The sequence below is a fragment of the Ochotona princeps genome, chromosome 4, assembly GCF_030435755.1.
Source record: "Ochotona princeps isolate mOchPri1 chromosome 4, mOchPri1.hap1, whole genome shotgun sequence".
NCBI classification, from domain to species: Eukaryota; Metazoa; Chordata; class Mammalia; order Lagomorpha; family Ochotonidae; genus Ochotona; species Ochotona princeps.
The window spans coordinates 54,377,130-54,441,747 of NC_080835.1; the positions used below are offsets into that span (position 1 = coordinate 54,377,130).

Below are 64,618 nucleotides of genomic sequence, written 5' to 3' on the forward strand. Positions count from 1 at the left end.
TGTATACATTAGTTAAAAAATACATTTTGGAACAAGTGTGTGACAATTAAGAAGATAGTTAAGATGTATGAGTCCCACCGCCGAGTGCCTGACTGCCTCCTGATTCCAGCTTCTTAATGAACACCCTGGGAGTCAGCAGGCAACAGGTCAAGTGGTTGAGTGTCTGCTTCCTGCATGGGAGATTTCCAGTCCCAGCTTTGATTTGACACAGCTCCAGCCATTGCTGGTATTAGGGTTCTGTTTTTATATCTCTGAAACAAAAAGAAGGTTTTTAAAAAGTAGTGTGTTATCAACAACTGGCTAAATACTAAGATGAAATGGACACGAAACAGCTGAATGGTGCCTTATGGCCATTTTAAGGTATAGAGCAGCCGGTCCTGTATATGAACTAAATTGAAATGTCAATGAGCTAATCATAGGTTGTGGCTAGGACTTGTTTTCCTTATTTTTTTTTTTTTTTCTTTTTAATACACTGGTTACTCAAAACCATGTCAATTCCATAACATTGCAAATTGCTGTTGATGTTATATTGGGACTCTTAATTGACTGTGATGATATTCTGCCAGCTCAAACTTCAGACCAGAAAAGGTCTCCCCAAGAAACTGTTCAACCAATCTGGACAATAAGTAGCTGGACTCTATGCTTGGTATATGTTTGCAATGAAAGAATCTTGATTGAATTTGAACTGTAATACTGCATCAAGGTGGAGGAATCCACCGGGGGGAGGGGAGGGGGAGGGAGGGGGGGATTCCCAGAGCCTATGAAACTGTCACATAATGCAAAATAATTAACAATAAAAAAAAAAAAAAAAGAAAAAAAAAAAAAAAAAAAAAAGTAGTGTGTTATGACACAGTTGGTTGGGATGCCTGCATCCCATTTTGAAGTGCCTGGGATTGAGTCCTTCCTCCATTTCCAACCTGACTTTCTGCTAATGCTCACCTTGGGAGGCAGCAGGTGATGGCTGCAGTACTTGGGTCTCTGCCACCTGCATGGGACACACAAATGGAAATCTTGGCTCCTGACTTCAGCCTGTCCCAGTCCCAGTTGTTGCAGGTGTTTAAGGAGTGAACTGGCAAGTAGATCTCTTTTTCTCATGCTGTCGCTTACTTGCTCTTTGTCATTCTGTCTTTCTAATCAAGTTTTTAAAATCTCTTTTAAGGATGTCTAACTTTTTAGCTTAGTTCCTGCTTTGAGAAATGAGGGAGCATTCTGGCTGTGGTGGTGTTGAGGTATCAGATCTTGCCCAGTGGCATCTTGACTGCACTCACTAGACATGATCCCACTGAGTCACGTTAGCTCTACTCTGTTACTGAATGCTGTTCTTTAACTTAGGGCTCTATGAAGATTCCAGAATCACTGGTTGAGAGCAAGTAAGGTTCAATTCCAAAGTGAAAACCCTGTGCTTAGTTCACATTAAGCTTCTCTTGACTCTTATCCCCTACCTCTGAATGTAGATGATTGTCAGCGGCTTCTGAAAACGACTCTGAGCTAATATACTCCGAGGAGCAGGCTCTTTCAGAATCGTGTCTGTTTTGCCCAGGGTTCAACTGCTCATCTCACTCTCTGGGCCATAATGCTGCGGCTGAATTTGTGCCCTTTTTTTTGGACTATGTTTCCATTCATTGGAGAATTCTCTTCCTGTGATCTCTTCAGCTGCTTCCTTCAAGCAGCACTGCAGGGTGGCCAGCTTCCCCAGGAAGGGCTGCCCTTTCCCTGTGTCTGCAAGCCTAGGGCTCTTGGTGTGCCCCAGTCTCACCTCGTGCTTATGACAAAGACAGAAAGATGGGTCACATCATAGAGTTACCAGCCATACTGATTTGCCCAGGACTGTCCTGATTTTAGCACTGAAAATCCCATGTCCTGGGAAAATCCTCAAGGCCAAGATGTACTCCAGACAATGGTCTAGATGTTACAAATGGCCCCCAACAGTCTTTGGATTTTTCCACTTCACAGTGGTGCAAAAGTCATTTGCAGTCAGTAAAAACTTTAGCTATATTAATTCATGTTAAGCGAGGTACTCATACAAGCATTCTGTTTTTCACTTTCTCTAAAATGTCCAATAGATTATGTGAGATCTGCAGCATCTGATGATAAATAGGCTTTCTGTTAGATGATTTTGTCCAACTATAGACTGACAGAAGTGCTCTGAACATTTAAGATGGGCTAAGCCAAGGTATGTTTGATAAGCTACATGTGTTAAATGCATTTTCCACTTGAGATTTTCAACTTAGAAAGGGGTTTACTGGGGGATGTAATCATATCAATAATCAAGGAATGTCTGTGTGTCTCTGATAGGAGGAATCATTTCACTCAATGCAACTCTACTTGAATTCTGCCCTCTACCATGGGGTAAAAAACAGACTCCAGGATGCTTCTGGTCATTCAGCCAGTCTCCCTTGCTCCTGACTGCTGCTACTCAGCAGGTGTCACTGCCCAGCCATTTCATGTGCACTCCCTCAGTGTCTTCCTGGGCCTTTGTTCAGGAAATGGCAGATCCTTAGAGCCAGTGCTTAGAGGGAAGACTGGGTGCTTTCAAGAGAAGCTCCCCTCCCTGGAAGCTATTGCAAGCTGCTGAGTGCACGGCAACCCCAGGACTTTTGAGGTGAGTCCTTTCACCCACAGAACTGAGCTGAGGAAATCAGACTGCATTAGGGGTGGAGGCATGAGAGCAAGGCTTTACCTAACTAGCAAGGGGGCTGTTTGCAGGAGATGACTTAAGGTAGAGATGGACAGCACACCTGTGTGAAGAACGATCCTGGCAGCCAGGCCTCAGAGCTTTAGCACAAATGTTTCACACCTGGAGAAAACTGGCTCATGACAAACTATAAATATTTGTAAGTGGATGAGTGAAAAGGCTTGCCTGAGTTACGGTGTACTTTTGTCCCCATAACACATCAGACAGCAGGAATCTTTGTTTTCTTTTATTTTAGCATGTGAACTGACATATACCACATGGCCCGCAACATTCCTACAGTTCTGGGAGGTTTTCCCACTGCTGACTGGGAGCATGTAGGACCGAGGGTATTTGGGATCTCAGAGCTAGATGGGTACTTAAAAGCAAGCAGCATGGGGCCCACTGTGGTAGCCTAGTAGTTAGAGCCCTCGCTTTGCATGTGCCAGGATCCCATATGGGCACTGGTTCATATCTGGCTGCTCTACTTCCCTTCCAGCTCCCTCCTTGTGGCCTGGGAAGGCAGTGTAGGATGGCCCAAAACCTTGGGACGCTGCAACTGCGTGGGAGACCCGAAACAATCTCCTGGCTCCTGGCTTTGGATCAGCCCAGCTCTGCTGTTGCAGCCACTTTGGGAGTGAACCAGAGGATGGAGAATCTTTCTTTCCATCTCTCATTCTTTCTATAAATATGACTTTCCAATAAAAATAATCTTTTTAAAAAAGCAAACAGTATAAATAAACTCCCTGGCTTCCCATGGATCTTACCGCAACAAACCCATTGTACCCTAAAAATAGCATGAGAACAAAATGCACTTACTGCATCTAATCTAGGAAACACCAATAGCTTAGCCAAACACACAAAATGTGCATGGAATACTTCGATTAGTATCCAAAACAGCCTCACACAAAGCTAATTTTATAAGAATGCTGATGATCTCATGTGCACACAGGTGGGTTACATAGGCATGATGGGATGTGAACTCACAAACGCACAATATTCGCAGCCTGCAGGCAGCATGCTGCCCTGGATGACATGGGATGCTCATGGCACCTTGGGCACAGGGCTATTTGGGAGCTGCTCCCACTGTTACAGGGTGCAAGCGAGATCACACCAGACATGTCTAAGGTTTATTAAGGAGTCTTTATTAACCAAGCCTGGTGATAACAGAGCATATCAGATCACAAGTCCACATGGCAATCCAACCAATCATAATCCAACCAAACATGATTCAAAGAGGAACAAATGGTTGTTACCCTGAAGTCCATCCATTAAGCTGAAGACCTAGGTCCCAGCTTCCCCAACAATATGAGTTATCCTAAGAGATATGCAACGAATAACCTGGACACACTTACAAAGTCGCAGACATTCACCTTTCCCTGGCTTCTCTGCCCACATTCCACTACTGCTAGGCCTCACCTCTCCTGGAACTCCTGATAGTACACAAACTAGAAACAACATTACTATATCCGTTGTCTAATCTAAGCAGTGCACAGGGACCAGACTCAGGGGATTACCTGTCCTGAGTCAGCCAAGAGTCGAGGTGCTGGAGTAACGGAAACACCTGACCAGAAAGAGAGAGTGTGAGCCCCCGGTTCACGGGCCTTTTAAAGAGGCTTGGGAGGGGAGTGGTTACACAACAATGCAGTACGGTCCCCTCCCAGTTGATAGATGAGTCACAAGTGGGCAGGAGGGAATACCTAAGTGTTGTGAGTTAAGGAGTTAATTGGTGCTCATTGGGATGGGTAGGAACAGGAACTGGGCTTGTAGCTGAAAAGACTAATTGGACTCATCTGCAACCAACATCCGAATTAGGACTTTGCGGGAAGAGTATCCAAGGAGAGGTGAAGGAGCAATCACTGGCTGAACTCCCTACCACCACCACTGCTGGCTGGTGTTGTGAGAGAACACAGTGCCACACATCACTCCAATGGGGAAAGAGCAGCACCTGAAACAAGTACTCAGGTCCCTGCCACCGTGTGGGAGACTCAGACTGAGTTCCACGCTCCTGTATGGAACTCTCTGTCACTCTCAAATACAGCAAAAATAGATAAAAAAATTTTAAGTGATATTTAAAAAAAGAAGAATCATTGACATACCATTCTAAGTCAAGAATCATCTGCAGTCCAATTTGTTCCCCCTCAGCTCCAGTTTTCAACTGAAGGAAAGCAGAGAGGGGAGTGACTTGGCCTAAGTCACACAGAAAGTCAGTGGCAAAGTACCACTTGCCTCCTCCATGTCCACTGTAAGAGGCTGATACTTGCTGTCTGGCAGCCCAGTTAGTACTGGGAGTTGTCATCCATGTGTACCTCTGTTTTCCTCACTGACCTGGGTCTCCCTATTGTTGGTGACTGGTTCTTTTTTTTTTTTTTTAAGATTCACTTATTTTTATTGCAAAGTCAGATTCACAGAGAGGAGGAGAGACAGAGAGGAAGATCTTCCTTCTGATGATTCACTCCCCAAGTGACCGCAACAGCCGGTGCTGTGCTGATCCAAAGCCAGGAACCAGGAACCTCCTCCAGGTCTCCCACACGGGTGCAAGGTTCCAAGGCTTTGGGCCATCCTCGACTGCTTTCCCAGGCCACAAACAGGGAGCTGGATGGGAAGTGGAGCTGCGGGGATTAGAATCAGCGACCATATGAGATGCTGGCGCATGCAAGGCGAGGACTTTAACCACTATTCTTCGCACTGGGCCCCTGGTGACTGGTTCTTATCCTGCTGCCATTAAACCTCATGTTGTTGGGGTCCAGCCTCCTGCTGCCCAGTTCTCCTCAGGTGCGAGTGAATGATAGCTGTGCTGATAATCTCAGGTTTTCTCTCCAGTGTGGCTGCAGGATCCAGCACCACCTTGCTCTAGAGAGAGCCACTGGTCCAGCTCCTCTCTTGTGGCCAGAGAGGGCTACAGCCTGCCCAGAGTCATGCAGATGGCAAGCTAAAAGAGCAAAATCAGCAGGTCCGGGATGCTCTGAGTCAGAGCTCAGCTTCTATAACTTTGAACCCTCTCATAACAGGAGAAGGCGCCCAGTGCCTTCCCCAGGCTTTCCTAGGGTTCTGACTGGCTCTGGGCACTTTACTGTTAGTCCTCATTCCTCATACCTGTGCAGGTTAGTCCAGCTCACCTGCCTGATCCAGGCACTCCATCTATACCTTCCTCTCCCCAGCCAGTGCCACCTCAATGGGAAAGACCACCTTACGGCTGATTCCATTATATCTCCAAGTACTATTCCTTCCTAGCCTGCCAGAGATCCCCTTCAAGGGGGTCCCTGAGTAACATTTTCCAGGGATTCCCAGTGGCTGGTTAACAGCTCTCACTGGGCTTGCTGATGATTAGAACAACAAATTAATCATCCTCTCTGGGCAATGGTTGGCATCTCTAACCATTAGTAGATGAGGAAACCAAGTCTCAAGAGGTGTGATTTGATTTCCCAAAGTCACCCAGCAAGCCAAGTATAGGACAAGATACAGTCTTACATTTGTTGTCATCCTGGCCTCTGTATCAGCCAACAACACAAAGAAAGGGAAAAGTTGTAAAACTTCCCTGTATGAATGCAAGCATTTTTTTCTAGTGGTTCTTGTAGAAAATCGTAGAAACTTTTAGTCATTTATGGTTTGGAGTGGGGGACGGAGAGGGAGAGAGGAAGGAAGGAAAGAAGGAAAGAAGGAAGAAAGGAAGGAACGAAGGAAGGAAAGGAAGAAAGGTAAGAAAAGGGAGGAAGGAAGGAAAGGAAGGAGGGAGAAAAGGAAAAAGAAACAAAAGACATAAGGAAGGAAAGATGGAAGAGTGAGTACTGTCACCTGCTAGTTCACTCCCCAAACACCCAAGAACTGGAACTTCTTCTGGTCTCCCACCTAGTGTCAGGGATTCAGCCTACTCACCATTACCTCCTGCCTTCCAAGATGCACATTAGTAAGAAGCTGGAATCCAGAGCTGAGCCAGGACTTGAACCCAGGCACTCAAACATGGGATGCAGCTGTGTCAACTGCTATGCCAGAGGCTGGCCCTTCTGAGTGTGCTGATGCTGTAAGGACCAGTGCACCAGGAGAACCACTGTGCTTTCCCAATCTTCTCTCCCTCTCACTAGCTCTTGATATCAGATGGACCAAAAAAGAAGAAGTCGACAAAATCACAGATGAATGAAAAATGGAGGTTTCTTGGAGGGGCATCTAGAAGCTTATTTGGGTTTGCAATGTGGACAGAGAGATCAGGAGTCTCAAAAGGTGAGGTTAAATCAGCAAGAGGCAGAGAAAGTAGGATCTCGAATTCCAGATTAAAGAATGAGACTTTAGCAAGAGGTCCCCAGATAGTGTGAGCTATCCTTTAAATAGGGGACTAATAGAGCTTGCTCCAAGTTGCAGAAAGAGGAGAATGAATAAAGCAGAAGAAATCAGAGGCAGGGAGACCTGCCAGGAGGGCATGGTGGCAGGAAGAGGAATGGGAGAAGTAAAGGTGATGGCAACAGACCAGAAGACAGCTGCCCTTCACTGAGTGTTTGCTGGTGCTAAAAACTGTGCCTGGGGGTGGGGGTCACCTCTTCATTCAGTCTGAGTCTCAATTTTGATTACCCTTGTTTTATCAGTGTAGAATCGCAGAGAAGTTCACTAATCAACTTCTTGGTCAAATGAATAAGTCCGTGATGGAACACATTTCATCTCTTAAACCTATGCCTCTTGGCCATCAAGGACTAGAGAAATCTTCCAGAAGTAGGAGCATCAGAACTTGATCACTGACCACAGAAGAGCCTGAGGTGATGCCGGTGTCCTAGCTTGGGAGGTGATGTTGAGGCTGAGAACATGATGGCAAGTGTAAACGATCTAGGTGAGAAGAAAGCTTGGAAGCAAGATAGCAAGTTCAGCTGGGGAAGGTTGTATTTGAAGAACTCAGCAAGTATTTCAGGGTCTGTGTCGAGTTCTTGGGAGAGGGCTGAGCTGCAAAGACTTGGGAGGTGTATGTTGAATGCAGTGGTGGATAAGATCACTCAGCTAGAGAAGGACAGAACCTAGGGAGGATGACTGAGATAGGAGCAGAACAAGAAGTGTCAGCAAAAGAAACATACAGTGGCCAGGAGGGAAGGTGAAACCAGGAGGCAATGGGATCACAGAGCAATCCAGAGTGCAGCCACGGTCTGCTTCAGATCCTACAGACCAGCAAGGAAGGGGTGAGAAATGAACATAGTCCCTGAGCTGGAGCAGTGAGGAGTTCAGGGGCAACTTGAGTGAGGAAATAGAACAGTAGGTGGAGGAGGTTGGGACTGGTGGAGAAAGGGGAGATGATGCCTTCAAGATGCTTGGTTGTGGTGAGAAGCAGATGCTTGGAGGCAGATGACAGGCCTCTTTAGTCCATTCAGAGTTGTGTTTTGGTGCGGGGGGCGTGCAGGAGAGACACCTCCTTCATTCTATTTTGGAGATACTCCACTGTACTTTTAATTTGCTCCACAGTATTCTTTGTTTCTGATATATGAGCTTTCATTTGATTCATTTCCAGTGTGACATATTCCTTGAATTCCTTGAATGCCTGCTTTATGTGCTTCTCATTGCTTATAGGAGGTTTCACAATAAGTTTTGAATTCTGTATCCCTCATTTTCTCAACGTCTTCCTCAGTGAACTCTGAGGTTGGTAAAGGGTTTTGCTCCTTTGCGGGGAGTCTTCAGTGATATTCATTGTGCCTCTGTCTCTTCTTTTGCTGTTGGTCATTGTACTTCTGGTTATCAGATTCTTCTCCTTGGGGCAGGTTTCTAAGCTCTGTCACTCACACATCTACAGTTCGGTTTTACTTATTGCAGTTGGCACCCTGGTCTTTGTTTGCAGTCATTTGTACCACTCCCTCCAGTGAGTTCCAGGTCTGGATTCTTATGTTAGATTTCCACCATGGTCTCCATAGCCCCAGCTCCTGGCTCACCACTCTCCACCTCCTGTGACACCATGCTGAGGCTGCACTGTTGTCTGTACAAACTTTCTCCCACTTCTGGTTGGAACAGGTCCCAGGATTAGGGAGACACCAGGTGTCCTATATAGCTAGGTGGTTGGTGGTGCTGATTTTGCTGGAACCTGTTGGCCATTAGGTCTGAGGGCCACATGGGCCTATTTTGACCTGTACGATAGCATGGTCAGTAGTATTTTCCTGTGGGACCAGTGCAATGCAATGAGCTCGGTGAGTTCTTGCCAAGGTCAGCCCATGCACAGATCATTGTTGTCCCCTGCCGTCTTAAATTCTTTGTCACAGTGCACAAAATGGCTCCTGATGTGCCAGTACTAGAGTTCTTGATCTGCTGCATCAGGTCTGAGGGCCACCTGGACCTGTCTTGGGTGGAATTTGTAGAATGCCACGTTGTTGCAGTTCACTGAGTCAGGAATGAGTTCACTCCCAGTCTGTGCAGGCTCAGTCCTGCCCCATAGCCCTTGCCTCCTTAAACAAAATGGTGCCCAGCTTGGCTCTAGGAGGCAGACTGGGTTGTGAAATCCACCCTGTTCCTGCACCACTCGTCTGGGACCTGCTGCTCTGTCTCTGCTCCTGGTCAAGTCAAACGGACCAGCATGATGTACAGTTCTTTGTCTGGGTTCACCTCCTGAGCTCCCAGTGAAGTCTGTTCCCACCTGGTTGCTGGTGGAGTTCTGGCTGCCAGTGGAGTTCAGATTGCCGTTCACTGAATGCCACTGGGGTATCAGTCAATGCAACACCACACTGTTGTGTCTGTTGCTTTCCTGTGTCTGTCAGTCTCCAGGTACCCCTCTGCTGTAATTCTGTCCTCTTCTATTTCCTAGAATGTGCCCTCTCTTCTTGACACTGGCTAATATTTCTCCGTCTGTTTAAACATGTCCTTACCCTATTCTGCCATCTTGATTCTCGGGTCCATTCAGAGTTGTATTGAACACCTGGAGGCTGGGCAGCTCAAGATCAAGGTCACTGCTGCCTCTGTGTCTGGTGAGGACTCAGCCTCCTCTTTGGAGATGGTGCCTTCCAGCTGTGTCCTCCCCTGGAAGGGAGAAGCAAACAAGCTCCTCCTCCCTCCTTTATAAGGGCCTCACCCTGGTGACATCACCTCCCAAAGGCCCCGCCTCTGCACACCAACTCTTTAGATTGAGGGTGCACCACATGGATTTTGGGACAGTGGAGATACAGACTTTCAGATCATGGCAAAGAATCATGGAGAATTTTATTTTAAAATTTGTATTTATTTATTTGACAGGCAAAGAGAGAGGGAAAGAGAGGCAGGTTCCCATCTGCTGATTCACTTCTTGAATGCCCACAATGACCAGCACTGGACCAGAACCAAGGCTGGAAATCAGGAACACAGTTCAGGACTCTCATGTGAGTGGCAGGAACCCAATTACCAGAGCCATCGTTGCTGCCTCCCAGAGCTTGCATTGCCCAAAAGTCAAGTCAATAATCAAACTGCAACTTAACTGCTGGTCCAAGCGCCTGCCCTGATATTTTTCAACTGTGGTCGCATTTCCCTCCATTTGTTGGTGAGAAGCAACCAGTACAGAGTGAGAGGACACAGGAAGGGGAGAGGAGGATTGTCAACAGGGAAGGAGAAAAAAAGCTTATAAACCCAGTATCTGGGACACCAGGTGGGAATTGTGAGGTCAAGTTTACAGAAGTGATGCTGCAGGTGAAGAACAGGAAGGCCACCCATCATTAAGTAAAACCAGAATCAGGGGAGACCTCGGGAAGGCAGTGAGATCTCAGAGTGGTGGTACCCACCAAATGGAGATGCTAAGCACTCAGATCTTGCTGCCAGATTGATCTGGATTCAAGCCTGGGACTCACTTCTCACCCATCTTCTCTTCGGTGGAGTGGAGCTTTGTTCACCGGGCACTTCTCAAGTGTTATCCCTGTGAGTGGCTGAAAGGGACAGGAGACAAGCTAATGCCACTGCTCCCTTCCTAATCACATAAGTCCTTGGTCCCTGTCTCCTGGAATTCACAGTCCCCTGCCTCTGTGCAACATAGGGAGGTCCAGAAATGTCTGCTAGTTACTCAGGAGTACTTTCAGCTCAGAAGATAAATTTGCCCTAGCCTTGCCCATCAGCACTGCCCTGGAATTGCTAGGGCTGCTGTCGCTCTGTCTCGCTCCCTCTCGCCCCTGACATGCCTCACCCTCGCCAGAGCACAAGGCTCTGACAGACGCCAGGTGGGGAAAGCAAAGTGTCAAGAAGGAAAGGAAAGTTGGAAATATACCCCAGGAGAGTCAGTGCTGCCTTCCTGGCTAGGAGCCAAGGCTTCTAGAGCTATGCAGAGGGACATCCAGGATCGGCCCTGGATGTGCAGGTGCTAGCATCCTCATAGCCATTGCCATCAGAAGACAGTGTGGCCCACAGGGAAGAGTTGCCACATGGCTGGCCAAAAGGCACCTGGTTCAAATTCCAGCTCCACTACTTGCTGCTGTGCATCCTTGGGGAAGTGAGGGCGTGCCTCACATTAGCTAAGTCCATGGAAGTGAATTACTTAGAATGGTACTTGGCATGTAATGAGTATTAGTTGTAAGCAGTGCATCCTTCTTGTAGTTGAAGAAACTGAAGTCTATAAAAATGTAGCAGGGATGGTCACTTGATGCAGCCATCATGATGTACTTGGAACGCCCATGGCCCCTAGTTTGAATCCCAGCTCTGGACCCAGCACAATGGTTCAATAGCTAAATTATCACCTTGTGTGCACCAGAATCCCATGTGGACACCAGTTCATGTCCCATTTGCTGCATTTCCCATCCAACTCCCTACTTACGGCCTGGGAAATCAGTGCAGGATGGCCCAAAGCCTTGAGAACCTGCACCCACGTGGGAGACCCAGAAACTCCTGGCTTTGGATTGGCTCAGCTTTGACCATTTCAGTCATGTGGAGAGTAAACCAGCAGATGGAAAATCTGTCTCTCTGTTTCTCCTTCTCTCCATAATTCACTCTCTTTATATATAGAGATAGAGATAGAGATAGAGATAGAGATAGAGATAGAGATAGAGATAGAGATAGAGATAGAGATAGAGATAGAGATGGAGATCTTTAAGGGGAAAAAGAATACTAGCTCCACCTTGGATCCAGCTCCTGGGAAGGCAGTGGACAGATAACCCAAGGACTTGGTTTCTGCCCAAATTTATTTCTGAGTTCCTGGCTTTAGACTTGGCCCGATCCTAGCTGTTGTAGACAATTAGGGAAATGAACCAACAGATGGAAGGTCTCTCTCATCTATCTCTGCCACTGTGTTTCAAATATTTGGTGAAAATAAATTGAAAACATTATTTTCAAAAGAAAAACAAACTCACTGCCAAGCACCACACAGCTGGCTGTTGGGATTCAGGCCTGGTATGTTGCAAACCCTGGAGTGGTTTGCTTGTGATGAATTTCTGGAAGATTCTCTTCAACCCAAAGTACTGGAATCCCCAACCAAAAAAAAAAAAGTCCCAAGCAGGAGATTCTGTAGCCCTCCAGACCTGGATCTGATGCTAACATCACCAGCAGGCCTGTTTGCTGGAGATAGACACTCCCTTGCCCTCCCCTGAGCCCTGAACCCTGGCCACTGCCCTCCCCCAGGAACCACACCTATAGTCTCCTAGAGGACAAAAGGGCAAGAGTTTGTCTAAGGACAGCACCGCTGAATTAAGCAGTGAGAGAATTTTCAATTCATGAGAGAGAGTGCATCCAGGTGAAGTGTGTGTGGAAAGGAGGGGTTGGGCGTCTGGGGTACAGTGTGAGGGGAAGCAGAAATGAGATGCAAACTGACAATGCTTTGAATAGACAGCACTGGGAACAACCAGGCAGCCTGTGCAAGCCCTCCTGAGAGATGCACAAAGAAGTAAGTCAGGGCGTTCCTATCCCAGCCCCGTCCCCTCCTGAATTCTCACCGGACCCCCAGGTGGGGAGAGCAGATCAGCCTGGAGAAGCTGCCACCTGCACCAGCCCTGCTTCCTGAGTTCCCTAACCCAGGCTTCTAACCCCATCAGGGGAGGAAATGACTCATCTTCCCAGATGCACACGTGGCCAGCTTCCCGGCAGCTGTCAGAAAGTCCATGGGAGCCTGAGCAATGAATCCAGGGCTTGGAAGGAGTGGGCTGTGGGTTTCCAGAGAAGTGGAGTGGCTTCCCCAAGAAGAGAGCGTAATGGTAACATCACTTGCATGCCTACTGTCCACCTGCTAGGCAGTACACATGCATGGTTACTTACTGGTGGGAAGATGAGAACATTCCAGAGATGGGTGGCTGCCCAATGCACCCAAGGCCACTGGCAGGACATTGTATGTGCCTGTTGCCACAAGTAACAAAAGCCATAAACTGATGACAACACAGCCACCCAGCAGAGAAGTCACGAGCCACACCCATTCAGTCTTGCCCCAGCTCTCCGCTACTTACAGGGAAGCTTGGTGACCCCACAGAAGGTATGGCTGAACAGACAGACAGGTGCTGCCCACCTACAGCCTGAGGAAAATTGTCCTGGAGGCACTGGGGAGCCAGGACAGGACTTCATTTATTTATCTTCTAATTTAGTTATTTAAAAATCAGACAGATGGGCCCTGGTGCGGTAGTCTAGTGGCTAAAGTCCTCACCTTACATGCACCAGGATCCCATATGGGCACCAGTTCGTGTCCCGGTGGCCCCACTTCCTATCCAGCTCCCTGCTTGTGGCCTGAGAAAGTAGCTGAGGACAGCCAAAAACCTTGGGACCCTGCACCTGCATGGGAGACCCGGAAGAGGCTCCAGGCTCCTGGCTTTGGATTGGTGCAGCTCTGGCCATTGTGGCTGCTTGGGGAGTGAATCAATGGACGGAAGATCTTCCTCTGTGTCTCTCTTCCTCTCTGTATATCTGACTTTCCAATAAAATAAAATAAAATTTTAAAAAATCAGACCGATGGAGTTTCATCCCCCCCGATTCACTCCCCAACTGTGCACAACAGCCAGGCTGCACCAGGCCAAAGCCTGGTGCAGGGACCCAGATGCTTGACCCATTACCTGTTGCCTCCCAAGGTGCACCAGGAAGCTGGATTGAAGAAAGGAGCGTGGACTCAAATCCAGCCATTCCAGTACAGGACTCAGGCAACTGCTGCACCAAACACTATCCCTGAGCAGGGATTAAAGCAGAAAGAATGTGATCAGATTCAGGGCTGGGAGAGTTCCCACTGGCCGGCAAGAAGATGGAGTGACTGGGAGATTACAGGTGCGGGGAGGCTGGGGCACAGCAGGAAAGCAATGCCGGTGGCCCAGATAGGGGTGCAAGGCAGCAGGATGGGAAGTAAGGACAGGTTGGAGAGACTCCTCGTGAATGGAATGGCAGGTAGGTGGGGCAGGGCCAGGTGCTAGTTACTGTCTCCAGGCTTCTTGGAAATGTCCCTCTTCCCCAACCGGCCCCCAGGGGGCAGTGTTGCAAAGCCTTCGAGGGAACTGAAGCCCCAACTCCAAATTATCCACAGCCAGAAGCAGATGCTGGCTCCAGCCCCACCCCCAATCCACACCTCACTGCCACCCCCACCTCATCTCCCCTCCCAGCCTGTGCTGCCCCAACTCCTCCCCCGCCGTGTTCTCTCTCCAAGGAGACAAATTATTAATAACTACAATCCCACACCTGACACTTTACAAATGCATGGTTCATCCATTAGCTCCTGTGGTCTTCAAGAGACAAGGACAGGGCAGAATAAAACCCTCCCCCCAACCACCTCCTTCTCCCAGGACCATTTTATAAGAATGAAACTGAGGAACCAGCAGGGGAGAGCTAGGGCCGAGGTCGCAGGCTAGCCAGTATCCAGTCTAGAGCCCTGTGAGAACACGGATCACAACAGCTGCTTTGTTTATTCAGTTTGTTAATCTATCTGGAAGGCAGTTAGAACAAGAGGGAAAGAAAGAGCGCTCAATCTTCCATCTATTCGTTTGCTTCCAAATGGTTGCAAACAACCAGGCCTAGGCCGATTCTGAAGCCAGGAACCTGGAACTCCATCCAGGTCCTCCATTTCACTGCTTTCCCAGACACATTGGCAGCGAGATGGATCAGAAATGGAGCAGCTTAGACTCGATTTAGAGCCTTTGTGGGATACTGACATTGCATATGTTGGGGCTCAACCTGCTGCACCACAACCCCAGCCCTTACATAGCTGCTAACAGTGATCCTCCGGCTAGCGAGCCTCTCCCACCCTGGGCCCATATTCCCTGGGGATGACAATGGCAGGGGCGGAGCACTGACCTGCCATGTGTCTGCCACACACTCTACTCCTTCCTCATCCTCTTCTTGCAGAATCACATGACACCTCATGATCACCATCATTGCCTTATTGATAATGGCCTGTGTCTGTGCAGCTCACAGAATTTAAAAAGCAGGGGTGCCTCCATCAGCTCATCCGAGTGTTTGACAACTCTGGGTTGGCATTTTGCTGATAAGGAGGATGGTGGTGGGAGGAGGGGCTCTCCGAGCAGCCACAGAGAGTAAGCAGCAATGTGGCTGGCACGAGGCTGGGTAGGCCATAAGAGCCAACTGACATCCCATGCCCCTGAGCCCAGCAAGGGGGAAACCCCTGGACACCTGGCAGGATAGGGTCTGTTCCTCATCCATCATCCAGGGAGATGGGAGCCTGATGGGGTGGGTGGTGGGGAGCACTTACAGGGACTCCCCATGGACACCTCATTCTCCATGCCTCAATTTCCCAATCTGAAGGCTCTATGCTGACCTGTGGAGGACCCCACATCTCTGTAAGCCACGTGGTCCGTCTGAGTGGTAGTGTCCTCGCTGGGGAGGTTTAGCTCTGAGCAGAGAGAAGTTACCAGGCATGGGAGCATCTCTGTGTGTGTGAGGAGGGTGATCTGGCCTCAGGACAACACCCAGGGGGAGGGCAGCCCCAGACTAGGAGTGAGGCCCTTGCTGTGTGCCTAGCCAGGGCTCATTTATAGACATCTGCTGCCTGGCAGCCAGGCCAGAGGGAAGTGGGAACGAAGGCGCTGACAGGGCACTTTGCAGCCTTTTTTTGGGAAGGAGTCTGCAGCCACAGGCACTCTTCCCCTTCTCCTCCCTGCCCCCACCTTGATGGTGCTCACACAGGGATCCTGAGGGATGAAGGTGAGACTATCAGGCACCATCTCCATTTTACAGATGGAAAAATTGAGACCCAACAAGACAGGGGATATGCTTCAAGTCTTGTTGCAAGGCTGGGACCATAGAATTGAGATCTCGGCGCTGGCATTGTTGTACAGAGGGGTAAACTGCCACCTGGCATCCTGCATAAGCACCCATTTGAGTTCCAGGTGTTTTGCTTCCCATCCAGCTCCTTGCTAATGTGCCTGAGACTGCAGCAGAAGGTGGCCCAAGTCCTTGGGCTCCCACACCCACATGGGAGACCTAAATGAAGTTCCAGGTTCCTAGCTTCTGTCTGGCCTGGCTCTGGCTATTACAGCTGTGTTTAGGAGTGAGCCAGTGGATAGGAAATCTTTCTATAAATACCTCCCCCGTCTCTTCTTTGTCTTTCAAATAAATAAGTCTTTAAAAAATAGATACAATTTTTCACCTATGGTTTACAAAACCATAGTTCCCTAACTGGGGTTAACTTGAAGCAGAGAAAGGCCTAGGTTCAGCACATAACCCAGGCTTCCAAGTAGCAGCAGCTTAACCTTAGCCACATGTGCCAATGGCACAGGACCCTAGGAGCCATAGACATTGCAAATCGTGTAGCGCTTTGCCAGTAGCCTGAGACTCTCAATAAAGCATCAGGTTTGGCAAACTCTGGAACTCTGCAGGTGCTGCTGGATCCACATACATCATGGAGCTCTGGAAGATGCATAACAGGGAGCAGCCAGCCACACACACTGGCAAGCGGCAAAGCCAGGTGCAACCTGTGCGTGTGGGCCCGAGCCTGGGCTTTCCACGGAGGCAGGGGAGGCTTCGCTGCAGGGGTAGCATGGGAGCTTGTCTGTGGACCTTACAGTCCCAGAGCGTCCTGAGTGACTTATTTACTCTTCCCCCAGGTCCACAGCTTTGAGCTCAGGACTATGCCCAAAAGGCGATACATGAAAACCACTCAAGCCTATGGCAACTTCATGTGTCTTGTCCTGCAGGTCATGGGCAGTGTTGTATCCAGCTATCGGAAAGATGAACGTAAGCAGCCATTCTGGTCCCAGAACAATACCCAGACTCTTCACACAGCCTGTGGGGCCAAGAAGAGCAACTGAGTTTCCAGCAAAGTCTCAAGGTACTGTCTCACACTCAACAGTTGGAGTTTCTAACGTCCCATGTCTGCCAACTCTGGGAGGATTCACAAAGCTGACCTCAGGCTGCAGAATGTAGAGACAGATCAAGTTTGGTTTTCTCAAGCAGTATCAGGGTCTGGGGTCTATCAATCCCAGCCAACTGCTGGCCTCTCACAAGACAGTGGTCGATTCTCTCTGTTGAGTGCCTACTCGGTATCTGGTAGATCCGTGATTATTTTGGACATCCTCTATTTGTGATTCACACGTTTACACAACCCTTAGGAGCCAAGGGTGATTAATGAATGTTTATCCTAGTACCCCAAACCCCATATGTACATTCCATACAAAGGTCCTGTTCCCAGAACAGGGACTTGGACTTAGAGAAATCCAGATATCTTCCGCCGAGGGGAGAGCTGGGGCAAAGGGAAAAACTTGCTTTCTAGCATCAGAGGTTGTCCAAGCCATGGGCCTACCACCTTCTAGCCAGATGACTTCCAGCAAGTTGCTGAGTCTTATTCCTCATCTGTAAAACATAGGAAAAGTCTCCCAGAGCCTCTGGTGTGAACACTCTGTGCGAGTTGGGAAAGCAAAAAGGGGTCTGTTTTCTCTGGCTGTCTGCTCCCTGCCACTCCCTTCTCTGAGTTCCAGGCCTCCAGGCGTGGCGTCTTTATCACCAAACCCCAACTGAGGCTCTGCCAGCAAGGAGCATTGTCTGCATTTCACACAACTGAGGGGCTGCCACTCAGAGAGGTGTGGAGACTTGTCCGAGACTGCTCAAATGACCAGCACATGATGGCTTGGCTGGCCCCCTGATCTATCTTGTTCCAAGGCTTTTGTGCTCAGCCTTCATGTCAGAAAACTGCTCATCTCGTGGTGGCCCTGTCGCTCCCCAGCCTAACCTGGATGGCTGTGAATGACGAGGCTTCTACCATGAATGTTTGGGCAAATCCCGTCAGAATTCCCAGTGAACAAAGTCCTCTCCACCTTTTAGCTCAGAGGACAGGTGGGAGTAGGAGTGGGGTGGGGGGACATGTGAAAAGATTAGGGTTTGTGTGAACAAAGGACAATGACTCAGAAAGCGATAAAGTGTTCCCTATAGGGCTCAGGGGCTAGGTGGAAAAGGGCTCGGGGGAGGGGCAGGCAGGCCCATGGATAGTGCCCCCACATTCATTCCTCAGTGCTAACACATCAGGAGGAACTTTTCCAAGGGAGAGGCCTAGAATGAAGCTGGAAAAAAAAAAGGGCTGAGTCTAAGCCATGGGGGGGTGGCTAGCCCATTGCTCCTCCTAGCTGGGGGCAGGACCTAACCAAACCCCACCTCTTTACAAATAATCCCAGGCTGTCCCAACCACAGAGCACAAAAGTCCAGACAGCCAGGATTCACAGAGACAAGAGTCCAGAGAGCCTGGGTGCACAGAGACACAGGAGCAAGTCTCTCAGGGGTACGGCCGCTTGCAGAGTAGGCTGGGTCTGAGCAGAACTCCCTAACCCACGGTGGCTCCCAGACTAAACTGTGGGGCCCCAGAAGGATCACCCAGTGCCGAAGATTCCTGCTGTGGGTGCATCAGCTACAGTCTCAAGAACCCCTGGTGAGGCTCACTTCCTGCCTGCTAAGATCCTCTCGTCTCACGGGCTGGAACGCACATCACCCCAGCCATCATGGGACCTAGGATAGGTACGTGGGGACAAAGTGGGGAGAGAGCATTGAGACGGAAAGCAGAGCATCCCATGTGCAGTGAGAAGGGAGAGAATTGCACTGGTGGGATGGGTGTTGGGTCCGGCTGTGCTCCCCAGCTATCTGCACGTGATAGAGCCAGGCACGTGGCCAGGAGGCAGTGGAGGTGTGCTGAGGGAGGGGATGGCGGCAGGGGCAGGAAGGGACCTGTTTACTCAGCTGGAGGCAGGGAACCCAGCCAGCCTGCCTTGAGGATATGGGAAAGACAGGCTCATCGACCCCTCATCATGTCCTGCTCAGCCTCTCCAGGGGAGACAAAAAGGGAGAGGAAGCAGAGGACAGAGAGAGGAGTGTGGTCAGAGAGCAAACAGACATTTGGAGAAGGCAGAGGCCATGCTGAGTGGACCAGGATGAGCAGGGGCAAGGAAAGGGCAGGAAAGCAACCCTGCAGAGGGAAACAACAGCGTGCCTGAACAGAAGGCAGACAGGGGAACCTCTAGGCAGAGGACCCCTGGAGGTGTGCCCAGCAGGAAAGCTGGTGCCCAGAAAGATCTGCAGGAACCTACCTGGATTGGCACTGGCTGGGAGGAGGCCAGAAGGTAAGCCAGCTTCTGCGAGTGACAAGGAAGCAGTGGTGTAGCAGTGTGCTGATTTTGGAATGTAGCAACCAGGCGAGCACTTACCAGGCAGGGACAGGCCTCTGGAGGGGCGTCATCTATGCAGTCATCTGCCGCCCTCCCCTCCCCAGCTCCATCTTGTTCCTTGTGAGCCTCACACCCCCTCAGGCAGGGCCACACTCCATTCCAGGAGCCCCACAGACAGGCTGGGCTAAGGGCTAGCCATGGACTCCATGGCATGGTGCGAGGTTTATGACTGGCAGGAAGGGCTGGGTGGATGCTTCCTCCCAGGAGACCTATGAGAATGAGGTCAGATCTGGGAAGGTTGCTTGGTTGAGGGTTGTGAGTGGGCTGTTGACCACTGGTTGGGTGTGGAGGGAAGGCTGGAGTGTGCTGAGCGGAAGGCACAGTGGGACTGCTCCATGCCCTGCCATGCTAACCCCCCATGTTTACTGACCTAACTCTGATCCAAATTCTTTGGCCTCTACTTCACCCCCCCCCCGCCATTCCACACATGTGTGTGCAAGTGCACACATGTGCATACCTACACGCATGCACATGCTTGCAGAAGGGAACAGGCCCCAGTGTCTCCTCTAGGCCACCCAAAGCTCTTGTATACCCTGCTTTCTGGGCCCTGTGAACACCTTGGCCAGGCTCAAGGGGGCACTGAAGGTTGTGAAGACATGGGTAGGGCAGGACACTGCAGGTAGAGGGCCAGCTGCTCAAGCCAGGGGCACACACCGGAGGGACAAGGCTTAGATGTGACTTCCAAAGAGTCGCAGCATGGCTGCTCACCACGAGCAGCCCAGTGACCTATCCCAGGCTGCACAGCCAGGTACTGCAGAGTCAGGCTCAAACTCAAGCTAACATGAAAGGCAAAGCCTTCACTAGGCTTCTGACAAGTCTTGCAGGCTGGGGCTGCTGAACATGGGCCAAGAGCCAAGAGCTCCAGGGAGTCAGCTCAGGCCATGTCCAGACCCCATGATCCAGGCAGCCGGTACAGCTTAGGCCCAGTGTTTGGAAGTTGGACCTTCTCAAGCGCTGGAGACACTAGAGGAAGGGAGCCAGGTGAGGTGAACCTTGCAAGAAAGCAGCCACATGGAGGAGAAAACAGCATGGCTTTGAGGGCTGCTTAGGACAGTGGCTTCCTGGGAATTCTGGGGACACCATCCCCCATGCTCTAGTGTCTGCGACTAGGGTCATCATGGTTCTAGAGAAGATAGCGGGGGCCAGAACAGGGAACAGAAAGTCCCAGCACAGGATCCCTGACCCAGCTTGGAAACCACCAGCCAGGGCCTGGCTCCTCCCCCATGCTGGGCGCTCCCCCCTCCAGGAGCAGCAGCTGGGAGGCCGCCTCAGCTGCCTAACGACCACCCAAGGGGCCAGCTAGAAGGAATTTCCCAAAAATGACAGCCAAGTCCATAGCCCAGACCTCCTGCCTCCCTGCCTTTGACATTGTCTCCAAGATGCAGGGCTGGTCCCCCTGGGACCCTGGGCTCAGAGGGTCTGTCCCTACGGCTCCCATGTCACAGCCCTGATCCAGTCTTCAGCCTTGCTCCCTCCTGCAGTTTAGCTCAGCAAACATGTCTGTGATCTGGTCAGGCCTTAAAAGCTGACAAGTGGCTTGCAAGGATGAGTGGCTGTGGCACAACCTGGCAAAGCTTTAGCAGTGCCAAGGGACATGAGGATATGAAGAATGGCAACGATCTATTGGGGCCAGAAAACAAGGTTCAGGGGTGTGGGTGTCTGCCAGAAGAATGGCTTTCAGAGCCTGGCTCCCTGTGCATTGAGACACCTACATATGCTATGTCGTACTTGTCCTGGATCCCACCAGCCTGTCCTGGGTCACACTTGCCTGTCCTGGTTGAACCTCTCTGTCCTGTGTTACAAAGGCGGGGAAAGAGGACAGGAGGAGCTCACCACTGCCAAGGACTCTGGTGTGCTGGGCTTCCCCTGCAGTCCCCCCAGCAAGCCTCTGAGGCAGGTACTGTTCCCAAAACAGAAGAAAATTGAGGCTGGGAGGGCAAAGGGCGCTGCCTGAGGACATACAGCTTCAGTGTAGCAGATCAAATATTTCACTCCAAAGTCTTTTGACTGACCCCAAGGGTTTTAGCAGGGGACTGGGTTATGGCACCTGTCAGGAGGATGAGGCCACAAACTGCCACAGGAGAGATGGCTGCCTCCTCTAGCAGAAAAGGGAGAAATGAACCATTCCAGGGTTTATTGTCAGAGCAACCTGTGCTGCCGAGGGCTGTGGGAGCCAGGCAGAGGGGCTCAAAGGCCATGAGATCCAGGGCAATGCAGGAGGCAGGGTCCACACTGCCTACCCCGTGAGAAGGCTGACCCTACTGTCCCTGCTCGAATCTGAACATCGGTGCCTACCCTCACCAGGGCTGCTGACCCACTGCTGCTGCCGGGCCTCGATCCTACTCCATCTCAGCTAGTGGGAAGACTCATGACATATCCACTGGCATGCTCCCTAGATGGGTTCCTCCTCTGTTGGAGCACACGGGTGCTGGCATCTTACTCTTGCTGAGCAGGTGTGGCCACTGTGGCTTCCTCAGCCTCCTGTCCATCCACGGCTCTCAGCCAACCCCTTGTGACACAGCCAGTCATCCCTGCAAGCCACTTGTCAGCTTTCAAGGTCTTCCCAGATCACAGATATGTTTGCTGAGCTGAGCTAAGCTGAAGGAGGGAGCAAGGTTGAAGGCTGGAGCAGGGCTGTGACATGGGAGCTGCAGGGGCGGGCCCTCTGAGCCTGCACCCTGTGTCCTCTCTCCCACAGCTCCTGAACGTCTCCCTTGGGTGTTTCTCTACCACCCAAATTCACCAGAGCCAGCAATGAGCGCCCTGTGAGCCTGGCTCCCAGTGATGGTGGTTCAAGCCCCAACATCGTTCCCTACTTCCCCAGTGTCCCCCTACCAGGCCCTGTCTACCCTCTTCACTGTGAGAATGTCTAGGCTCCACTCCAGCATGTCCCTGACTCTAGCCTGGCCTCTCCACCTTCTCACACAGCCAGAGATCTCGGAGCGTGAGGTTGGCAGTCAAGGCGGGTCCCCCAGCTGCTCTAATCCCTCCAGTGCCTCAGTGTACCAGCCTTGCCACTTCTCTTTCCTCCAAGGTTTTTTCCTTTTGGAAGCATTCCAGAACCTTCCATTCTCAGCAAGGGCCCTCTCTTCTGTGCCTCTGTAGCCTTGACACACCCTGGGCTACAGCTCCAAGCACCTGTCAAAGATTATGAGGGGTCACACATGCACTGGGGGCCCCCTGAGGACTGACATGGGGCTACCCCTATCTGGCTTAAAGAGTGAATCTGCCTTTAGAGCTTTAGCTCTGTCCCCACCACACTCCCTAGCCCTATCTCCTCACCCACTGAAAGTGGGTAGTGGGTAGCCAGGCCCTAACCAGTGGTCATCTCACATCTGGAGGCCACAGATGGGGAGGTCCATGGGAAGATGACAAGACCCCTCCCGTTTGGAGCGAACAGGTGGTCACGCCCAAAGATGTTCCTCCAAGACAAACTGCCACATATAGGCCCAGCTGAGTGTGGCTGTATAGAATTATTGGAGGGTAGAGGAACTCAGTGTTGCCAGATCTGCTGATCTGAAGTTTTCATGTGGGATTTCCTGGTTCGTAAATGCTAGCAACTGACTTGAAAGCACTCTGAGAACTGGCATTGTGCAAATCCCAGAAAAACAAGCCTGAGGGCCACATGTGCTTTTTAGGGCGCCTGCCAGAGTACACCACCTTCACTCCACCAGGGAAGGGGCCTGGTCTCCATGGGGAGCCTCTACCTGTGTTCTGTCCCTAGCAAAATGAGGCTGGGATTGGGGGTGGGCAATGACATCAATAGCTGGAGTGGGGAAAGCTTTTTTTCTTCAACACAGGAAAGTTAGGAAGAAACAAAAAGCTTTGGAATGCAACTGGACTGGGAAGGGACAGAGTAGTGGGGGAAGGATGAGGAAATGCAGAGGGAGGTGGACTAAGGGGTCAGCCGGCTGCTTCCAAGACGAGGGTAAACATGAGAGAAACACTGGGCTGTGTCTCCCACAGGAAGGAAGAGAAGTTATTTTTGAGGCCAGGTGACCAGGTCTGGAAATAGACTCCCTGGTGAGTTTACGCTGAAAGCTGACAAAGTTGGTGCTTGGGTCACCTTGACATTGACCAAGGACCTTCTCCAGGTGACCTCCTTGTAGGCACCTTGCTGCTGCTTTCACAGACTCACAGGATCTACTTGCTAGCCCCAGGAACGTGCCAGGCTCCGGGGCTTGCTCTCCATAGAGTGACAGACTGGAAGAAAATGTCACACCTTGTCTCTCCCAGGTCATTCTCTTGCAGATATCAGGCTGGAGTGAACGCCAAGGACGAGAGCTTTCCCTGGGCTTGGGCACAGCCTCTCCAGAAGTTTAAATCTAGGCTTGGCTTCTGAGTGCCTGATTATCACACGCAGCTTTCTTGACTGCGGGCCACACGTCCTTCTTGCCAGGTTTTCTTTCCCAGCCCTGCCTGACAGCACCCTCTCAGTGTCAGCCAGCTAGGAACTGACTGACCACTTGACAGCCACTGCCTCTGCCACCTTACAGGAGGGCAGAAGGGCCCTGCGATTGTCTCTGCATTTGTCCAACGGCTGTCATTGCAGCCCAGCCACCTTCTTGTGGCTGTCACAGGGGGCCAAAAAGTCAGACTTTGTCATTTACCAGTGATGTCACCACTTGCCCATTTGTCCCAGATAAGTCACCGCCTGCCTCTCTGCACCCCTTTGCTCACTTGTGATGTGGGATCTCAGCAGCACCCCCAAAGAGTACTATGAGGAGAGGCACGTGGGCCCAGCCTGGTCCCAGCTCACAGTGATGCCCCAGAGTGAGCTCCTGAACCTGACCACTTCCCTAGGGATACAGGGAGCCTGAGAAGCCTACCCCACAGCCAGGGCCATGGTTGATTTTCTTCCCCCTCTCCCAGTTTCCCCCACCTCCCACCCCCACTGTTAACTTTGACCCGAGACTCTGGTTCTGAATGTGGCAACACTTATTGCTGCCACAAAGTAAATAGGAAGGCAGGTGAGTGGTCCTGGCAAAGGTCAGATGGCCAACAGGATGGGCTGGCTGCCTAATGGGTGAGAGGGCCACACTCAGTGGAGCCTTGACCATGTGTCCCATCAATGTACAACCCGTTGATGAGGCTAAGCTTGTCATTTGGCTTGTCACAATAAGGGACAACACCACTACTCACAGCTTTAACACTTCTGGAAAAGGAAAAACAAAGGTATTGAAGACAGTGGAGTTGCAGGTCATGTCAATATCAGTTTCAGGTTTTTCCTGCCCAGGCTGAATGCAGGGTGGAGGCCACTAACCTAAAGCTACACAGCAGGTCTGCAGATGGGGACTTCAAACCTGGGTCATTGCTGCCAAAGTGAGAGAGAGCAGACTTTCAATGCTCCTGCCTCGTGGCTGACTGGGCTGAGCTGAGAGGGGAGACATGAGGCAGAGATGACGGGGATGATGTCAGGATACAGGTAACAGGTTGAAGAACAACCAGGTGTGTGTGCCTAGAAGGGGATGAAAGATGGGTCTTGCCGCCTCAGAGGGTCTTGAAGACATACCAGGAAAATAGTGGGAACTGGCCCTTGATGTGTATGTGTGATGGGGAGGAGGTCGGAGGGTCCACTGTGTGCCATGTCCTAGGCCTGTGCCCCTCACTGTGCTCACCTTGCATCAGGGAGAAGAGCTGTCTTCTTGTCCTCCGCAATGCCAAGTTCACAGCAAAGGCACCTGTGACAAAAGGCAGGTGCGCAGAGAAGAGTGTGCTTCTCTACCACACACATAAGCCTCCAGCCTTAGCACATGTGGAAACAGGGAGCCTGTGTGTGGCCTGTCCAGTGTGCAAGGCAGAAGCCAGGAGTCTGATCACACAATAATAACACAGGGAAATTCTGCAGGGCTTGTTCATTGGCATTCCTCTCTCATCAGACACAGAGAGGGCAGCCCTCGTGGTGGTGGTGGTGGTGGTGGGCCCTGCTACAGCCAGTGTGGGAGAAGGGCTGTAGCAGGTTGCAGAGTAACCTCTGAGGCTTCATGACCTGCTTCTGCTCTTTGCTCAATTGTTCAGAATTTGGGGGTCCTGGACCTCAGCGGTAGGCAGCATCACTATTGCCTTGCGGGTTAGGAGGCTGAGACTCCGATAGATCGAGGCTTTGGGCGGAGCTGGAATGTCAAGCTAGGGCAGAGGGTGTCCAGTTGTGGCAAGCTCCACGTTGCCCTGGGGTTTGCCTTTGGCAGCTGAGGACCCTCCTTCTCCTCCCTACCCCCAGCCCCGGACTCAGCTGGACTGCACAACTGGGATTCCTGAGCAGGAAAAGGGGGAACCTGTAGTAGGAGGTGCTGCCAGTGCCAACTCCCCAAACCAGAAGTGCAGGGTGGGGAGGGAAAGGGAAGTGTCTTTGTCCCCTAGAGGAGGAATTCAGGGAACTGGGGAACTAAGAGAAGCAGGCCCCAGAAGAGAGCAGTTGAGAGCTTGGGAGGCTGCGACTATGGGGCACAGACAGGCCCCAGAATGCCCATGAGAGCCAGCCAGGAGGCCAGACTGGGGCACATGCTCTGAGCTGGCCCATGATGGTCTATCCCTCTTCCCCAGCCACTCCCTGGGTGGCCCTCAGAGCTAGACCTGTAAGTCAGGGACTTCTGTCCTGCAACCCTGGCATGTGATCAGCCTGGGCCTTTGGTGGACTGACCCTGCTCTCCAAAAAGGTGACCCAGCAAGTACTGGGGACTGTGGAAGAGAACAGTGTGTACTCAGAGCTGGAGTGAAGTTAAACTTAACCCCTGGGGTGGAGGCTGAGGGCCAGGATGACCTAACAGAGCTGGGGCTCCAGGAATGGGTATTCTGATCAGAAGCAAGGCCCCAAGAAAGCATAGATGGGTATGGAGCTGTGGAAACAATTCCCCAAGGAACTGCCCATGAGGCCAGAACTCAGACGCCAGGAGGTGACCTGAGGCTGCCAAGGAAGGGAAGCCATGTTCAGCCTGCCCCAGGGGATGGGGATGGGGGTGGAGAGGGTGTTTGTGCTTTGAGTCACTCTCACTCCTCTGTTGCTGCCAGGGACCCTTCCCTAGGTCAGCTCTTTCCCTGGGGTTGTCAGGTGTCCATTTTTGTTTTCATATTTTCCTGTTTCCTCTGAGAACCCTTACCCCCAAAAAAGGGACTCTCCCCAGACTTACGCACTTCCACTTCCTTGGTCATATTCCTTAAGGTGCCTGGATAGACATGTCGCCAATGTTCAAGCTCATGGGTCCATGGGGAGTGCTGCATCAAAGCACCCTCTCACACTGCGCCTGCTGGGCTGCTGCTGATTGGAAAGACAACAACGAGTATTAGCAGAGAGGCAGAGCAATCAGGATCCAACATGGCGCAGCACTATAGAAAACAGTTTGACAGTTCCTTGGTGAGCTCAACCGAGAGTTGCCCTACGACACAGCAATTCTACGCCCACAACCGAGAGAATGTTTGTCTGTAAAATGTTCATATAGAATGCTCCTTCATGAGGTTCACAAAATCGCAAACAACACAGATCTCCATCTATCCCGAACAGATAAGCTGACCTCACAGTGGAATATTATTCAGCCACAAAAGGAGTAAGGTCCTGACATGGGCTGCTGCAGGCTGAACTTGGACAAGATTTTGCTAATTAAAACAAGAACCAATCACAGAAAACTCATACAAACTGCACAACTATGTTTCTAGAAAGCATCTGAGATGACAAGTAGTTTGGTAGCTGCCAGGCGCTGCAGGGCGGGGTGGAGAGGGGAATGACAAGTGGCTACCAATGAGTATAGGAGATTTCTTCTGCAACAATAAGTCAGTTCTGGAAAAAAATCTTGATAGTTGTACAGTTTTGCAGATGGGCTGGAAACCACGGATTGTGTACTTCAAAAGCGTGGGTTTATGGTCCATGAATTGTATCTGGATTTAAACCTCAGGCTCCCTGGTCCCCTGTGTGTGTAGCTCCTGTCGGTTCAGGGTCTCAGCAACATCAGGGCCTACTGGGTCAGAGGCTCCCTCAGGTCATGGGTCAGATTCCAGGCAGCAGTGTGTCTTCTGAGGGGGACTGCTGCCTGGACAATGGGGGAGGCTTCCGGCAGGAAGTGAGGCCTGGGAGACAGGAGGACCAGGGGGCCTGCATTAAATAGTGGGCGGAGTCTCCCCAGACTGGACTTCCTGGCTCCACTCTGGGAGTCAGGAGATGCCTTTGAAGAGGCTCAGTTTGCCTCTGGCTGTAGTGGCATAGATGAGACAAGGTGAGAAAGGTCACAACAGCCTTAACAAGGCCTCAGCATCCCACTTGGCCTCTGGTGTGCAAGAAGAAGTGAGTGGGCTGAGCTCAGGGGGTTCTTTATGCATTGGCCGGTGACAGGGGTGGTGGCGTGATCTGGGGCCTCGGCTGGCCTACCCTGTGACTCCATCAGGAGTACCCTGTGGGGTTGGTGTCTCTTCCAAGGCATACCCAGGAAGGGTCTGACACCTTGACTGTGGGCTGAGCCTTGACCCTGCACCTGCTTGCAGAGCTGGATGGATTCAGGCCCAAACTCAGACTCCCAAGTCCCCACCATCTCACTCTCATGGGCCTACGGTTGGCTGGGAAACTGTGTGCTTTCTTCTGGTGGCTGGCTAAGGGATGGGCAATTCTTCTTAAAAGGGACAGAGGTGCAAACTGGGGACAAAGCAAAGGTGTCACATAGGTACACTGCAGGAGTGATCTGCCCAGTGTGGCACCAGGGACACCCTCACTCTGGAAGTGAGACCCTTTCCTGCCTTCAAAGCAGAAGTCAGGGTAGCTGAAAATAATTCCATTCAGACTCTTGTAGACCCTTAAAGTCCCTTCCCCAAAACACCTTGGGTTCTGGGTCTACAGAACATGAATTAGGTCTGTTCTCTGGAATGTCACTGTCTCCCTTGTTGTCCATCCCACAGGGCCAGCGGGCGAGGAGCCCCCAACACCAGACAAGACCACAGTGTGTGCAGAAGACATGGCTGGAGGGGACGCCAGCCCAACCCCTCGGGACTCACGCCCCAGTGTGTTTCACAACATCAAGGTAGCGCTTGGACCTGGCAGGGGCAGGGGCCAGACCTCAGGGCCCAGCAGGACAGGCTGTGCCACATGGCAGCTGTGCAATGCAGAGCAAGATACTGCCTTCTCCCAGCCTCACTTTCCCCCTGTAGAATGGGTGACTATGAGGATCAGAAAGGTGGCCTACAAAAGCACTTAGCTTGGCTTCAGATACTCCAAAGGTACCCATGTCCCTCCTCTCTGTGGGCCACGGGGTGGGAGTGGAGGGCAGGAATACCTAGGGATCCCAACCCTGTTCATAGATGAGGGAGTCCTGGTACACCCAGTGTGGCCATCCTTGGGGGGACCCGCCTGGTTCCAGGTGCCTCACTATCAGCTTGGGAGGTAGAGGCCTCTGTATACAGATGAGAAAACCCAAATTCAGAAGGATCCTTGGCAGTAGACAGTGTATGCCCAGGCACAGCCTAGTTTCCATAGCCAGGAAGCCAGATTTTGTTCTCTGGGGAACTCAACCAAGTCTCTAGGCAGGCTGGGAACTGTTACCTGGGTTGGGGGTGGGCAGCTGTGTGCAAGTGGTCTCACAGAGGACATCTCTGTGGTGCTAGGAAGAGAACTAGGTAAATCAGGGGTCACTTCTTGGAGAAAGCAGCAGGGAGGAAGACCCAGTCCAAGCCAGAGGGGAGCTCCAAGGGTCAGAGGGGGCTGCCCCCATCTCCAGCCCCAGGAAGACCTCACCCTCAGTCAGGGGGTCTTTGGAGGCCTGCATGGGAAGCCATGGGCTTGCCAAGTGACTCCCCCTCCCTGTCTGCCTGTCTCTTCTGACTTTCCCCTCCCCTGACCCCCACTCCCTGGAACAGTTCTTCGTCCTGTGCCACAGCCTGCTGCAGCTGGCACAGCTCATGGTGTCCAGCTACCTCAAGAGCTCCATCTCGACCGTGGAGAAGCGCTTCGGCCTCTCCAGCCAGACCTCAGGGCTGCTGGCTGCCTTCAACGAGGTACCAGCCCCTGCCCAGTGCCCTCAGACAGCCCCTGTCATGGTCTCCTCCCCTGGAGCCTCCCCCGCCTACTCCTGTCAAGGTATCTGAGCCAATCAGGAAGGAGTGCATGAGCAACTTTGGGTGGATTTGGAGATCTGAGTCCAGCTGTGCCCCAGCCTCTGCCCCTCCCTGACCAGCTGTGTTCTCCCCTTCCTAGGACAGACTGTTGTGAATTCCCTCTCCAAGGCCTACAGGTTGTAGAGCATCCCCAGACACTCTGTAGAGCACCTCCTGCATACACACCACCATAGCCAGATCTCTGGATCAGGAAGGAAGGTCCTTATTAACTGTGGGCCTCAGGGTCCCATCTATAAAGTAGAGATTGTATCATCCCCACCAGTTCCAGTAAGGAGCTTGGGTGGGGTCACCCCTGGTTGTTAGGCTGAGAACCCCCAGGTTGTGCCAGCACAGTTACCCCTGCCCTGCATCACTCACCTTCCAGGACTGTCATTCTGAGGCCTGAGCTTCCAAGCCTTAACCCTCAGGCTATCCCTTTCATCCATGACATCCCTGACCCTCAGGACCCCTTTCCATCCCTGCCAGGGAGACCCCTGGGTGAACCTGACCTGGTTTTGCCCACTCTCCCCTCCTGCGGCAGTGTTAGCCCATTACACAGATGGGGATACTATGGCAGGCCACAGGACCGAGGGATGGTACAGGTTCCCCTGTGACAGGTCCCCTCATTCCCCTGCAGGTGGGAAATACAACCTTGATTGTCTTCGTGAGCTATTTCGGCAGTCGGGTACACCGGCCCCGGCTAATCGGCTGTGGGGCTGTCCTGGTGACTCTGGCCGGCCTGCTCATGACTCTGCCACACTTTCTCTCAGAGCCATACCGCTATGAACACAGCAACCCCGGTAAGAGCCCAAGGGACTGGGCAGGAGCCCAACATGGGGAGTTGTATTATCATGCAGCCTGGTCCACCCTTAGGCCTTGAGACAAGCCAAATGAGTCCAGGCTTCCTAGGATTCTGCTAGCCCTTCCTGCTCTACCCTCCACCTCTCCCTGAGCCCCAACCCCAGGTGGGTCTCTCTGGAGAGCAGGGGCAGGGGGGTACAGTTATCGGGCAGGGGGAGGAGGCCTCCCTGGATGTCACTGAGGTTTTACAGGGATGTAGGTGGGTTTAGAACACAGTTTTCTTTAGAGTGCAACATGTAGCAGAGCTTACAAAATGCTCATAGGAAGATAGCAGCATTACATCCTGCTCATGAGCCGAGTGTTGATGCACATAGTCCTCACAAAATTGAAGACGTTCGTGGAATAAGGGATGAAAGAGTAAATGAAGTAATGTTTAAAAGGAGAGACTATTAGGAATAGTGAAGCCCTGTCCAGTCTGTGGGATTTTGTTAAGGGTATGCTTGATGCCTGACCTTTAGGCAGTGACCCAAGCCATTTGAGAATTTTCCTTGTTCTGCCTCTCTTCTATTTATCCATCTACCCACCCATCTGTCTGCTCATCTCTCCATCCACCCATCTGTCAATCCATCCAATGATCCAGCCAGCCAATTGTCCATACTTTTATCAACCTTCCAGTCACCCATCCATCCATCCATCCATCCAATCTCTCATCTATTCATTCATCCATCCATCCAACCTTCCCTTTATCTATCCATCTAATGGTTCACCCAATAACCACTTAATGCTGTCTATTTTGTGCCTGATCCTCACAATAGATTCAGTCCTTGACTCCAGTTCCAAGTCTGAGAAAGGAGGTGAAAAACTAATAATAATGTTAATAATAATAAACAGTAAAAAGGGAAACTCAGGGATAGGAGCCAAGGGAAGGATCCCCTGGCCCAGCCTGGCTTTGGGGAAGGCTTCGCTGGCAGAAGACCTGATAGGGATGACAGTTCCTCCCTCATTCTCCCATTATCTCCGACCACGGGAGGCCTGGAATGCCAGGACCAGGGAGTGGGAAGATGAAGCAGCTGTGCCTCAATGCAGTGCAACACTGGGATGAGCATGCACAGCTTTGCTAGAGTCCAGCACCCTAGGTAATGGCCAGAGGGAGGCTGGAGAGATGCCGAGCAGGGGCAGGGCTGTGGCAGCTGCAGGAAGCCAGAGGGAGCTGGAGGAGGTGGTCCTGGAGCTGCAGCTTGGTAGGAAGGAGGCAGTGCAGGTAGAGGGGTGGGGCCAGAGCCATGCAAAGGTCAGAGTGGGCATAAAGTCTACAGAGTCATGATCTCAGTCTAAGCCAAGCATTATCGAGGAGGCTGTTGCTTAGAATGCCCCCAAATAATATTTGCTGACATTTCTGCATCCAGAGCTTTCACTTTCACATAGTGTTTCTGCACCAAGTCCCACTTGTTCATCTTTATCTTCACTGCATGCTGCACCTGACCCTGACCTCCTCAACTCCCTATGAAACCCCAACAAGACCCTTCTCCTTGCCTGAGATATAGCCCAAAATGAATGCAAGACTTGGTGGCCTCTGAGCCCCCTCCTGCTCTGCCACCCAGGCCAAGTCATCCATTCTTACTGCACCCAATGTCCATGGGGCTCTATTGTGTGCCAAGCCCTCCGCGAGGCACTGGAGAGTAGAAGCAGCCACCAGCTCTAGAGTAATGGCAGGAGCTGATGTTTAGGGGGCGTTGTGTAGGGTGATGTTCGTGAGAATAAAGGCAGCCAAGGCCTCCCAAATGAGCACACTCAGGAGAGGGGAGGCACTTCCCAAGCCAGCTGACTGCAGGAGGATGACCCAGCCGGCGCCCCTGCCCAGAGCTCCATTTCAGCATGCTGACTCTCTGCCTCTAAATGCCTTAGCTCTGAGAATGTCCATGTGATGCCTGAGAGATGAGAAAACTCAAGCCCAGAGAGGGTGAAGATCACTGTCCCAGTCATACAGTTTCTGGAGTCCATGTTGAAGGCCTGAGTGCAGGTTTATGACCTTGGTTCTCATGGCTTGTTCAATCCGAGGGAGTGGCTGGCTGGAATGAGTTATGCCAGCCCAGAGTCCAATAAAGGGAAAGCCATGGAGAAAAGCTCTCACTGACAACTATCCTAGGATAATAATAGTATGAGGGTCTCCTCCTATTTGCTCACCAAATACGAGGCAGGTACAGAGACTAAATTAGTTCTGCAGCTGTGACCCAAGCTAACACAGAACCTGCCCAGAATGAAAACCCCATGACCCAGCCCCAGCTTCCTGTCCCTTTAGCCCTGACCCAGTCCCATCCTGAACACCTCCTACCAACACAGTACCCTTTTACAGTCTTAGGTTTTGCCTGCTGTATGACCTCTTTCTCTCTGGAATGTGTCTTCTCTCTCTCTCTGTCTCCCAAATTGTGTTTGTTCTAAACCTGGGTCATATTCTTTCTGCTCTGACTGCCCCACCCCATGCAGGAGCCACCATAACTAGGGCACTTTCAAGTGCCTGTGCCCACAGAGGTGGCACCTGGGACAGCTGAAGAGCATGGAGTTGGAGTCAGAACACCTTGACTTGGCTCATTGCTATTGGAGCATCAGTTTTCTCATCTGTGAAACAGGAATCACAGTGTCACCCATGGCAGGCTTCAGACAGGCCCTTGCACAGCTACATGCCATACAGGCCTTGGCTATGGTCACAGCTTCAGTTATCATCTCTCAGAGAATACTTCTCAGGATTTCAAGCCTTCCCTGTGCCTGCCCACGATGCCTGCCCCAGCTCTAGCCTCCTCCAATGGTACCTGCTCCAGCTACACTGAGACCCGGCATCTGACCATGGTGGGGATCATGCTCACGGCACAGACCCTGCTGGGTGTGGGCGGGGTGCCCATCCAGCCCTTCGGCATCTCCTACATCGACGACTTTGCCCACCACAGCAACTCACCCCTCTACCTCGGTGAGAATCTGCCCCCTGTCCTCCTGGTAGAAGCAGGAGAGGCTGGGTATGGGAGCTGGGTGAAGAAGCTGCTCACCTCCACCCTGTCCAACTAATAAAGGTCTGGAGATGCCCTTGAGAGTATCTGGTGTGGACCTGGTGGGGGGTGGGGGTGGCATGCACCTGCATTGGGAGCCCAGGACCAAGGCCCTCACCTAGGCCTGTGTTGCAGGGATCCTGTTTGCGGTGACCATGATGGGACCAAGCATGTCCTTCGGGCTGGGCAGCCTCATGCTGCGTCTTTACGTGGACATTGACCGGATGCCAGAAGGTGAGCCTTGGGTGCCCGTCTCTGTCCACTGAGGCAGACAGCCTCTAGCTAATTGCCCCAAGCCTCACAGGGGATACAGAGCAGCCTGGGACCTGAATTCAACTCCCAGTGACACCACTGGCCTCAGACAAGACTCCTTAGCCTCCCTGTTCCTCAGTTTTCTCATCTTGGAACTCACCTCCACCTTGGGCACAGCTGTGCTCAAGCCCCGTGGTGGTGCTGGGGGTGGACAGTAAGGTGCTGTCCCACAGTGAGGTAACCACTGTCAGTGCTATCATGACAAGACTCCACCTGGTCTCACTGTCACCCTCTGTCTAGTCCTCAGGGGTGCTCACCTATGTCATGGGAGACAAGCTTCCTAGACCCACAGAGGAAACAGAAGGGAGCAGGAGCTGGTAATGCCCTGTCCCATATGGGGAGAGCTTCCCACAGGTTCTGGAGGCCGCAAGTGCCAGGATAGGCTTTATTGACTTTCTCAGGCTTTGGTCCAAGTATGTCCCCAGCCAAGAGTGAGTCCAGTGACTCAGTGCCATGGTCACCAGGGATGGGCTGTCCCACCTCCTTTCTTCCTAGGAAGCTGGGCCCAGGAACCGAGTCTGAGTCCCATTGCAACATCTCCTTCTTCCCAGGAAGTAGAGCTTCTGGAAGCCAAGGGTTCCCTAGGTCTCCAAGACAGACACACCTATGCCATGGGCGGATGTGTGGTTTTGGACTTTTGCCATTGGCCTGGCAGATGTGACGACTTTATGCCACCTCTCAGATAGGGTGGGTGGCTCAGGCCTGTTGCAGGCACGGACAGGTGTGTGTGTGTGTGTGTGTGTGTGTGTGTGTGTGTGTGTATGCAAAGTGGGGGGTGGTTGGGGAGGAACCTGGATGAGTCCTCCCCAGTCTGGCCTAGAGGCAGATCATAAAAGTAAGAGACAGATTCAAGTCATATCAGTGAAAAGGCTAGACCCATGGCCGGCACTGCAGAGGCTTGTGATGAATGCTAGCTGTGTGCCCTGTTCCCAGGCCAATTGTGGCTCAGGGTCAAGCACCTGGGGAACCTATGCTGCACACACACACACACACACACACACACACACACAGCGTTGGTGCTGCCACCCAGGGTAGTCCAATCCTCATTAAACTTGGTGGGAGATGAGGTGAGAGTCACTTAGGGAACTTGGCAAGGGGCCATTCTTTGGTCATCTCCCCAGCTGGTCCTGCGGGCATCCTAAGTGGATCTTCTATAGATACTGGTGACAAACACTCCTGCTTAGATTAGTGAGCAGCCAAGTCCGAGAACTGCATCCGTGGTTCCGTTACCACTCCACTAGTCATCATAACAGTAACATAGCCAGCATCCACATAGCCCAACTCTGCTACACACTTCACATGTGTTTTTTTCATCCTCCTTACCACTCCCAGTTGATGCAGGAACTATTAATATCTACATCTCACTGAGGAAAAAACTGGGGCACAAGGAAACTGAATGCCTTGCCCAAGGTTGTAAGTAAGCCACAGAATTCAGACTCATTAACCCAGCCTGACACCCATGACCTCGATCCATATGCTACATTGCCTCAGTAGGTTGAAAGAACCAAGGTCCAGTGTCACACAGGCTGCAGGTGACAGAGCTAAGATCAAAACTCAGTTCTCCAGACTCCTGGCCCAGGCCACCCAATGTCTCCAGGGGCCCCAGGGTGGTGATATCTGAGGAGTAAAACCCACCTTGACCGTAACCTCACTGTGACCTTCTCTTCCAGGTGGCATCAATCTGACCCAGAAGGACCCCCGCTGGGTGGGTGCCTGGTGGCTGGGCTTCCTCATCTCAGCAGGCGCTGTGGCCCTGGCTGCCATCCCCTACTTCTTCTTCCCCAGGGAGATGCCGAAGGAGAAGGATGAGCTTCACTTCCGGAGAAAGGCTTCAGCAGCTACAGCATCATCTGCCAGCCAGGTAAGGTCCCTGCTGCAGTGTGGTCTCCAGCCTCCACCCACGTGCCCTCCTTGGTCACAATGTTACCCTCCTGGACGCTGAGCTCACCAGCTGGCCAGACAACAAGATAACTCCGGAACTGAGGTCTCCCCATTCTTCAGGGATCCCAAAAACATGAGCTCTGAAAAGCGACCCCTTGGCTCTGGATCATAAAGAAAGTTACCAGAGTTGTTTTCTAGCAGTTTAACTTAATGTCATTCATGTTTCTTTAATGTTCGAATATGTATCCCCTTTGCTTCTGAAAATGTGTGCTCAGAGGTGCCTGCCGAGGAATCACAGATAACCATGAGTACTTGGGCTAAACAATTCTCATTTCAAAAGTACATTTCAAAAGATTCTGCTGAATATTTTCTGGCATGAAGAACCCTGTTGATGGTGCTGGACTGATGCCTTTGAATGTTGGCTGTCATGTGGACAGGCCTGCCTTAGAACAAGCAAAGCTGAGCTTAGGGGCCAGGGCTGATGATGGTTCTGCCCAGAAACACTGAGCGTGGAGCCTGAGTCTGTCTGAAGCCCAGGCCTGCTGCCCAAAGGAAACTCAGCACTCAGCAGCAATGGGTATGCCCAAGGAGGCAGTGACTTAAAAAAAATGACACTGAAACGGTCAGCAGGGGCCAGAACAGCAAAGGCCTTGGCTGTGGCTTCCAGGCTGGTGGGTAGTCCCTGGAGGAGGAGTGAGCAGAGAATGCCATGGCTCCACTGCCAGATGCCAGGCAGAAAAAAGGATGATGAAGCAGGAGACAGATGTGCCGACAGGGAGCTGGGGAGGCTGCCTCCACGGTGGAGGCAGGCAGTGGAGTGGCTTCTGAGAGGGGATGGGATTGAATTCAGATGCCAGCAAGGGGTGTGCACAGATGTGCCTGCCTGCTACAGGGTGTAGCAGAGGCAGTGGAGGGTTGGCTCATGTTGGGCGTGGGTAGGGCAGGTTCAGAGACCAGGGAAAGCAGGTTCTGGGGGTTGAGGGCTCAAGTTCAGAGAAAGAAGACAGCTTGAAACTCCAGATGTTCTTTCCTGAATCTGCCTAGCTCAAGCCCAAATTTGGATGAGATGGAATTCTCGGAACGTAGGGATGAGTTCTCGGAAATGAGGGTGATCTCGCAGAGGCAGGCGAGGGGAGCCTGAGTTGCTGGTTATGGATCAACTCCCAGTTGGGAATTGAATTTTAAAGAGAAGCAGGCCAGCTGGGCAGTGGGGGAAAGTAGGTGGAAGAAGCAAGGGCTGGGAGTGGGGAGAGGGAGACTGTGACCTTCCCAGCAAGTCATTTCCCCATTCGGCACTGTTGCCAGGTGCCAAGGTCAAATTCCTGGAACAGGAAGCAGGGTCCAGTGACCTCGGATTGCGGATTTGTGAGGGTACAGGGTCCCTTGCAGCTACAGCCATTCAGTAACTCCCCAAGCCCCGCCAGGGTGGGCAGAACCTTAAGAGCAGTGCCTCTATGATGCATTGAAACCCTGACTGCCTGGCTGGGGACCTGTCTGGCTGTCTGCATTTCTTGTCAGCACAAGAAGGGAAGAGTGCAGGGACAAGGAGGTGAGAGGCTCTTGGGGTGAGGGGGGGAAAAGCAAAAGCTGAAAACATGGCAGCTGGTCAGCTTTCCGCAGTTCCCAGGCAGTAAATATTGAAGGGGAGGAGCCGTTACCCATCTCCTGCTGGCTGCTTGCAATGGGGATGATGCTGCTGGCCCCACCACCAGGGAGGGGCTGGAGTCTGCGCAGCTGTCCAGGCTGGGTACTCCTGCAAGGAGAAAGATTGAGCAAGGGGAGAATGTGGGCCGGACTGTTTCAGGCACTGCCTCCTGGGCTCAAGGTTCAACAGTCTCCTTCCTAGAAGTAAATGCAATCTTGGAAGCTAACCAGGTGATTCTGATAAGGGTTTTGTGATTGAAAAAGAAAAAAAAGAAAGAAAAGGAAAAGATCTCTGCCCTCAGTCTCCCTATCTGTATAATGGTGGCATTTGGGGCCAGGTCTACCTGCCCTGACTTTCTTAGTGGCGCCCTATCTCTGCAGCAGTATCTGAGCATTTCCACTGTGTCTTTGTATGTGTGACAAACCACTCTGCCCTTTTGGAGAATCAGTCCTTGGGGATGGGCCAGGAGCTGAGACATATCCCTCCTCAGAGGACCCCATCCCTGAGCAGCCTCCAAGTCCTACTGGACTCCATGACCTCCTCTTGGGTCACTTTCCCAGGGCCGAGCTGAAGCTGTTGGGCCCACAAACCCACGGTTTTAGAATCTTGACTGCTAAGGTGTAGAGATCCTCAATGTTCATATTCTAAGATCCCAGGCCTCACATGGTGTGGGACTCTCCAGATCCACCTTCCTCACTGGGTACGGTTTTAACCAGGAGTCTGTTTTCAGTTGTTCAGGGAACACTGTCATACACAATGCCATAGGTCCGTGTGCTTGCTTCTGATGTCTAACTGCAGTTCTGCATCCTTTGACTAACATCTCCAATCTCCCCTCCACCCACACCCTTTACCTTGCCCCAAACACACTCCTCCTTGGATTTTGGGATTTCAACACTCTTAGATTCCACAGAGCAATGAGGTCATAAGTATTTATCTATCTGTACCTGGCTTATTGAGCTTATTATCATGTCTCCTGGGCCCATCCGTATTGTCACACATGACAGAATTTCCTTCTTTCCGAAGGCTGAGTAGTATCCCCTTGTGCATAAGCAAGGGTGCATTTAAAAGTCCCTGGAAAGCTGGAATTTGAGGGGCAAGCATTTGGTCTTGCGGTTAAGACACCATGTTAGGAGACCTGAGTGTGAAGCCCCACTCTGGCTCCTGATACAGCTGTCTGCCCATGCAGCGCCCAGGCAACAGTAGTAAAGAGCTGAGTAACTGGACTGTCGTCCGCCACCAAGGAGACCTGAGCTGACTTCCTGGCTCCTGGTGTCACCCTTGACCCAACCCCAGCCACTGTGGGTACTTGAGGAGTGAACCAGAGACTAGGAGCTGTCTCTCTTTTAATCTCTCTGTAGCTTTGCCTCTTGAATCACTAAACATTAGCAAAATTTTTTAAATATTTATTTATTTTTATTACAAAGTCAGATATACAGAGAGGAGGAGAGACAGAGAGGAAGATCTTCTGTCCAATGATTCACTCCCCAAGTGACCACAACAGCCAGTGCTGCACCGATCTGAAGCCAGGAGCCCAGATCCTCTTCCAGGTCTCCCATGCTGGTACAGGATCCCAAGACTTTGGGCCATCCTCTACTGCTTTCCCAGGCCACAAGCAGGGAGCTAGATGGGAAGCAGGGCTGCTGGAATTAGAACCGGCTTCCATATGGGATCCTGGTGAGTTCAAGGCGAGGACTTTAGCCGCTAGGCCACCGTGCCGGGCCCCAGTAATAAATTTTTAAAAAGAAAAAGTAAAGTTTATTTTGGAACAACAAAAATTTTAAAGCAATGCATTGTATTTTCATAATAGACATTCCCATGAACTCTTTGAAACGTCCTTGCATGCATGAATCTCAAAAATGTTTACATCGAAATAAACTTTTGAAGCTATTTTCCATGAACTTTTTGAAGGACCCTTGCAGATCCTGTTTTCTTTATCTATTCATGGGTGGATGGGCTCTTGGGTTATTTCCATGCCTTGGCTAGCGTGAGTAGTGCTGCAACGAACAAGGAAGTGTGCATGTCTCCTTGTCAGACTGATTTCATATAGTTTGGGCATGCATCCAAGAATGGAACTTCTGACTTGTATGCTGATTCCAGTTTAAACTCTGTGAGGAACTTACATCTGCCTTCCATAGTGGCTGTCCTAATTTACATCTCCATTAACAACATGCAAAGGATCCCCATTCTTGCCGGCACTCATCATTTACCATCTTCTCTGCAAGATTCCTCTGATAGGAGTGAGGGGAGGGTGTGCTGTAGTTTTATATGCTTTTCTCCATCCCATCTCTGTTATGTTCCATGGAAGGCTCCAGAAAGCTCGTACAAAGCACAGGTTCAATGCTAATAAGATAGTAGGAGCTAGGGTGAGGTTGATGTCTTATGCTGGACTGTGCATTGACCTATGATCCTGTACTTCTTATCCCATGTAATCCTACAAATCCCAACTACCAGTCAGGGGCACTTATCACCCCATTTTATTTTTATTTTTTAATTTTTGACAATCTTTACATAGTTAATTAGGACTCAAAGGTTCAAGGACTAAGTGGATAAGACTATTATTTGCAATTTTTTTTTCTGTATCTGGAGTAAAGGAGGAGATAAAGGAGAAGCCCCACCCAGCCTCCCACCCATCCCAGGTCTCCGATGTGGGGCATGCTCCAAGGGTCTTGCTCAAGTGGTTTCGATAGCTCAAGAGTTATGAATTGCTACCAGTCTCGCCATTCCAAGCACAATGAAGTCGCTGCAGAATCCACTGATTGACATAGTCCACCTCAGAGTTTCTGTTTGCCCAGTTTTTCACTGCCAACATATGGCTGGGGTAGTTGATTGATTTGTTCTGTCCTCTGTTGTGGTGCCAGGTATCCTCTGCAGGTTCCAATAGACTGCCGTATCCTCCATGTGCACCTGGTTATGCTCTCCACTGCTCTGTGTGAGCCTCTGAGGAGGCTCAGCTCTGACACTTGCACTCCATGGCAGACCACGGAACCTGCACTTCTCTTCATGGTTAGGGTTCTGAGTCCAGCAGCTTGACTGGGGAGATCCCCAAAGAAACATTGTCTGAGGTGATCCCAGACCAAATTCTTGTGTGTACTTGCAAGTACAGGGCCCAGCACAGTCCATTGCCCCAATCAGCTGGTGGTTGCAATTGCTGGGTCGGTTCTGTTTCCAGCCCTGTCTTCCACTGGAACCAATGAGTGTTGCAGTCCAGCCTGGTTCTGCCCAGCACACACTTGGTCCTCACAGAAACCAGTGGGAGCTGCAGCCTAGTTGGAGCAACCTATAATGCCAGGCCTGCCCCCTGCCCTGGTTCCCATGCTTACCAATATGTACAGCAGACTAGTCCAGTCTGTTCAACATCCCGTTCAGCTTTCATACACATCAATGGGCATTGAAACCTAGTTCAACCCAACCAGCTATCACCCCCATTTTATACCTGTAGGATGACATAATCTAGTCACGTGGTTAACAAATGGTAGAGCTGGGAATCAACCTCCAAAAACCCATCCCAGGACCTCTGCCAATTCAATCAATAATGAGAAGCAGGTAAGATACGAACAAGAGCAAAAGATAAACCAAAGAAGAGAGAAGGGCGTAGGCACATGGACCCTGACGATGCACTAGGTGGATCCAGGAAAATTGCTTATTGGGTTCAGAGCTTTGAGATGGCCAATAGGAAGAGCCATGGCCAGCTGCATGCATGGGATTGAAAAGAAGCTGAGAGCATGTTTGATGTCTCACAGAAGCTGGTATCTCAGAGCCATTCTCCTCTAGAGGTCTGCAATGTTGAGCAGATAAGCCCATGTGGCTGGTCTGTGGAGGTGTGTGATGATGCTGAGAGCTAGCAGATAGCTCCATTTTGCCCACCAGAGTCAGCACTGATTCCCATGCAACTGGAACCCAGCCGAGGACAGAGCCGTCTAGGATATCAGTCCCCTCCCAAGGTAGATTTTGGATCCCTGGAGGTCTGGCAAACAGTGGGGCCCGCCGTGGCTCAGCCACACACACAGCATGTCCTGGAGCACTTGCAACCGTCAGCACAGAAACCCTGGGAAGGAAGTCCCGACAGTGTCTCAAGCCAGGCTGCTGACCTGGGCAAACCGCGACCCAGATGGGAGCCCTGCTGGCTCTGCTCTGAGCTTTCCTGTCTCTACAGCCTGCTATTAACCATCAGTGCTCATAACAGACAACGGACGGGAGCCAGAGGCACTTAGGGCTCCCCCATGCCCCCAAAGAGGAGCTCCAATCACTTACTTGGACTCATCCCAACAGCTCAGGTCTGCCTCTCAATCCCTCCCCTGCTGCAGCTCCTGCCCTGTGAGGCACTTGGTGTAGGCAGGTCAATGTCATCACTGTCACCACAAATGCCAGGCTTCCTCTCGACCACCACACTTTTAAAAAAATTATATTTTTATTTGAAAGGTAGAGTTATCGAGAGAGGAAAGATACAGAGATAGACAGATCTATCTCCTAGTTCACTCTCTAAACAGCCCCAATGGCCAGAGTGGATAGTCCAAAGCCAGGAACCTGGAGCTTCCTCCGGGTCTCCCATGTAGGGGTAGGAGCCTGATGACTTGGGCCATCCTCTGTTGCCTTCCCAGACCATAAACAGAGAGGTGGATTGGAGCTAGAGCAGCTAGGACTTGAATTGGCACCTATATAGGGTGCCAGCATTGCAGGCAGAAGCTCAGGCTATTATACTACAGTGCCGGCCCTATTGAACACCACACTTTTAAAAAGGTTTTACTTGTTTACTTATATGAGATGGCGGGAGAGATCTCAACTGCTAGTTCAATCCCCCACACATCTGCAACAGCCAGAGCAGGACCAGGGCTGCAGCCTAGAGCCATGACCACAATCCAGGTCTCCATGTGGGTAACAGGGACCCAGTTAACCTAAGCCATCCACACACCTTCCAGGGTCTGCATCAAAAATCTGCTGGAACCTGGAATCCAACCCAGGCACTGCACAACGTAGGACACAACTTTTTCTTTCTTTCTCTTTTTTTAAGATTAATTTGTTTTTATTGGAAAGTCAGATTTACAGGGAGAAGGAGAGACAGACAAAGATCTCCCATCTGCTGGTTCACTCTCAAAATGGCTGCAACAGTGGAGCTGAGCCAATCTGAAGCCAGGAGCCAAGAGCTTCTTCTGGGGCTTCCATGCAGTTGCAGGGTCCCTAGGCTTTGGGCCATCCTTAACTGCTTTCCCAGGTCGCAAGCAGGGAGCTGAAAGGGAACTGGAGCAGCCAGGACATGAACCAGTGCCTATATGGGATCCTGGTGAGTGCAAGGCAAGGACTTTAGCCACTAGGCTACTATGCCGGGCCCTGGGTCACGATTTCTTAATTGCCAGCACCAACTGCATGCTGCCCCAACCCACACCATGCCCCTATGCCACACAGCCTCTCACTTCTTGCACTCCTGCCCTCACCCACCCTGCCTACCCTTGAGACCTGACTCTCTCTACTTGTCTCTCTCTTTTTTTTATCACAGCCTCAGACAGGGGTGAGCAAGGGGGGGCCGGTAGATCTGATTTGAGAGCCTGTTCTGCCAATAGTTTCCTGAGCAGCATTGTCCCCTTTGGGTGGTGCTCAGTTTTCTCTTCATTAAAATGGGAACAGCAAAGGGTTATTCAATTCCTAAAGTCCCTGCACCCGCATGAGAGAGCCAGAGGGAGCTCCTGGCTTCAGATTGGCTCAGCTCTGGCTGTTGTGGCCATCTGGGGTGTGAGTCAGTGGTTTAAAGTCTCTCTGTTTCTCTCCTTTTCTGTGTAACTATGCCTTTTTACGATTTATTTATTTTTATTACAAAGTCAGATATACAGAGAGGAGGAGAGACAGAGAGGAAGATCTTCTGTCCGATGATTCACTCCCCAAGTGACTGCAACGGCCGGTGCTGCGCCAGTCTGAAGCCGGGAGCCAGGAACTTCCTCCAGGTCTCCCACATGGGTGCAGGATCCCAAGGGTGTGGGCCATCCTCTACTGCTTTCCCAGGCCACAAGCAGGAAGCTAGATGGGAGATGGAGCTGCCAGGATTAGAACCAGTGTCCATATGGGATCCTGGCGAGTTCAAGGCGAGGACTTTAGCCATTAGGCCACTGTGTCGGGCCCATAACTGTGCCTTTCAAATGAAAATAGAATGGGCACAGTCATAATCCCTGCACCAGGAAAACAGCTGTGCCCTGTGGTCATTAAAGGACTCGGTGGGTATGGAAGTACAGTATGGACAGCACAGGGGAGGTGCATGTGGAAATGGATGATGCTGCAGTTGTCCGTGTGAGGACAAGGAACCCCAGGTAAGGAACTCAGAAGGTTCTGTTTCTCTCTAAAGGTTGCGCCCAAGCCCTCCCCTATAAGGAACACCAGGAGTTCACCAGGCTGTCCACAGCACACCCCACCCAACTTGCTTTCTGGGGCAGCATCCCACTCTTGGCATATTTTCCTACAGTTGTTAAACACCCTTGTCCCACTGGGAGGCCCCTCCCGATCACTCCCCCGTAGCATGGCTAGGACTGAGTAAAGGGCTTGGGGACTGATTTTCCAGAAGGCAGCATGTCCGGAAGAAACGAGGGCAGCATCACTAGTAGCCACATGCAAAAATGAAAGTTCATTTTAGTCACATCCTTTAGCTAACTCATTATATCTGAAATAGTCACACTTTTGCATAGAAGTATTAAAAATTAATAATGGAATATCTTTTTAAATTTTATCTATTTATTTGAAAGGCAGAGTTACGGGGGGGTGAGGGAGAGGAGACAGAGAGAGAGCTTCCATTTGCTGATTAATTATCCTAAGAGACCATTATGACCACGGCTGGACCAGGCCGAAGCCAGGAGCCAGGAGCTTCTTCTGAGTCTTTCACGTGGGTGGCAGGAGTCCAAAGACTTGGGCTATCCTCCACTGCTTTCCCAGGTGCATTAGCAGAGAGCTGGAGTGAAAGTAGAGCAGCTGGGACTTGAACCAGTGACCATGCTGGCATTGCAAGCAGTGGCTTCACTGGCTAAGCCACAATGCTAGTCCCTGAAATATTTTTTTACCAAGTCCTCAGCACAATGCGTGTATTTTTCATTGAAGGCATCACCTCCATTTGGGCAAGTCTTGTTTTTGGTGCTCAGTAGCCAGTGTGGCTGGTGGCAGCGGCTGCATTAGACAGCATGTCTCTAAGTCTAAATGAACACCAGACCTAGGATGTGCCTCCCTCAAAGCAACACTAAGTGGTAGAACCCCAGGCCCCTGCAAATCCCACCTCAGCCATTCTTGGCTTAGCAGGCGCTGCGGCTCCAGCTGGAGTCTTCTACCTGGAGGTTTCCACCCAGGCAGGGTTAAGCTCAGATCTTCACTCTGCTGCTTTCCACTCATGTGAAGTTGAACAAGCTGCCTAACCTCAGAGCTTGTCTGCCTGCGTGTGGAGTGGTGTGAGACTCGCCCCTTGCTGGCAAAGGGCATGGGTGGAGGGAGGGATGTGACGAGAAGGAAGGGGATTGGAAATGAGAGAGGGAGCGAGGCCAGTGACAGTGGCGCAGGCTCCTTTCAGCCCACACCCCAGGGACCTGGCAAACTCTGGAGTCTCCATCCTGCCAGCCGCTGGGGTGCTCTGTGTGGGTGGACTCTGGCTTGTCTTGGAGCTGCCTTGAAGCGTGACAACATCGCCTCTCGATGTTCCCATTTTTCTCAAGCCTAGTACAGGCTGCATCCCAGCATGCTCAGGACATCTCATGTACTCCTCCTTTGAATTGATGTTCATTGGGTGCTCAGTATGTTGCCCCAGGCCCTGTGCTGGGCACCAGGGCTTCCAGAAAGAACAAGAGAAACATAAAGCCCACTCTTGGAAAGCTTAAGGTCCAGCAGGGGAGCAAGACCGAACAGGCTTTAATTCATACCTGGGTGCGTGGAAAATAGAACATCTTGTGGTTTTCTCTAAAAATCAACTTGTTTTATTCTAAAGGCCCAAACTGCCAAGTCATGCACAAGTTCTCCCTGAGCTTCTCAATGTTTCCCCACTAAGCTAAACCAAACGTCCTGAGCTCTTACACAGTGCCCAAGCATGGGAAGAGCCCTACTCGCACCCAACTGGCATCAACATCAGTCTATCTGTCCACCTAGTGCATTTGGTTTCCTTGAAGACACTCAGAACTGAGGTTAGGATGCCTGCTGTTCCTATCAGAGCACCTGAGGACAAGTTCCAGCACAATTCCAATTCCAGCATCCTGGGAGGCAGCTATCACCCACTTGGAAACCCTCTCCTACAGCATGCAGCATCCCAGCAGAAGGGAAGCCAGCCTCTGCTTCTACACTGTTCCTTCCAGGGCAGCCACTTGCCAGCAAGAGGCTTAAGCCTCCATCCATGGGACTGGCTGTTTCTCATTCTCAAGAAAGGAAATTGCAGTGAATGATGACTTGTATTGGCATAACTCTGCATCGGGAACAACTTCTCCAAGACTAAAATTTCTCCTCGGAAAATGGTGCATAGGCATTGCACCTACCTTGCAACTTTGTTCTGTTGGAGGGATGCAGGTAGAATGTCCCAGACCTTCAGTGACCTCTGACCTGAAGACAGTGGCAATTGCAGTGGTATCAGCTGCTGAAGGCTGGCGTGATTATTCAGTTAGTTATCCACTAGTCATCAGAACAGTGCTCAGCATGTACTAAGTGCTTAGTAGACAGTAGCAATTCCTCATGATTTCCTTCCTTCTTTCTGACAAAAGATGCTAATTGTGGCCTACCCTTCCCCTCACCCCACACACACCCCAAGTCTTCCCTTCCTCAGGATACAAGTCTCTCCTTCAGTAGCTTTAGGTGGGCCATCCTCACCCAGGTGGGAGAACACCTGCAGAGTACCTACAGACATCCTCCCAGAGCTGTCTACACCTGCTAGCTATGGGCAGATTCACCCCAGAGAAGAGGAGGAGGGCTGTTGTTGCCTGTGCCACTACCCCCACCCAACCACACCAGCTCCCTTCCCATCCCACTGGAGAGCAGAGAACAGGAGAGGCCTCCAACTCCAAACAACCCCCACCTCTTGGCAGGCACAGTTCACACGGCCTCTCCAGGTTGTTGATAGTCTTGAGTAACACAATGGCTAGTGGTCACCACATTAGTAGTGTTGATGGTGACAGTAACACACAGAATGGTGTTGCTGGGATAGGTGACACTGATGGCAGCACTGATAATGATGTCAGTATTGGAGATAGTGGTGGTAGTGCTGATAGAATCCTTAATTTGATATTGTTATTAGTGACACTGGTGGAGTTGGCGGTGATACAGACAGTGGAAGGGTTACTGCAGATGATGATGACAGAGAACAGTGGCAGTGAGTTGATGATTCTGACAATCATGGTGTTGGTGGTGATTCTGAAGGTTCAGGTGACAGGGATAAAGGTAGTGATGGTTCTGGTGGTGGTGGCCATCATGACAGTGACCCTGGTAAGGATCATCATATGTGGTCATTGATTCATGGTGACACTGGTGCTGTGAAGGGGGTGATCTTGAGAGTACTGATGAGGGGGTGGTCATGGTGGTAATGTTCATGGTAGTGTTGGTAACAGTTGCTATGTTAGCAAGGGTGATTACCCATTGGCCACATGGATGCTAATGATGGTGATGACAAGTCTAACCACAGAAACTTCATTCACCCTTCCAAAACCACTTGTTGAGAATCTGTGAGGCCAAGAACAAGTGGAACACAGCAGGCCCCTATTGTTCATAATGGGGTGTCCAAGACCCTCCTCTTCTGGCATTCTTTTCCCTGGCTCATGGCCATCTCTGAACTGGACAGAAGCTCTGACACCCAGCTGACCACCAGTGCCTGTGTGTCCCCCCAGGATGAGGACTCCCCTGCTGAACAGGGCCCAGGGGAGACCCAGAAGAAGCAAGATGGCTTAGCCCAGATCGCACCAGACCTGACCATTCTCCAGTTCATCAGAGGTAAGGAAGCTCATGCCAGGTTATGGGAAGCTGGAGGCGGAGGGACCCCTGGGGACCTGCCCCTTCCTGCTTTTCCTGATTCATTCAGGCTCTCAGGAGCACCCTACACCCCCATGAGTCTCTGCTACTGTTCTCTGCCTGGGACCACCATTTCTAGGGCTCTGTGTTGAAATCTTCCCTGCTCCTCTGTGTCAAGCTCTAGGGCCCCCTTCATTTAGCATGCTGGGTTCTTCCAGCCAGTGAGGCTGCTTCCCTATCCTTTCTGGGCCCTCTGTGCCCTCAGGACTTGTTTATCAACTCAGATCCATGCCACAGACTTGTCCTCCAAGTGGTGAGCTCCTTAAGTTCACGGCCAGTGGTGGTTCATCCATAACCCTTATCTTCCCACTCATCACCAAGCCTGCCAACAGGAGGCCCTTGGGAAACATGTTCAATCCCTAGGCTCCGACATGGACAGAGGGAGCTCTGGGCTGAAACCCAAGGCTTGAGTTTTGGCACTGCATGCCTGTTCCCCTCTGGGACTCAGCTTTACTGTCTGCACAGTGAAGAGTAGATGGTGAACTGAGCACTTAGTGAACGGCAACTGTGCTGTAACCAAGTGGTCCTTTGTGAGGATGCCCTTCCCACACCTGATATTGCAGCAGGGCTGGTTAGTCCCAGGTACAGTCTTGTCAAGTGACTTCCCCTCTCACCAGCTTCCTCATGTGAAGGGAAGAATTGGATCAATACTGCTCCCTCTGCCTCTCTCAAGGACTCTGATAGAAGCAAGCAGAATGAGGAAGGGAAAGTACTCTATATACTGTTTTTAAGATATGTCCTTACATAAGGTGCAATTACTTGCCTGTGTGCTCCCACCCTGCTGTGATGGCCCTGGGATGGACAGCAGAGCTGCCTGCTTTAGGAGATGAAGTCCACAGGGCTTACTAGTTCCTTACTGAGAGTTTTGCAAGAAAGAATTGGGTCTGCCTCCTGAGAAAGAGCTTGATACTGTGATGGCAGCCAGCTAGCTCCCGGTCCTCTAGTGTCCCAGAAGGACCTGGATTCCTCTGGGCTGAGCTTTCAGGCAAGGAATGGAGCTCCTTAACCTGCAGCTGTAGGAAGGCCCCAGCACACTGCACCACAGAAGAGCTTATTAATCATAGTGGCGTTGGCTGCTGCCCAGAGCGAAGCTGAGGCCAGGCACTGAAATTGGATCCCAGAGTGTGGGTGTTCTCTGCCACTTTCAGCTTCTGCGTGAGATTGGGGCCAGGCTGGGCACAGACCCTATGGCTGCTCAACCAGCCTGGCTTCTGACCTTCTATAGAACTCCGCGGAGGGCCAGTCAGACCCTGGAGTCTGGCCTTGACTGCCAGGCTACATGAAGGAGAAAGAGCAGGAAGCATGGTTTGTTTGCTGGAAGAGCCCTGCATCTCAGACAACATAGTCTCTGGTCTAAGGAAGGTCAGATGGGGGAGGCATAGTCCATGCCTTAGAGGAGCTTCCTGTCTAACAGAGAATACACTGTTCTTGAGTGAAGGGAGGCCCCCAACATAACCCCAGACTGATGGAAGACAGGTGGCCTCCAGGATGAGTGAGGCCCCTGGCCCATGGATTTAACATGACCTCCGATTTGAATGGGAGCCCGGAGTGTCTGATGGAGGAGACACTGTGCTAATCTAAGGGGCAGCCCCTCGCAGAGGGGAAGACTAGCCTCTGAGGTGTGAATGAAAACACATCCCTGTCCTCTCGAGGGAGTGCAGACTCCAAGCCCACCAAAGTAAGGAGCATGGGAGAGGGGGTAGAAACCATCCGAGCCCTCTGGAGCCAGAGAGGCACAGGCCTGGGGGGGTGGGGCAGGACAAGATAACAGGGGAATGGCCCTTGTCCTGGGCCTCAGGGGACCCTGAGCACTCCTGGTCATCTCCCCTGGCCATCCTCTCTGGTCATTCACTGCCCCATCTGGTCATGCCCCCAGCCTCTCTGGATGAACTGGATCAAGGTCCTGGCTCCCTCTGGATCCCACTGGGCAGCAAGGACACCTGTGCAACTTGGCCCAAGCTGATTAAAACCCCACCACTCCCAAACGCATCACATGGCCTTGCCAAAACAATGCAGGAGGAGGGAGAACAAGAGACTGGAGTATTGACCTGGGCGAAGGCCAGCATCACACACCCTGCTCCAAATGCTGGCCTTGTGCACTGGATGTGTGGCCAAGGATCAGGGACTAGAGGCAGGCCTGGGATGGGAAAGTGGGGGAAATTCCACAGTTCCAGTTTCCACCCACCCCAGATGGTACTGTTTGTCTTTATTTTTTGGCTTCTACAGAAATAATGCCTGGCTGGAGACAGGGGGGCTAAAAGCCCAGCCGTTTTGGCCATGCACTGAGGATACACAGAAATCATCTCCGATGAGAGACAGATCCTGGGCCTGCTGCTACTGCAGAAAGAGATACCTTACCCCCTACCTCTCCTGGGGCCCAGAGGACCCCCAGAACCAGCTCTCCTACCCAGACCAGACCAGCCAGGAGTTTGTGCAGCAGGTGGAGGCACAGCTTTTCTTCCTTTGCTATAGTGGGACAGAAGGGCACACGTGTTAGAACCAAAAGTGCTCTGGTATGAATCCTTCCAGATGTTAGAGAGGTCACCTGTGCCAGAACAACTGCTTCTCTTCCTACCTCCTTGCTTCGGTCCATGCTGTGCTCTGACTCAGAGCCTCTCTTCCTTCTCCTCCCAGCTCCCCCAGCCACCTGCCACCACACTAGCCCTAGCCCCTCACACTGTCCCAGGCCCAAGGAGACTGCTAAGTTCACCTTTCTCTGGAAAGCCTGGAATTCTGTCCCTAGCATTTTGACATGGGATCCCCTAGTCGTCAGAATGTCCATTCGTTCATTCAGCAAATCTCAGCTGACTGTCAGTGATGCCTCAGGCCCTGGAGGTCTATCAATGAACACAGCGGACAAGGCTGCTCCCCCACCCCCTGGCGCTGGAGAATGCTTCCATCCTGGCCGGGTGAACCTAGGCAACCTAAGTGAGCCAGCTGTGGAGGTTGATGGCTTAAGCGCCACAGGAAAGCGCAGGGGCCCGTGGGAGCTAGAACACCTGGGCTGGCTTGGAAAAAGCACCAGCAGGACAGACTGGACAGGGCTAGGGGTTAAGTCGGAGGTGAACGAGTAGAATAACAAAAGTGCGACATGATGGGGTGAATGCAAGAGGACCCAAGTGATAGTCATACAAGGGGACTTGAGCAAGAACGTTAAAATGAAAGTAAAAGATAAGCTTATTTTTAAACTTTACATAAAATGTTTTATTGGATGCCAAAAAATAGATAGAAAATTAAAGCCAGGGACTGGCACAATAAGTTAAGCCATAACCTGCGATGTCAGCATCCCATATGAGCACTGGTTCAAATTTTAGCTGCTCCACTTTTTTTTTTTATTTTTTTGCATTTTGGACATGAACTTTATTTTAAATTGTTTCAAGCATTTTTAAAGATTTACTTATTCACTTGAAAGTAGAGTTATATAAAGAGGGAAGAGCCAGAGGGAGGGAGGGAGAGAAAGAGAGAAAGAGAGAGAGAGAGGGATCTTTCACCTGTAGGTTAACTCTCTAGGTGGCTGTTTGGGCTACGACCAGGCCATAGAAGGTAGGAGCCTGGAACTCCATCCAGGTGTCCCATGTGCTTGCAGGCGCCATCCTTTGCTGCTTTCCCAGACACTTCTGGTCCAACTTCCTGCTAATGTTCCTGGAAAAGCAGCAACAGATGATCTGAGTTCGTGGCCCCCTGCTACTTATGTGAGAGGCCCGGATGGAGTTACAGGCTCCTGGCTTTGGCCTGGTCCAGCCCTGGCTATTGTGGCCATTTGACAAGTAAACCAGAGGGCGAAGATCTCTCTCTCTCTCTGCTCTCTCTTTCTCTCTGTCTGTCTCTTTCTCTTCCCTTCTGTATCTCCTTCTCTATTTGTAACTGTGCCTTTCAAATACTTTTTAAAAATTAAAACCCAAGCTTAGTGTTTTCGTAATGTAAATTTTCCATTAACTTTTAGAAAATCCTTTCTGTGCATGGAGCTCAAAATCTTTTACACCAAAATGTGTTTTATCTTTTCATTCCATTTCCCAGGGACTAATTGAACTATCCCCTGTATGGAATCAAATAGAAATGGATGGAGATAGACACAGTGAATAAACTATAATCTAACACAGTGGAGTGGACTGAAATAGTGGAAGAGAATGAAAGAGACAGGAGTGAAATGTAGTGGCATAGAATTGAATGCCCCCAGAATGATGTGAGTGGGGAGAGTAAGAAGGAACTGGACAGCGGAAACTGGGTTGTGTAGGGTGTGGCTAGCCGGTTGGCCTGACTGCTCCCTGCTCGCCCCAACAGTCTTCCCCAGGGTGCTGCTGCGGACACTGCGCCACCCCATCTTCCTGCTGGTGGTCCTGTCACAAGTGTGCATGTCCTGCATGGCTGCGGGCATGGCCACCTTCCTGCCTAAATTCCTGGAACGCCAGTTTTCCATCACAGCCTCCTACGCCAACCTGCTCATCGGCTCCCTCGCCATGCCTTTGGTCATCGTGGGCATCGTGGTAGGGGGCGTCCTGGTCAAGCGTCTGCACATGGGCCCCCTGCGCTGTGGCCTGCTTTGCCTGCTGTCGGCAGTGCTGGGTATGCTGCTTAGCCTGCCCCTCTTCTTCACTGGCTGCTCCAACCACCATATTGCAGGCATCATCCATCAGTCTGCGTGAGTGTGCACCTGTGTGGTGAACGATCGGGGAAGCTGGTGCAGGCTGGGTGGGTGGGCCTCACCCCTGTCTCCATACCCCTTTCCTCAGCCTAGGTGACCTTGCTCTCAGTCTCTGCCTCTGCTCGGTCACTAGCAAGGGGATATGCTGAACATGCAGATCAGAGTAATGATAGGGAGGTGCCCTCAAAGACTCACCCAGCACACAGCCCAGAAAGAGGCAGAACAGGTCAGAGATCCAGCACCCAGTCAGGTGTCCACATTCAGCTCAAATTTTCTGAGAAAAGAAAGCAGAACCCACTCAGCCAGCCTCCCCTGGCACTAAGTCCTGGAGGGAACGAGTCTGTGTTGCTTATAGCATAGTCACTGCAGAGCAGGGGTCTTGAAGCTGGGGGCTGTTAGGAGGATTGGAGGCCACTGTTTCAGACCAGTCCTCACATCTCCTGCTAACCCACCTCCCTGCTTATGGATGGCAAGTACCTTACCTCCACCCCAGCAGGGGCAGCCTTGTGGGCAGAAGTCTCTGAGTATTGCTCCGTGTGCTGGGCTATGGGCACAGGGCTACCAAGGTTCCCACCTGTGGCTCTGGGTGCCAAGAGAGTCAGGCCACGCCTGAGGAGCCCAGCCTTTTCTCTCCCCACAGCACACAGCCGGAGCCAGCACTGTTTCCAGGTTGCATGGAGCTCTGCTCCTGCCCGGCAGATGACTTTAACCCTGTGTGTGATGCTAGTACCCATGTGGAGTACCTCACGCCCTGCCATGCAGGCTGCACCAGCCATGTGGTCAAAGAAGCCAGGGAAAGAAGCCAGGTGAGTCCAGGCCCTGGCACAACTTCTACCAGTCTGGCACCTTGCCTTTCCCTCTGCCTGTTCCCACTGTCCTGCTGCTGTTGCCTGTTCACTGGGAAAGGTCACATTCTCTACACAGGCTGCCACCTCCAGCCGAGAGGCCAGGCTCCCAAGCAAGCCAGCTCCAGCCCCTGAGCCATCCAGACAGGGAGGTGGAGAAGATGATTCATGGGAATTCCAGGGATACTAAGAGGCAGGAGGGGGGGCCTCTTGCAAGTACCTGCAAGACTGTGCGTGGGGGGGCAGGGAGACAGTACCAGGCTGCTTGTTATGATAACATCTCCCTCTCTCCAGAATCCCCATTGTGCTAAGCACTAGGGAGAGGCTGGTGTGGGCACGGGGAGAGGCTGGTTTGAGCCTGGGGAGAGACTGGTGTGAGCACGACACCTGACTAATAATCCCTCAGAAGTAGCCTGGCACAACCTGGAATGGGCTGACCTGTGCACCTGTAATCATCACAGTTCCATCCTTGAGCCTCCTGGCACTCGCTGCCCTCATCAAGTTCCATTTCCCTGAGAGGCCTCCCCGAAGCCTACAATCCTGCCTGAAAACTAGACAGTGAACTCTTGTGTGTAGGGGTCCCTGGGCACAGGCCAGGCTGCCCGGCTCACATCCTTGCCCTGCCTCTAAGGGTCCTGTCACGCTAGGCAAACTACTGGACCTCTGCCCCAGTTTTCTGGTCTAAAAACCAGTGTGCTGCCATTGCCTGCCTACTGTATACTTTGTAGCAGGCCTGGTGCTCTATAAGTGCTCTACCAAGAAGAATTCATTCAAGTGTGAATGAAGTTTTGCGATGGAATCCATGCAGAGTGCTTCGCCTGGTACCCAGAACATTTTAAGCTTCAATCATACTCCTACATTTATACAAAGGGGATCTTCAAAATGTTCATTGTGAAAAACTATGTGTGGATTTCTACCTTTGATTTTTCTGGTACCAAAATCAACAGATCTTTGAATTCTATTTTTTCTACAAGCATTTTCCATCATATAGCTAGGAGATGGAGGTGCAGGGCAGACCAGGTTTTCCTGAGTCCCAATCCCAGAACTGGCACTAGGACCCAAGGCTCGGTCTCTCAGCTGGCTTTTTCTGGGATCAACCACGGAGGTTTGGGTTTGGGGGCCTGGCATCAGACCACTCGGTGGCGATCACACTGGCCTGAACTTGTCTCTCAATGAGCCTGCCTCTTGGCTCAAGGGTGGGTTCACCAGAGTCCAATGCAGGTGCACTCTGCAACAGTTTTTATAGTTTGCATTTATTTTCACTTGAAAGGCAGTGAGAGATCTTCCTTCTGCTGGTTCACTCCGCGCACGCCTACACAATAGCCAGGGATGAGCCAGGTTGAAGCCTGAAGCCAGGAACTTGATCTGGGTGTCCTATATGGATGGCAGGAACTCCAGGAATTGAATGTCACCTGCTGCTTCCTGGTGGGGTAGGATGGGGGTGCACTAGCAGGCAGCAGAGGCAGACTCAACCCAGGCACTCCCAACTGGGACACAAGTGTTCCAAGTGGTGACTTAGCCTGCTGTGCCTGTTACCTGACCTTGTAAACATTTTTAAATGACTGAGGGAACAGGTAGGAATGGGGAAAGATAGCCAGCCCCCAGCCTCTGACAATGAGCCTGAGAGACAGTGGAGAATTCAGCCATGAAAGACCTCCAACATCTCCATACATCCCAGCTGCCTTCTGCCTTGGAGGAAAGGCTCAGGTAGCATCTCTCTTCTGGTAACCTTGCTGTGACATGCTGCTCCACTTCCTGTCTCTCCTTTCATCTCCAGCCCAGGAGGCTATAGTTGAAGACCCTGCATTGGCTAAGAGTGCATGGTTAGGAGGCCTCACACAGGTAGCAAGGCAGCCTAGGAATGCCCATCAGTGGGCAGCATGCCCAACTAGGGAAAGCATCAGTCACCCATACCTAAAGTCCTTTCTCTCCCCAGATCCGCCTCCAAATCAGAACTCTGTCATCCAGCCACCCCTTGTGCCACTTCCCATTGTGAACCCTTCCCCTTGCCTCCCGCATCAGCCCAGCTTCCAAGCAGCCTCCCTTGTATCCTCGGATCTCTCTGCCCCAGGCGGAAAAAAAAAATCCTTCTGGACTTCCCAACCCCATAACATTGGGAAGCAGCCATGGCTGCCAGGCTGGTGGTGAGAAGTCCAGTGGGTTCCCTCTGCTGCCTGGGGGATGGATGAGCTGAATTCCTGTGCACCTGTCTCCTGCTCGGGTCCACACTGTTCAGGAGGCTGGGAGCCATAGGAGGAAAAGCAGAGCCCAGGTCTCTTGGCTCAGCCTTGCTCCTCCTGCCAGGTCTGAGGATGCTGGCAAGGCCAGACCAGGTGTGTGGGAGGCAGGGGGCTTCCTGGCAGCCCAGGGAAGATGGACACATGGAAGGCTGCCTTGCTGTTGGTGTGTACTCTTTGGGGGTGACACTCTTCTTCTCACCCTCTGTCTATGACCCTCCTCCCTCAACCTTCTTGACCTCAAGCCCAGGCTGAGCAAACGCAGACAGCCTGCGCTGAGGGGGCACCTGCCTGGCTCCTCAAGCTTGCAGGACTCAGCTCAGGGGTCAGAAGTCCTGGCCTCCTGTGGCTCAACCCTGGCTGGCTATGGCTCTTAGGCCTCCACAACCTTTCCCAGTCTCAGATCTCAGTCGGCTCGTGGCAGCCCCTGAGGGATCTTCTCCATGCTTCTCTCTCACCAGGTTCTCTATACCAACTGCAGCTGCGTGCCGGGGGACCACCCTGTGCTGGGGGGCTCCTGTGAGTCGCCCTGCAGCTCCCTGGTGCTGCCCTTCATGTTCCTGGTCAGCTTGAGCGCAGCCGTGTTCAGCATCACCCACACACCCTCCTTCATGCTCATCCTAAGGTAGGCAACCTAACCTTAGGCATCCTAAGGTAAGGCAGAGGCAGGGCCTGGTGCCTGGGTAATGAGAGGGCCTTGGCCTCAGGCAGGATCCTCTGAGGGACAAGGACCAGGAAGAGGCCACTCAAGTGTCCTGGTCCCTCCTGCCCACGACAGACCAGGCAAGGCCCTCCCTGTTCTGTCTTACTTCCCTGTGGCAACCTGCTGAGACGAGGTTTATCTCCCCATCTTGCAGATAAGAAAACTGAGGCTCAGAAAATCTTAGGATTTGGTTGCAGGTACAGAGCAAGTGTTGAACACAATAGGGCTGGTGCTAGGGCCTGGAGCTCATGATTCTGAACACAGTTCCAAGGCCACAAGCAGTTATTCTAAATTTATTTACTTACTTACTTACTATTTGAAAGACAGTTAGAGATCTCCCATTCCCTGATTCACTTCCCAAATGGCCTCAACAACCAGAGCTAATGCTGTTCCAAAGCCAGGAGTCAGGAGATGTCCCAGCTCTCCCACATGGGTGCAGAGGCACAAGCACATGAGACATCCTCCACTGCACTCCTAGGTGCATTAATAGGGCGCTGGATCTGAAAAAGGAGTAAAACAGGACTCAAACAGGTGCCCAAATGGGATGCTGGTGCTGCAGGCGGTGGCTTTACTCGCTGCACCACAGCACAAGTCTATGAGTACTCCCCACCACGAACCCAGCCCAGGATGCTTTTTGGCTTCTGATATTTCTGGTCTTTGTGCTGAGAGAATCTGATGTAGGACCTGACGAACTATTACCTGAATCTAAGGGCAGAGCCTTCTGAGGTGCAAGCTGGGAGAAGGCCATCCTAGGGCAAGATAATTGCAAAGTTTCATCTCTGGCATTGTTTTATCCACCATCTGCTTTCTAGAAAACTGGAAGTAGGCTGTCTTGCATACATTAGAAAAAGCAGGCAGCCAAGTAGCAGGAGCTAAGGACACAGCTAAGGACACATTAGCAATGAGATCTTGACCAAGCACCTGAACCTGCTGGTTTCCCTAAACTTACAATGGGGCTTGTGGTACACCTGCCTCACTGGAGTGACTTGGGCTGCAGGATAGAAGTACTGAGCCTAAGCAATGCCAGCCCCTCCCAGGTATGAGTTAGAAGGTGCCAGCGACTGCTAGGGGGATCCCAGGCTGTGGTATTACCAAGCTTGAGAAGTTAGAGGAGTGTCAGGCGGTCCCAGCTCCAGGCTTGGCAGTTGGAGTAGGGACAGAAGGCCAGTGTCCTTGGCCAAGTGAGCAGGTAAGCCTAGGACACAGAAACCAGGCCCTACAGGGTGAATGGAGCCAGGGTGCAGGACCTGCCTCACCCCGCAGTCAGGCTAGATCTTCAGGCAGGAGACTAGTTCTGTGGGGGGGGGGAGGCAAGGGTGTGTCCAGAGTTCCTCCATGTGGCTATAGCACCACAGTCCTGTCCCTCTGTCCCTGTGTGTTAGGGGAGTGAAGAAAGAAGACAAGACTTTGGCTGTGGGGATCCAGTTCATGCTACTGAGAGTTCTGGGTAAAGTCCTTGCTTGGGCTCTTGGGTGTGGCAGGAGACAAGGGCAGGGGAGGAGGAAAAGATCTAGATGCTGGCTGTGCTTGTCAAGCCTGGGACACCTGCATAATCAGGACTCAGCCTGCGACCTGCAGCCCATCGGCCTGGGGGACTGCAGACCCTGCCCAGGCCTCCTGTACATTGGGAGGAGCCAGACTCAGAGAGACTACCTCCGGGTGACAGATGAGTGGGCTTGAGGGCCAGAGACGCCTGGACCCAGAGATCCCCAGGGCCTGCAGGCCCTGAGGGGTTGTGTGTGCCAGGGATGGGGGAGGGAGGAATGGTGGCTATGGGAAGACCACGGCACCACTGTTCCCTGAGTTGCTCTGCTCCTAGCTTGGATGCCCAGCCCCGTGATCCATGGCAGCGCCATCGACACCACATGTGTGCACTGGGCCGTGAGCTGTGGACGCCGGGCTGTATGTCGCTACTACAACCATGACCTGCTCCGAACCCGGTGAGACGTGGGCGGGGATGGCGGGCAAGGCTGGGAGGGTCCCAGGCAGGATACCAGCAGGGGAAGGTCCTGTGCAAGGCCACTTGCTGGGTGACGGCTGCCACGTCCAGTGCTGAGCTCAGCAGTCCTGTCTGCTCATTCACAAATGAGCAAAGTGGGAGCGAGGGAGCAGCCCACAGCCACATGGCATCTAAGTTCCAGGCTCTGCTGCCTCTCCCCTGTCTGACCACAGAGTCCATTCAAAGCAGTCCTGCTGTGAGACAAATGAAGGGTGGGGAGTCAGAGGAAAGACCCTGGGTGCCAGACCCAAGTCCATCTCTATCCTCAAAAGACTTGCCCTCTCTGGGACTTAATCTTCCCATCTGTACAATGGGGAGCACCAAGGCACTTGAAGGGGGAAGAAGCAGCTGGCCTGGTCTGTATGTGGGGAGGGCTTGTCGGCAGGGCCAGGGCCAGAGAAAGGGAATTGGTCTCTTCCAGCTAAGAGCAGGGCACAGGGACTATCTGAGGGGACTTCCCGGAGGAGGACCTAAAAGGACTTTGACAAGTTCAACTGGGGAGAGGGAACCTGCTTTTCTTGTGGCAGGTAAGGTACTAAGGCAGGCCCCTTAGGGAGGCTGAGAGCCATCGGGTCAAGCCCTGGATGCAGGACAGCTGAAGACGGTGTAGGGACATCACCCGGGCTGCTGCCTGCATCCAGGAGTCTCTCCCTCTCTGCCAGGGAAGGGTCCCAACGGGATCAGCTCCTCCCCAAGTCTCCAATGTCTTTCTCTCAGGCTCCTGAGTTCAAGGACTCCTTGTTCTCTTCCCCAGGTTTGTGGGCCTCCAGTTCTTCTTCAAAGCAGGCTCCTTGATCTGCTTTGCTTTAGTTGTGGCCATCCTGAGGCAGCAGGACAAAGAGGCAGGCGCCGCGGCCCCTGGAGTGGCTCCTGCGTCCAGCCCTGCTCTGCAGAAGAAGCTGTTGGTGTCGGAGCTGGACAGGAAGCGTGAGGACTCCAGAGTGTGAACTGTCCCCAGGCTGGTCCACTGGGCCCTTCATCCAAGGGTGGGTGTCTGGAGCTCTGTGCTGTCATTGGCTCCACCCCTCTAAGGCTGCGTGAGGTCAGGCAAGCCAGCGCCCCTATCGGAACCTTTGTCTGATCATCCACACTAAGGAGTTAGTTGTTGGCAGTCGTTCTAAGGGCCCCCCCTCCCCGCCACCTATCCTCAGTCAAACGGCTGACTTAGTGCCAGGGGTAGGCAGTGCTGCCCACCATCCTGGGCCCCAGCCCAGCTCTGTCACTCACTTGGAGCCTCCTCTCTCAGCATCAACCACCTCATCTTGGATCTGCCAGCAAACTAGTCAGCTCTCAAAGCTCTTTCAGCGCTGACCATGACCAGGATCTGGTCTCCTCCCCAGCCCCAGGCAGCCTACAAGAAGTGTCCGCTTGGCGCCCCCTGGAGGCAGAGCCCTGAGTTGGCCTCTAGAAGATCCACAAGGAAGAGGAAGCTGGCCTGACCTTTAGGATGCTTAGGCTTGTCAAGGGCCTTCAGGAGGCCTGGGGAGACTAGGGGACCCCTTGGAGGAGCCTTAGCGGATCATAGGAGAAGGCCACTCGCTGAGTCTGGAGGCCCCAGGCCTCCGGAAGCCACAGTTTGGGGATGAGGCCCCAGCCTCTCCCCAGGCCCTCTCTTTGAGATTTTCTGACTCCAGAGACCAAAGTGCACATTCAGCACATGCACACAGCTTCTGGCGCACTTTGAGGGCTCACACAGGTGACCAAGGGCCCCCACAGTCCCCTGGGCCAGCTGTGAATAGGATCTATCCATCATGTCTGCTTCCGTGACACCCAAGGCTGGGTGACGCCTGCCAGGTCCTGTAATACAGGAAGTGGAGAGTCCCTAGCCTTGTGTGGTGAGCAGGTACATGGCGCACCTGAGTCGGAACCAGCCAACTGTCTGTACCCCATCCACCCCATCTCACCCACCTTGTTTGCTGGCCAGCCACTCTCTGGCCTGGAAAGAGAGTGGGCTCTCAACTCAATGTGTTGCCCTTGTACAATGCACCTGCTTGGGAGGTGGTGGGAGGAGCCACCAACAACAACTCTTCCCCTAGCCCTGGGGGCCCAGCCCTGGAGCACCCCGCCTGTTACCTGTGGCCCTCTGAGTGGTTCTCCACCGGAAAGCAAGAGGGCATAGACCTTCTGCTTCCCTTCTGGTCCCCTGTTTAATCACCATTCCAGACTTGGTTTAACGATGCCAAGAACCTCAAGGTCTCCACCAGACAGGTGAGGCCCCCCTCCCCAGTCTCTCTGATGCCCCCTCCCTCCCTGCTGTTGGTCAGGTTATGCAGAAATAATCCAGAATTGTGGCTACAGCTTATTATAATTTTTTTTCTTCTATTGTTGTTTAAAGATTTATTCATTTGCTTGAAAGACGAAGTTGCAGAGAGAGATCTTTTATCAACTGGTTCACTCCTCAGATGGTTATAATGGCCAGGGCTAGGCCAGGCCAAAGGCAGGAACCCGAAACTCCATCCAGGCCTCCCATGTGGGTGGCAAGAGCCTAAGGACTTGTGCCATTGTCTGCTGTTCACAAGGAGCCAAATTGGAAGGGGAGCAGCCAGGACTCGAACCAGTGCTTATCTGGAATGCCAGCACTGCAGGCAGCTGCTTTCTCTTCGTGCCACCATGACAGTCCCAGGATGCATCTTGGATGAAAAAAAAAAAAAACACCTCTCTTTTAGAAACTGCATTAGACATTGATAGCCAGCACATCATCTGCAGTTACTGAGCTTTAGGCTTTCCTGGATGCTCTGCTCGCCATCACTCCTAGGATAGGATGGCCCTTCCCTGACTTCATTCCCTGCCCCTCTGGTTGTTTAGCTGGCTGACTTCCACTAGCAGCAGTTTCCAGAATTTCCATGAGTGAGGACTGAGGCTCTTGGAGCACCCACCTGTCCAGAAAAAGATGGCAACTCAGCCAGGAGACAGGATTTGTCTGAGAGCACACTGAAAATAAGTAGTGGAGTCAGGATTGGAGACAGCTCCTTACAGGGCCTGAAGCTCCCATAGTTTGAGGAACCCACTTTCAGAAAAAAGGATATAAAATGAGGAGTAGTACACAGTGAGGACAGAAAGAAATCCAAAGACGTTACACACTCCAGAACAGCATAGTTTTTTTTTTAAGCGAGATTTATTTCTATTGGAAAGGTAAATTTACAGAGAGGAGAGATAGAAAGAAAGATCTTCCATTTGCTGCTTCAATCTCCAAATGGCTGTGATGGCTGGAACTGAGCGAATCCAATGCCAGGAGCTTCTCGGTCTCCCACATGGGTGCAGGGTCCTAAAGCCATTTGTACTCAAAATTGCCATGCCCAATCCTAGAATACATTTTTCCCCAGCACCAGAAGGAGTCCTCACCAGCCAACCCTCAAAGCTCATTTCGCATTCCACTTTCCTAAATCAGACAAATTACAGGTGAAAAAAGATAGATCTGTATAATTTGTTAACCATTTATTTATTTAAAAGAGTAACCCAGAGAGGGAGAACCAAAGGGATTAAGGTATCTTCCATCTTCTGGCTCACTGCCCAAATGGCCACAACAGCCAGGGTGGGGACAGGCTGAAGCCAAAAGCCTGGAACTCCATCTGTGTCTTGTTATGGGCGCAGGAGTTACAAGCATTTGGGCCATTCTTCACTGCTTTCCCAAGGGAGCTTGATGGAAAATGGAGCAGGCATGACTGGAATGGGCACTCATAGGGGATGCCAGCATTACAAATGGCACCTTAATCTTCCATGCCACAATGCCTAAGTAGAATGCCCCTATAGAATATATGCAAACTATATTAAAATTCTGTATACAAAATGCACCTTTAAAAAATGCATCTGTAGGGCCCGGCGGCGCTGAAGTCCTTGCCTTGAACGCGCTGGGATCCCATATGGACACTGGTTCTAATCCCGGCAGCTCCACTTTCCATCTAGCTCCCTGCTTGTGGCCTGGGAAAGTAGTCGAGGATGGCCCAATGCTTTGGGATCCTGCACCCATGTGGGAGACCTGGAAGAGGTTCCTGGTTTCTGGCTTCAGATCAGCACAAAACCGGCCGTTGCACTCACTTGGGGAGTGAATCATCAGATGGAAGATCTTCCTCTCTGTATATCCGGCTTTCCAATAAAAATAAATGTCTTTTTTTAAAAAATGCATCTGTAGTGAAGGCACACAGAATGTTTTTCCTTGTCATTATTCCCTGAACAATACACCAGCTATTTAGGTGGCTTTTACACGGTAGTGGGTGTTGATGCACTGACAGCCGTCTAGGGCTATGTCAGCACATACAGGAGCTCGTAGGCAGGCTCTGTGCCAATCCTGAGCATCCACAGGTTTTCATATCTACAGGGATCCTGGACTCCATCTCCCAGTATACCTAGGGACAATGTACTTCCAGGGTGAGATGGCAAAAACACACATCCCATATGACCTGCGCACATGACACCTTAATGTCTCAGTGCTGAGTGAGCTGACAGTGTGTAGACATATTTCTAGAAGCCATCTCTATACAATAATCTATCTAGCAATAATCAGCTGTACACATAGGTCATGGAACATCCTTAAATACATTTCTGCCCAACTAACTTCTCCTTTGCCATATCCTAGGCTTTGAGGAAAGGAAAATTATGACCCAAGGAGAATGGGAGTGAAAGGAAATAACAATCATGATTGTGGTTAAGGTGCCACATGTTGCAAATGTGACCAAAACATGAAAAGATGCTCAGTATGCTGGGGCCCTGCCCGACCCAGGGAGAAGTGGATGGCTCCGCAGTCCCAGTTCCCATGGTGAGGCTGAAGAAGATGAGGACTTGGGACTAGTTAGGATGAAGGGGCCCAGGAGTCCTCAAAAGATACACCACCCCTCAGCTGAGAACCAAGGGATTAGAGCAGCAAAGGGTCAGAGAGGTTCTGGGCACGTGAGGTCCAGGGAAAGGCCCCACACCTCACTTGGTCTCTACTGGTGAAGGGCCACAAGCTAGGCTTTCCATCTGTGAGCTCCCCTGCTTCCCTGCCTGCCGCCTGGGAAGTGGGAGAAGTCATCACACTTTCCCTATGAGAGTCTCTTGGTGGCCCAGCCCAGCAGAGCACAGGACAGAACCTGGAGCAAAGCTGACATTCCCTGCTGGCACCTAATTGCTTCAGGAGAATGGCACCCATGTAACAGAGGAGGCTGAGCCTATGTGTGTGCTCACCATAGCCTGGCAATGTTGAGGGCTGTCCCCACACTATGCCTTCGTGGATACAGGTCCCTCTACCCATTGCTGCCTTCTTTAGTCACGCAGCCATGTTAGAGTCCCAAGCCCAGCTCAAAGGCCACCATCTGCAGGGAGGCAGCTGTCCTCCAGGGAGGGATGGGGACAAGCAGCAAGGGCAGGTGTCAGCCACCTTTGGGAATCTAGCCAAGGATACAGACTCACTGTTAAAGCAACAAGGAAATAAAACCGAAGGACACAAATGTGGGCCTCCTGAAGCCCAGGGACAGCCTCTAGAGAGTCTAGGCTCAACCTCCTCCGTGGAATGAAGGGGTGGAGGTGCAGAATTCAGCAGCTCTGTGTCAAATCTTAATCTGCCACCGACTCTCCGTGTGACCCGGAACCAGGGATGTCATTTCTCTGCACCCCAGTCTCTGGGGTTGTCGGGGGGTGGTAGCTGTGTCCCCGTCCCAGAAGTTAGGGAAACTACATAGATACTGTGCTCACCTGCAGCTGCATTTGCTGGGTCAGACTTGGAAGTTCTCTTCCTCTCCATCCCCGAGAGAGGCAGTGATGAGCACTGGAGTGGGGCCGGGGAGAGGCACTGGCTGACAGAGGAGGCGCACACCCTTGGCCCTGCCCTGGCCACAGCTCCGCGCCTCCCCTAATCTCTCATCCGCTGTCAGCCAGGGCTCAGCTGGCCCAGTCTTATCTCTCCCCGCAGCCCAGCCTGGGACAGCTTTTCTCTACCAGATTTACATTTTTATTGATTTTCTTGCTCCCTTCCAGAGCAGTCGCTCCCTTCTGCTTCTCCTTCGGCTCTCCAAAGGGCTAGCCCCGGGTGAAAGACGTTCTGATGCTCACCAGGAAATACAGGTTCCAGGATGGACCCATTTGCCAGCCATTCATTCCTTCCCCCTTCCATTCGTTCATTCATTCAGCTACCTACCCAATCAACACCTGTATAGCTGCTCTGCACCTGTGCTGGACACAGCTGGGAGCATGACCAGGAAACTCCCCAAGGAGATAGACAAAAAAATGACAAATCATCGCCACACAGGAGAGGGAGGAGTTGGAAGCCACAGACTTCCTAGGAACCTTAGGGAGGCTTCCCAGAGGAGGCTGTATCAGATTTTTAAAGGGTAGGCAGAATTTCCCCAAATAAGGAATAGGGAAGTGAAACAATAGAATCAGCCAAGACAGAGGGCAAGGAGTGGCTGAGACAGGGCAGCAGGAGCATGTGGCTGGGGGCTGCTGCCGTGTGTGTGCAGGGCAGAGCTGAGACCAGGCAGGCCCGAAGGGAGGAAACCCTGAGCTCCAGCTGAAGGCCTTGGATGCCTTCCTAAGGGCAAAGAGAAGCCCTTGAAACATTGATTGATGGATTCTTCCATTGACGTGTTATTTTAAGCCAGGAGCTACTGTATAGGATTTGTAGTTTAGAAAGGCTACAGGCCGCACTGGGGGCTGCTTGGAGTGGAAGAGGACCTGGTGATACATGTAATTCAGGCGGAAGAAACAGGAGGCCTTGAACCAGGTCAGCATGGCACCCTGGAAGTGAGACACAGAAGCTGAGCCTTGAAAGATGAGCAACAGCAGCCTGGCTGCTGGGAAGGCAGTAGGGGCAGAAGCAGCGGCACACAGCAGGGAGGGGCGGTGGCCTCTGGGCTGGGTTGGACCCTTAGGCTCTCAGCACATGGAACCAGTGGTGGACAGAGGCAGACCCAGGGACAGACAAGCCAAGTGCTGCATGCACCTTCCTCCAGTGGCCACACCTTAACTAACATGTTACAAAATCCCTTGGCCAGTTCCCATAGGCCTTCCCAGTGAAGCAGGTAGAAAAGGGATGAGTCTTCCCATAGGGGAGATAAAGGCAGACAAGAACTTGTCCAAGGTCACCCCAAAGCCTGGACAGCCTCCTCAGAAAACTCCCATGTTTCTCCCATTATAGCCACTTGTCCCAAATCACCAATACCGGTGCCAGCTGATGGGACAGAGTGACACCCAGTGCATGGGGGAAAGAAATCACTTGAGAGAGAGAGAGAGAAAGACTTCCTTCCCACGTCCCCACATCCCTTATTTCCTCCACCTTCA

The 64,618-nt window shown here is 51.8% G+C and overlaps 1 protein-coding gene across 2 annotated transcripts; it reads left to right on the top strand.

The window, feature by feature from the left end:
• The first annotated feature begins 18,190 nt into the window (after positions 1 to 18,190).
• On the top strand, positions 18,191 to 58,916 carry SLCO2B1 (solute carrier organic anion transporter family member 2B1). Of its 2 annotated transcripts, none has more exons than XM_004589890.2 (14): positions 18,191 to 18,493; positions 28,075 to 28,196; positions 29,029 to 29,166; positions 29,903 to 30,065; positions 32,795 to 33,028; positions 33,240 to 33,338; positions 35,087 to 35,277; positions 46,761 to 46,863; positions 51,223 to 51,580; positions 52,224 to 52,389; positions 55,127 to 55,290; positions 56,751 to 56,815; positions 57,188 to 57,308; positions 58,122 to 58,916. In XM_004589890.2, exons 1-14 carry the CDS (start codon positions 18,478 to 18,480, stop codon positions 58,312 to 58,314), a joined length of 2,133 nt encoding a protein of 710 aa, XP_004589947.2. In that variant the 5' UTR covers positions 18,191 to 18,477; the 3' UTR covers positions 58,315 to 58,916. The 2 variants fall into 2 exon arrangements, with proteins under 2 accessions (XP_004589947.2, XP_058519565.1); XM_058663582.1 differs by having other exon boundaries at positions 18,191 to 18,407.
• Positions 58,917 to 64,618: the final 5,702 nt, after the last annotated feature.

Bases quoted from the DNA above. Each gene is read 5' to 3' on its own strand.
- SLCO2B1 (XM_004589890.2), top strand. The intron at 28,197-29,028 runs GTAGCGCTTGGA...TCCCTGGAACAG, and splicing joins GTGTGTTTCACAACATCAAG to TTCTTCGTCCTGTGCCACAG. The intron at 30,066-32,794 runs GTAAGAGCCCAA...ATCATCTCTCAG, and splicing joins CTATGAACACAGCAACCCCG to AGAATACTTCTCAGGATTTC.